Source organism: Lissotriton helveticus (assembly GCF_964261635.1).
Source record: "Lissotriton helveticus chromosome 1_1 unlocalized genomic scaffold, aLisHel1.1 SUPER_1_unloc_40, whole genome shotgun sequence".
In the NCBI taxonomy this organism is placed as follows: domain Eukaryota; kingdom Metazoa; phylum Chordata; class Amphibia; order Caudata; family Salamandridae; genus Lissotriton; species Lissotriton helveticus.
Window position 1 is genome coordinate 1,782,997 of NW_027611682.1, and position 72,089 is coordinate 1,855,085.

Genomic DNA, 72,089 nt, shown 5'->3' on the forward strand with positions numbered 1-72,089 from the left:
CGAATAGATACTTTAAGCAGAATGAAAACAGTGCTTCTTCAGACGCCGGCCAGACTCACGTCATCAAAAGAAACGTATGATCTCCTAGTCGCAAGGACGACTGCAGAGATTCACTCATTGTTATCAACTAATTCCCCCATACATTTCGCAGAAATCCTGAATGAAATCTTAAATATTTCTGATACCAGTGGAGTCTCAAAAGTATTTAAGACAGTATTTTCGATGGCATTAACACCATTCAAAGCCATACTGGGTATTTTTCCAGATTTCGTCCATTCGATTTTTGGCGGACTTCCCCTCATTTTGGGACTAATTGCAGGAATCCTATTCTTGGTCCTAATATTTCGTTATGGCAAACCGTGTCACAGACAAAACACCTGCGACAAGGGAAGAAACAATCCGAGCCATTGGATACCGGGACCGGATATCAAAAATCCTGGGACTATCCCGGCTTAGAGACCTGAACATGACTTGGTTTCTTTCATTTCGACCAATGTGGCATCGATGTGTTTTACCTGTATTAAGGTGCTTGCTATGCGGAGAAGAATGCGTGTTGGACACCTGTCTGACGCTACAATCGGATGCGCCAATGGATGCAGAAACATTGTTGAGTCCAATAACGGCTCATGCTTTGTGCTGCCCTCAACGGCTACCAATCCTGATGACGGCATTCGTGGATAATTCACCACTACGATTGAGGGGTAGTGAAGTTCAAGATGAAAGCAGCATTGATCAGGTACGACCTTCTGTCAGCAATACTAATCAAAACGTCAATGGAGACAATCATGCGCACGAATGCATGGTTTTTCCGAGTTAGTGGAACTCTCCCAGGAAGCTGTTGACAGCTTTTTCGACAGTCTAAATGATATGATGTTCTCACCAGAGCAGAAATAGAGACTTTTGAGCAAGCTAGCACACGGCATTCCCAACAACCTGAATTTGGCCTTCAACTTTAACATCAAAATAGCATGAACAATTTCCCTCCAGTTCACGGACAGCAATTTTTTTCAGCAGCCCCAAAATATTTTTACGATTTTTCGGGACACTTATCTTCTGCTTAAAGTAAGAACTATTCTTAGAGAACTAAATTTCTATTTTTAGATACTTTATAGACATTAGCTGCCCGCTGGTATGTTCATAATTATTTTATTCTGTGATGGAATGGTCTCGAACTTTTTCTTCTGTATTAAGAGCCATTTCATGTGTAATTCTCATATTCGATTAGTAATAATGTATACATATGCTTGATTACTTTGGCATTATTCTACAGCTTGAGTGCATATAGTACATGTGACTATTTTTCCGTATATTAGATAAATTCGAAATGCATTATATGTATTTTGGGGTGGTAAGGTATACACGATACTCTACAGTATGTTTTACTATGCCTAGATTCGTAAACATGGCCATAGTTAGCGTGGAGTGGGTGTGATGTATTCCTATAGGTTCTGTATCGATCCCCCTGTTCCTGACCCTGTTCTGGTTAACAAGTTAACTAGCAGCCATCCCATGATGCAGAAACCGTTATCTGATTAAGCCACACTACGGCACAGGAACGTGTTATCTAATTAGACAAGCGATATTCCTCCAGCCCCTGATAAGGCATACGGAGTTCTCAAAACAAATCAAACCTATGACAACCTGGGAAAAACCCTGCGGCCATTGTTTTGATTTCACCGAGAACTTCAGCAAAAGAATGTGCTAATGACCAAGTCGTATGACATCCTTATTGACGTATCTATGTCCATCCTTACGTCAATCTCGGCACCTTACAGGTATAAATATTACCGGTATTGCCTTAAGCAAACACACGCGGTGGTGACGAGATCGGAGCAGCCAGACTTGCCGAAGCCCAGAGCAGTGCAGACCCCGCTGGCGCAGCCCCGCCTTCCTGACGCGCTGAGAACGAGACGCTGCCTTTCTCCTGCCGAGAAATCCAGCTCCGGCGCTTCCAAGCAGCCCTCGCAGGCAGCCTGGAGTATCGAGACCAGAGACGAGAGATACCATCCCTCATTCATCCTAGATTCAAGGTACAGAACTGAATAACCCCTCGCAGAGAATTCTTGAGTCAGTCACTTGGCAAAACAAACTTAACTTAAACTGCTACTTTCTATTCCCGCCCACGTATTAGGCTTAGGTCAGGTACATTGGGGTAGGCGTAGTTAGAAGCAACAGTTGAGTACGATTAGTCAAATGTATATATGTATGTATCTATTTTATCCATTTTAAACCTTCATATGGCTTAGAAACCATATAAATGTTTTTACTTATACTTCTGCTCTTATTGTATGCACTTTACTTAACCATAAGTATTGCGATAATATCGATCCATTTCTCTTGTATGAGGAAAGAGACTGATCAATAAATACCATCTTTTATTGAACACGCCCGTCTCTTCCTTTTCTCTACAATCTGGTGAGACTAAGAATGCACGTACTGACTGAGTAAAATAAGTTGTCTTTTGTTTTCACACGACTCTAGAGATACACTCTTGATTAGGGGAGAGCAAAGTTGTCATGTTCTATGGTTGTCAGAAACTAAATCCCTTCTTGTCTATCCAGGGAGGTTCAACTCCTCCTTGCCTATTCGAGAAAGTTTCTAGTGAACTCTGAGCTAGCTGGCAAACCCAAAACTTTAAGTCTAATATCGACAGTAGAAGACCTAGTTAACGTCTGGTCTAGGCCCATACTATTGAAGGTATTATTCCAATGCGCAGAGCCTATTGGGATAATAGGAACTACACTACTCCATGTAGCTTAAATAAATACATTATTAGATAGCGGGTGCAAGGAGGCGGAGGCATTGTAATACCAGAGAACCACAGCGCTTCAGGAGCCTCGCAGACAGGGCTGGAATTCAGGACAGCCTAGAAACCCAGATGGCCCTCACGAATATACAGACACACGAACTGAAAACTACCATCCTAAAATAACAACATTTGAGAACTTCTATCTTGAAATAGCAGCATCAGAACGCAGCGCCATACCGGAGACTTGGCTTCGGATCAATGCAGCAGGAGCAGGGATTCGGGACTTAAACCTTTTGAACATTATAAATCTATTTCTACCCATATATCGCGCACCTTGAGTGAAGATATCGGGTACGGTAATATCAGTCACTGTCTGTGCAAAAAAGAAAATGCAGAATTCCTGAGGAAGGCAATCGGCCGAAACGCGAAGAAGGGAATATATTCTGTATTTAAGAAATGATATCATGAATTGTCAAAAATTAATGTGTTATTTATGAATTAATCAGTGTAAATTTAATGTCATGTGTTATATGTAAATAAGAAACTGTTATAAAAACATTTTTTTGCTGAGTTGTAAAGATGAAATAAGATAAGAAAAACTACATTTTATAAAAATAAAACAGAAACATTCAACATAAGTTAGTTGGTGGAAATTAGTTCATGGAAAAACAACGTCTTTCTTACTCTGTAGTAAATGTGCACGTAACCCGGTGTGTACGGTCCATTTTTCAAAAAAGTATTATACCTTGCTAGGGTTCATCCTTTTAGGCAGGGGCCCCGATCTTCCAAAATCATTAAAATACATCTACCATAATAAACACCCTATCAATTACACCAATCTCTAAAATAGATGTTTACGTTCTATACCACTTGCATACCGCTAGATAAAAAATGCAGTTACCCACAAACCCCACTTTTTGTCCTGAGACAAGCATTTCTGGATATATAAACAAATTCCCTTCAATGTAGTTTGTGACATTCAACACACAGCGCCCAGAGATCCCCTTGTCAACCAAGCCACGCTCAGTGCACTCGTGTGTTAACCATGCACCGTTCAGTGTGTTAAACTCTTGTTTTCAGTGCACCTCGTGAGTTCAAGACACAGCGCCCAGAGCTCCCTGTGTCAAAAACGCAGAGCTCGGTGCACGTCTTGTGTTAAATACGCTGCGTTCTGTGGACCCCCTGTGTCTAACAGGCAGCGCTCAGTGCACCCCATTTGTCACTCACGCTGCACTAGCTGCACTCAGTGTTTGCGCTCAGTGCACCTTGTGGTTAAACACGCAGCGCTCAGACCACCAGTGCATCAAGGCGCTGCCCTCAGTGCTCCCCGTGGGTTAACACGCAGTTCAGTAAAACCAGTATGCAACATTCATGTTTTTAGGCACAGCGAGATTAAGTGATTGGACATGGAAACAAACATCAGTCCGGGATTTGCCTCTGACAAACAAGGCAAACTGAGAAGGGGTAATGGATATTGCTAGGAGTTACCAATGCTGTGTACATCATTATGGGGCGAGCAGTGGACAAATATAAAACATCTCCTTGTATAAAATACTGCTCTCATGCTAACTTTTTCTCCCTTACCTTTCAGGCAGTAATGCGGTGGACGAAGAAGGACATCAGGTGAGGGCGCTAAATGCAACACCAGCTTATATCTGCTTTTCTTTTTGAAGATGTATTCCTTGGAAATTATTAATCCTGAATGCCTTCTCCACCTGTGATGAACAAAAGACAAGAATCCTTTTCCTTATTTTGTACGGAGAGAATCTCAATAAGATCTATAATTGTACAACTACTCTATTTGTAACCAACTTATTAGGTGCAGCGTGGAGTCAGAAACAGATTAACAAATTTACATCCATACAATTACAAATTATGGTCAGCAACGGTCTAATAAGGGCAGAGAAGCAGAAGGATAGATTGTATCTCTTATTTTATTTATCAAACACTCTATTATCTTTTTGAATTATATTAATAAAAACATCATCATATTTATTAAAACAACACAATACATCATAAAACAATTCATATTATGTAAAGAAAATATTTGTCAATACATCATAAAAAAATTCATATTGTAAGAAGAAAAATTATTATTTTTCTTCTTACAATATGAATTGTTTTATGATGTCGTGACAAATATTTTCTATATGTTTTTATTAATATAAATATACACTGAGTTTATACTAGCAGCTGTATTAAAAAGATGAATGGAACTCCATGTATCTACAGCGAGGAGGAACACCTAGATACGTGCAGATTCTGCTAACGCACATTACACAGACACAAATGAGTGTGTTCTATGCTGCAGAGCTTACAATGGCACGTGCAATATAGGCATACAGGTGAGTAGAGCTCAATGTCTGCCAAGCTTATAGTAAGGGTGTCCAGTTTACATTAAAACACATCACGTAGGTACCAATATCCTGCAACTTACCAGAAGTTCTACGTGAGAGAGGGAGGTCTCAAGGACTCCAAAATATAAACAAGAAAAAAAGCGCTCTCACGGCAGCAGGGGGGAGGGATTCACTCGCGGGAGCGATAATTGCGACCAGATGGGCCGCGCACTCCCGCGAGTGAATATCCTGACGTGCACGCGTTGCCATTGAAGGCAATGGAACGCGTGCACACGCTTGTCTGAAAAGCCTTAGTGCTCGGAAAAGGTCTTTATGCTTTGCAACGCATGCGCGTTGCGAAGGCCGAGACCTAAAAACGAGTGGAAGATTAAATGCCAGCTCTGTGTGTGCAGCCAACCGTGAAGGGATAATTAGCGCCAAAGAGAAACTATACTTTAAAAGCAAAGTGTGCAGTCAAGTGTGAAGAGACAATCATCTTACAAGCGTGAAGGCGAAAGAAGCTTTATTTAAAGATATGCAAAGCCTACGACATGTGTGGCTCAGCATGAATTAATTGTAAATGGAAGCTGAGTAAGCGTTGAATTGAAAATAAACTTTGTCTTCAGTGCGAGTTTAGCAGCGCCTGTGTTTCGAAGCCGTTAATTGAAAAGTAAACATGCAGCCAAGTCAAGTGAAGGAATCGAATTAGGCAACTCTTGTATTTCAGCTCTTGCAGTGGAGCCTGAAGGGAAGAGAGCTGTTAGTTGAAAGTAAACACTGTGTGTGTCTTAACTCGTGCAGTGGAGTCTGAAGGGAAGAGAGCTGTTAATTGAAAGTAAACACCGTGTGTGTCTTAACTCGTGCAGCGGAGCCTGAAGGGAAGAGAGCTGTTAATTGAAAGTAAACACCGTGTGTGTCTTAACTCATGCAGTGGTGCCTGAAGGGAAGAGAGCTGTTAATTGAAAGTAAACACCGTGTGTGTCTTAACTCGTGCAGCGGAGCCTGAAGGGAAGAGAGCTGTTAATTGAAAGTAAACACCGTGTGTGTCTTAACTCATGCAGTGGTGCCTGAAAGGAAGAGAGCTGTTAATTGAAAGTAAACACCGTGTGTGTCTTAACTCGTGCAGTGGAGCCAGAAGGGAAGAGAGCTGTTAATTGAAAGTAAACACCGTGTGTGTCTTAACTCGTGCAGCGGAGCCTGAAGGGAAGAGAGCTGTTAATTGGAAGTAAACACAGTGTGTGTTTTAACTCGTGCAGCGGAGCCTGAAGGGAAGAGAGCTGTTAATTGAAAGTAAACCCCGTGTGTGTCTTAACTCGTGCAGCGGAGCCTGAAGGGAAGAGAGCTGTTAATTGAAAGTAAACACCGTGTGTGTCTTAACTCGTGCAGCGGAGCCTGAAGGGAAGAGAGCTGTTAATTGAAAGTAAACACCGTGTGTGTCTTAACTCGTGCAGCGGAGCCTGAAGGGAAGAGAGCTGTTAATTGTAAGTAAACACAGTGTGTGTCTTAACTCGTGCAGCGGAGCCTGAAGGGAAGACAGCTGTTAATTGAAAGTAAACACCGTGTGTGTCTTAACTCTTGCAGCGGAGCCTGAAGGGAAGAGAGCTGTTAATTGAAAGTAAACACCATGTGTGTCTAACTCGTGCAGCCGAGCGTGAAGAGATTTAAGCTCTTAATTGAGTGTAAACACACAATCACAATAAATTTGGTACAAAGGAATATTTACCGATCTGCACATGAGAGCCCTGCGCAGTGAATGCTAGACTGGGAGAGTATTGGCAGCAATGACATCTCGTTTGTGAATAGCGTCAGTGAGATCTTGGAGCCAGGTTTTGTGATTATTGGTACAGTTTAAAGGGACAGTACACCAGGAGCCAACATGAAACTGTGAGAGCTGTTAATTGAAAGTAAACACCGTGTGTGTCTTAACTCGTGCAGCGGAGCCTGAAGGGAAGAGAGCTGTTAATTGAAAGTAAACACCGTGTGTGTCTTAACTCATGCAGTGGTGCCTGAAGGGAAGAGAGCTGTTAATTGAAAGTAAACACCGTGTGTGTCTTAACTCGTGCAGTGGAGCCAGAAGGGAAGAGAGCTGTTAATTGAAAGTAAACACCGTGTGTGTCTTAACTCGTGCAGCGGAGCCTGAAGGGAAGAGAGCTGTTAATTGGAAGTAAACACAGTGTGTGTTTTAACTCGTGCAGCGGAGCCTGAAGGGAAGAGAGCTGTTAATTGAAAGTAAACCCCGTGTGTGTCTTAACTCGTGCAGCGGAGCCTGAAGGGAAGAGAGCTGTTAATTGAAAGTAAACACCGTGTGTGTCTTAACTCGTGCAGCGGAGCCTGAAGGGAAGAGAGCTGTTAATTGAAAGTAAACACCGTGTGTGTCTTAACTCGTGCAGCGGAGCCTGAAGGGAAGAGAGCTGTTAATTGTAAGTAAACACAGTGTGTGTCTTAACTCGTGCAGCGGAGCCTGAAGGGAAGACAGCTGTTAATTGAAAGTAAACACCGTGTGTGTCTTAACTCTTGCAGCGGAGCCTGAAGGGAAGAGAGCTGTTAATTGAAAGTAAACACCATGTGTGTCTAACTCGTGCAGCCGAGCGTGAAGAGATTTAAGCTCTTAATTGAGTGTAAACACACAATCACAATAAATTTGGTACAAAGGAATATTTACCGATCTGCACATGAGAGCCCTGCGCAGTAAATGCTAGACTGGGAGAGTATTGGCAGCAATGACATCTCGTTTGTGAATAGCGTCAGTGAGATCTTGGAGCCAGGTTTTGTGATTATTGGTACAGTTTAAAGGGACAGTACACCAGGAGCCAACATGAAACTGTGAGAGCTGTTAATTGAAAGTAAACACCGTGTGTGTCTTAACTCGTGCAGCGGAGCCTGAAGGGAAGAGAGCTGTTAATTGAAAGTAAACACCGTGTGTGTCTTAACTCGTGCAGCGGAGCCTGAAGGGCAGAGAGCTGTTAATTGAAAGTAAACACCATGTGTGTCTGTGTAGGAGAGTAGGGTCTGCTATCCTATGGTCACCCCAAATTTTTGCTTTTTGCTTCACTGGTTTTCGACTACTGAGGCTGTGGGCCTGCTGATCAGACCCCCAGCCTGCTGTTCTCTCACTAAATTAATGACACATGTGCTATAGGCACATACCAATTGGAAATGGACTCCTTGTCAGCCCCTGTAGAATGCACTATAGGTGCACAGGGCATAGGGGCCACCAAGGCCTACCAGGGGCTGCAGCATATCTTTTGCCACCCCTGGCTGGTTCTTAAATTGACACAACTGGCTGATCACTCAGCTGGGGTAAGGTGGTGTAAACACCCCTTGCTTAGGTATAGTATATCTATATCCAAACCTATATCTGGACACATGTAAACCTGTGAGCCACTCCTATAGAAGGCCTCATCAATCCTGGAGGCTGAGTGCGTGGTTTTATGTGAGATGGAGCTCTAGCATGAGCTGAGCCTGTCTGCAGCTGTCGGGAACAAATCCCTAAGCTGTTTCAGGATAATGCCATACCATATACTATTAAGTGCCTTATAATCCTCGCGGTTATTTAGCAACTTTGGTTTGGCTTTATCAAAACATGTCGTGTAAGGTGTCATACGATTTGGAATACCATCCCCTCGCCAGTTCTGGCGACGGGGATGGCATTCCACCCCTCTAGAGGGGTAAGACATGTTCCTTTACTAAATGCGGTTAATTTCTCCAAAGACCTTAAGATCCACAAAATGGATGCCTCTGCCACAGACAAATGTCTGGACCCCTGCAGTTGACCGAAACTCGACCAAATGGGTCCTGGACAAAGGGTTTCCTGTCACAGGAGGGTGTCACCGCCCTCCAGACAGGAGATAGTGTATTGTAGCAGGGAGGTTTGAAAGAAACCAGACACTGCCTGGGGCGCACAAGGCTGCCCCTTGCATAATCCGGCCAAACCGGTTCTGGGGCACTCCAGCCCTCGTGCCAGGGCGGCCTGGATCAAAGGAAGGGGGTGTATCCACCCACTTCCTGGGTCCCACCCATAGGAGGGGACCTAGCAGGTAATCACGTCCCCCAGATTGGAATAAGAGTGGGAGCAGTGCCAATGCACATCAGATTTCCTGGAAGAAACATTTGAAACGAAACTCTGGACCCTTGGACCTCCATCTCAACGTGGAAGCCCGAAGAATCTCCCTTGTGGTCAAGGAGTGACCACCCTGCAGCAGCAGGCACCATCCAGCCCTCGACGTCTACTTAGTTGCAGTTCCCGCCGGAACTCGAGCGACTGAGATCAACGAGATCAAGCTTGCCTGCCTTCCAACAGCCCGATCCACAGTCCCTGCAGAGCTGAGACCCGTGGAGGCGACCGGAAGCGTGGGGCACGCCATCTTGAATTGACCACGAGATGCTGACCGTGCAGCCCACGAGTGACCCTCGAAGCTGTGCACCGGGGTTTGAGAAGCCCCCACCCTGAGCTGCTCCTGAGCCGAAGTTCAGCCCTCCACACTCGACGAGTGCTGCGTGGGGCCCTTTGGCTCTATTTGGCTCAACGCGTTGGCCCGGTCACTTGCCAGCTGGCTAGTGGTCCCTGTGCCGACGAACTACCTAAGAAGACTCGTGAATCTGGTTGCTCCAGATCCACACCAGCTCCCCTGAAAAGGAGCCCCGACTCTGACCTTCCTGGTCCGAGTGAGAAGCAATCTTCCGATCCCGCGTGGATTGCTCTTGCCAAGGCTTGTTTGCTCCAAACTTGAAGCCGACTGCACCGACGGTGAGAGCCTGCGTGGGACAGATCGTGACCTGCTCCTGGACGTCGCAGATGCCCCAGAGCCCACGTGCCAGCGGAGAGAAGCTCCTCGACGACCACCTGATTGCGCCCGACATTGCCTGGTTCCGTCCTGGTTCCACCCTGGTCACTGCTGAGTGACCCAGACTCTGTCCCCTCTGCTTTCAGGTACTCTACAACTTGAGTCCACCCTTGGACTCCACCGGACACTTCATCTTTAACCCGCCTGCAGCCCTTTCAGCTTCAAGCACCAAGAGCCTGCGTGTCAAAACCCGACGCCACTTCGACCCTGTGCACCCACTTCCTGTGGGTGAGGTAACTTTGCTCCGCCGGTGTTCCCACACTGGTGCACACCTCTAGGGTCCATGTGTTAAGTTTTGTTCCTCTAGGTTCAGCGGAAGTGTCCTTAAACTTTAACTCTATGACTTTTACGCACCATTGGTTAACATTGGTGCATGCGTGCGCTTTCCGCACATCTCCCGAATCCCGAGGGCCATTCCCGACTTCAGCATTGCTTGTCCTGACTGCTCCCAGCGATTCCCTAGGCCCTAGGCCTAACCACTGTTCGAGTGGCCTCTCTTATACCACTTGTTTAGTATATGGTTTGAGTGGCCACCCGCCCTCATCCATAATTGTGCAACTTGTATGTTTAAACAGTGCTTTTTGATTTAACGCTTGTGCCCCTTTATTCATAAAGAATACTGGGGATTGTTTTTAGTAATAAACACATATATTTTTATAATATATACTTGTGTGGTGTCCTTTCATTTGGTATTACAGGATTGTATGTGGTAAAACAGCTCGCTTAACACGACCTCTTAAGTTAAGCCTTTAGGCTGCTTAGTCCATGCTACCCCTAGGATAGCTTGTCTAATAAGGTTGACTTACAACCAGACACCATAAGGGATTGTTTGGTCAGGTAGTAGGTGGTTCCAGAATTGGAAACATCCCCTACCAGGCCAACTTCTCACATTGGTGAGCAGCGGTGCGGATTTGAGCTTGCTGTTGTTTTACCATTGCAATCTTTATATCAAATTGAAAGATCACATCAAGTACCTCTAGGTACATATAAATCAAAAGCTTAGCATATTAAGTTCTACTGAACTTAGTAGTTGTAGGTTGAAGGGATTAGCACACCCTGACTACAACTAACTAGCAAGGTACAGTAGGAAAACACTTAGTGTAGGTAAGTGCACCACTTACACCTCACTAGTAACCATGTCTGACACAGGAAAAGCCTCAGGGTCTACTCCTGTGACAGTTGACCCTACCCAGGCAACTTTTGATTATGACAAACTAACCCGCAGAGACTTGATTGCCTTGTGCAAAGCAAGAGGGTTAAAAAGGGGCAGAAGCCCCACCTGCCTAATCCTGGTAGAAATCCTAGAACAGGATGACTTAGACAAGGCAAAGGCAGCTTCCCTAGACACAGGAAGTGGAGGGAACCCCCCTGAAACTGATCCCCCTCAGGAGGAGGAGGATGATGATGACTTAGATGAGGACTCAGATGTTGAGGACTTAGGAGTTCAGGATCAGGGTAGCCAGGTTCCAGTTGCCAGGCTTAGCCAGGCCAACTTGGACCTACTGGGGAATAGAGAGGGCCAGCACCTCCCCAGAACCCAACATGTTATTCTCCCAGGCAACAGAAGAGTGAGATCTCCCTCAGGGGACTCTCATGTTTCTAGTGCCTCCAGAGAATCACAGAGAGGCATGAATGCTTCTCAAAAGCTAGAACATAGGGCCAGAATGAGGGCTGTCAAACTCCAGATAGAGAGGGAGGAGGTAGCCTTGGCTCAAGCTAGACTTGCCTTGGCAAGAGAGCAGAAATTAAGTGGCTTAGATGTCACTGGTGGCAGCAATTTTCCAAGAGAAAAAGACAGGGCCTATGATAATAGAAACCTGACCAAAATTGTGCCCCCCTTTAAAGAAGGGGATGACATCCACAAATGGATGACTGCTCTTGAGAGAGCCTGCATGGTACAGCAGGTTCCTGAGAATCAGTGGGCTGCAATTTTGTGGTACTCCTTTTCTGAGAAAGGGAGGGACAGGCTCCTCACAGTTAGACCTGAGGATGCCAAAAACTACTCTGTTTTGAAGAGTGCTCTTATTGAAGGGTATGGCCTAACCACTGAGCAATACAGGTTGTTGTTCAGAGACACCCAAAAAGCACAGACTCAAGACTGGACTGATTTTGTGGAGTGTGCCACTAAGGCTTTGGAGGGTTGGTTGCAGGGAAGTAAAGTTTCAGACTATACAGGATTGTACAATCTTATGATGAGAGAACAGATCCTTAATAACTGTACAAACCAGCTGTTGCATCAATACCTTATTGACTCTGATCTGACCTCTCCCCAAGAATTGGGAAAGAAGGCAGACAAATGGGTCAGAACAAGGATTAAGCAGAAACCCCAGAACCAAGGTGGTGACCAGAAGAAAACAGACCAGAAGGGTGGTAACCAGAATCAGAAAGATAAAGAAAAAGACCAGAAGTCTTCAGGCCCCCAAACTAATAGTAAGGAGGGTGGTTCCCAAAATGGTAACAAGAAGAAGAAGAACAAAGGTCCAAAGACACCTTGGTGCAATACCTGCAAATCAGTTTCACACTGGGGCAGTGAGTGCACCAAGGCAAATCCAGTTCCCACCACTACAGCTCCTAAAGCAACTGCAACCCCAAGTACAGTAAGCAGTGGTGGAACACAGTCCAAGGGTGTAGCTGGGTTGACCCTGGGTATTGAAGTAGGATCTGGCCTAGTCAGAATCCCTACACAGGCAGTTCTCCTGTATGATGTGGACATTGAGTTGCCCACTGCAGTAAGCCCCACTAACCTGGGCAAATACAGGCAGACTCCCTTAATTAATGAGAAACTGGCTCAAGCGTACAGGGACACATGTGCCAGTGTCACAATGGTGACACCTGACTTTGTGGACCCTGGACAGATTGTACTAGGTGAGAGCTACCTAGTGACCAACGCCAGCAACTCCACTACCTCCCATAGTGTGGCAGTTGTGAACTTCTCCTGGGGAGGGGTTGATGGCCTAAAGAAGGTTGTGGTGAGTGCAGACCTACCAGTAGACTGTCTGTTAGGCAATGACCTTGAAAGCTCAGCATGGTCAGAAGTGGAGTACAGGACTCATGCAGAAATGCTAGGGATTTCAGAGCATGTCCTTGCCATGACAAGGGCTCAGGCTAAGAAGTGCCTTCCTGAACCAGTGGTGGATCTTGAAACAATAGACCAGCCACAACCCAAGAGAAGGAGCAAGAGAGGAAAGGCCCAGCCTTCCACCTTGCCCCAGGTTGAGGATCAAGTTTCAGAGGAAACTGATTCTGCAGTCCAAGAGGAGACTGTCTCTGAGGAGCTTGAACCTGACCAGGTTGAGTTTCTGGGGACAGGGGGACCCTCAAGGGCAGACCTGAGGCAGGCTCAATTAGATTGCCCTTCCCTTGAACCCCTCAGACAGCAGGCTGCTGCTGAGGCTGCTGGGGATGCCAAAGGTACCCATACTGTGTATTGGGATGATGGACTCCTTTACTCAGAGGCTAGAGACCCCAAGCCTGGCATGACCAGGAGGTTGGTCATACCTCTGCAGTTTAGGGGGTTCCTTCTTACCTTGGCCCATGATATTCCCCTTGCAGGACACTTAGGCCAGAACAAGACGTGGGACAGGCTTGTTTCACACTTTCACTGGCCTCACATGTCAGAGGATGTCAAGGAGTTTTGTCGCTCCTGTGTCACTTGCCAAGCCAGTGGTAAGTCAGGTGGCACAACAAAGGCCCCCCTAATACCACTACCTGTGGTGGGGGTCCCCTTTGAAAGAGTTGGAATTGATATTGTGGGTCCAATGGACCCCCAAACAGCATCTGGGAACAGATTCATACTGGTGGTAGTGGATCATGCCACCAGGTATCCAGAGGCTATTCCCCTAAGGACCACCACAGCACCTGTGGTGGCAAAAGCCCTCATTGCAGTTTTCTCAAGAGTGGGCTTTCCAAAGGAGGTGTTATCAGATAGGGGCACCAATTTTATGTCCAGCTATCTGAAAGCAATGTGGAAGGAATGTGGAGTAAACTATAAGTTTACCACCCCATATCATCCACAATGCAATGGGCTTGTGGAGAGATTTAACAAGACCCTTAAAGGCATGATAAAAGGATTACCAGAGAAGCTCAGGCGGAAATGGGACATTCTTTTACCCTGCCTGCTCTTTGCTTACAGAGAGGTCCCACAGAAGGGGGTTGGCTACAGCCCTTTTGAACTTTTGTTTGGCCACCCTGTGAGAGGTCCATTGTGTTTGGTGAAGGAAGGATGGGAGTTACCTCTCAAAAAGCCCAAACTAGACATAGTGGACTATGTACTTGGTCTCCGCTCCAGGATGGCTGAGTACATGGAAAGAGCATCCAAAAACCTGGAGGCCAGCCAAGAATTACAGAAAGCTTGGCATGACCAAAAGGCTGTGCTGGTAGAGTTCCAACCAGGACAGAAGGTATGGGTACTGGAGCCAGTGGCTCCAGCAGCACTCCAAGACAAATGGAGTGGACCCTATCCTATTATTGAGAAGAAGGGGGAAGTCACCTACTTGGTAGACTTTGGAACACCCAGGAGCCCTCACAGGGTAATCCATGTGAATCGCTTGAAAGCATTTGTGGACAGGGAGGACATGAGCTTGCTCATGGCCACAGATGGGGAACAGGAGGAAGAAAGTGACCCTCTCCCAGACCTGCTTTCTCAGAACCCTGATGATGGTTCAGTTGATGGAGTAGCCTTGGCAGGCAGCCTCACTGACCAGCAACAGATGGACTGCAGACAAGTTTTGCAGGCTCACAGGCAAATGTTTTCACTCACACCCAGCCAGACTGACTGGTGTACCCATGTTGTGGACACTGGTGACAGCCTGCCTGTCAAGAATAAGATCTACAGGCAACCTGATCATGTCAGGGATTGCATCAAGGCTGAGGTGCAAAAGATGTTGGAGCTTGGAGTGATTGAGCCATCAGAGAGCCCATGGGCCAGCCCAGTAGTCCTGGTGCCAAAACCTCATACCCAAGATGGAAAGAGAGAAATGAGGTTTTGCGTGGATTACAGGGGTCTCAATGCTGTCACTAGGACAGATGCTCACCCCATTCCAAGAGCAGATGAGCTCATTGACAGATTGGCTTCTTCCAAGTTTCTGAGCACATTTGATCTGACAGCTGGCTACTGGCAAATCAGACTAGCTGAGGAGTCAAAAGCCAAAACAGCATTCTCTACCCCTAGTGGACATTATCAGTTTGTGGTAATGCCCTTTGGTTTGAAGAATGCACCTGCCACTTTCCAAAGGTTGGTGAACCAAGTCCTTACTGGGTTGGATGACTTTTGTGCAGCTTATCTAGATGATATTGCTGTCTTTAGCTCCACCTGGGAGGATCACCTGATCCACCTGAAGAAAGTTTTGGAGGCCCTGCAAAAGGCAGGCCTAACTATCAAGGCCACAAAGTGCCAGATAGGGCAGAGTAAGGTTGTATACCTGGGCCACCTAGTAGGTGGAGGCCAGGTTCAGCCACTGGAAAGCAAAATCCAGGCCATACAGGACTGGGCTCCTCCAGTTACCCAGACACAAGTCAGAGCCTTCTTGGGCCTGACTGGGTATTACAGGAAGTTTGTGAAGAACTATGGGTCTATAGTGACACCATTAAATGACTTGACATCCAAGAAGATGCCAAAAAAGGTTCAGTGGACAGTTAGCTGTCAGAAGGCATTTGAAGACCTGAAGAAGTCCATGTGCTCTGCACCTATCCTAAAGAGTCCTGACTACTCCAAACAGTTCATTGTTCAGACAGATGCTTCTGAGTTGGGGGTGGGAGCTGTGCTCTCACAACTTAATCAAGATGGTCAAGACCAGCCTATTGCTTTCATTAGCAGGAGGCTGACTCCCAGAGAGAAAAGTTGGTCAGCCATTGAGAGGGAGGCCTTTGCTGTGGTTTGGGCATTAAAGAAGTTGAGGTCCTACTTGTTTGGAACTCACTTCCTGGTGCAGACAGACCATAAGCCCCTCTTATGGCTTAATCAGATGAAGGGTGAAAATCCCAAACTGCTCAGGTGGTCCATTTCCCTACAGGGGATGGACTTTACAGTGGAGCACCGCCCAGGGACTGACCATGGTAATGCAGATGGTCTCTCCAGGTACTTCCACTTAGAACATGAAGACTTATCTGGTCAAGGTTAGTTTAATGTCCCTGCGTTTGGGGGGGGGTTGTGTAGGAGAGTAGGGTCTGCTATCCTATGGTCACCCCAAATTTTTGCTTTTTGCTTCACTGGTTTTCGACTACTGAGGCTGTGGGCCTGCTGATCAGACCCCCAGCCTGCTGTTCTCTCACTAAATTAATGACACATGTGCTATAGGCACATACCAATTGGAAATGGACTCCTTGTCAGCCCCTGTAGAATGCACTATAGGTGCACAGGGCATAGGGGCCACCAAGGCCTACCAGGGGCTGCAGCATATCTTTTGCCACCCCTGGCTGGTTCTTAAATTGACACAACTGGCTGATCACTCAGCTGGGGTAAGGTGGTGTAAACACCCCTTGCTTAGGTATAGTATATCTATATCCAAACCTATATCTGGACACATGTAAACCTGTGAGCCACTCCTATAGAAGGCCTCATCAATCCTGGAGGCTGAGTGCATGGTTTTATGTGAGATGGAGCTCTAGCATGAGCTGAGCCTGTCTGCAGCTGTCGGGAACAAATCCCTAAGCTGTTTCAGGATAATGCCATACCATATACTATTAAGTGCCTTATAATCCTCGCGGTTATTTAGCAACTTTGGTTTGGCTTTATCAAAACATGTTGTGTAAGGTGTCATACGATTTGGAATACCATCCCCTCGCCAGTTCTGGCGACGGGGATGGCATTCCACCCCTCTAGAGGGGTAAGACATGTTCCTTTACTAAATGCGGTTAATTTCTCCAAAGACCTTAAGATCCACAAAATGGATGCCTCTGCCACAGACAAATGTCTGGACCCCTGCAGTTGACCGAAACTCGACCAAATGGGTCCTGGACAAAGGGTTTCCTGTCACAGGAGGGTGTCACCGCCCTCCAGACAGGAGATAGTGTATTGTAGCAGGGAGGTTTGAAAGAAACCAGACACTGCCTGGGGCGCACAAGGCTGCCCCTTGCATAATCCGGCCAAACCGGTTCTGGGGCACTCCAGCCCTCGTGCCAGGGCGGCCTGGATCAAAGGAAGGGGGTGTATCCACCCACTTCCTGGGTCCCACCCATAGGAGGGGACCTAGCAGGTAATCACGCCCCCCAGATTGGAATAAGAGTGGGAGCAGTGCCAATGCACATCAGATTTCCTGGAAGAAACATTTGAAACGAAACTCTGGACCCTTGGACCTCCATCTCAACGTGGAAGCCCGAAGAATCTCCCTTGTGGTCAAGGAGTGACCACCCTGCAGCAGCAGGCACCATCCAGCCCTCGACGTCTACTTAGTTGCAGTTCCCGCCGGAACTCGAGCGACTGAGATCGACAAGATCAAGCTTGCCTGCCTTCCAACAGCCCGATCCACAGTCCCTGCAGAGCTGAGACCCGTGGAGGCGACCGGAAGCGTGGGGCACGCCATCTTGAATTGACCACGAGACGCTGACCGTGCAGCCCACGAGTGACCCTCGAAGCTGTGCACCGGGGTTTGAGAAGCCCCCACCCTGAGCTGCTCCTGAGCCAAAGTTCAGCCCTCCACACTCGACGAGTGCTGCGTGGGGCCCTTTGGCTCTATTTGGCTCAACGCGTTGGCCCGGTCACTTGCCAGCTGGCTAGTGGTCCCTGTGCCGACGAACTACCTAAGAAGACTTGTGAATCTGGTTGCTCCAGATCCACACCAGCTCCCCTGAAAAGGAGCCCCGACTCTGACCTTCCTGGTCCGAGTGAGAAGCAATCTTCCGATCCCGCGTGGATTGCTCTTGCCAAGGCTTGTTTGCTCCAAACTTGAAGCCGACTGCACCGACGGTGAGAGCCTGCGTGGGACAGATCGTGACCTGCTCCTGGATGTCGCAGATGCCCCAGAGCCCACGTGCCAGCGGAGAGAAGCTCCTCGACGACCACCTGATTGCGCCCGACATTGCCTGGTTCCGTCCTGGTTCCACCCTGGTCACTGCTGAGTGACCCAGACTCTGTCCCCTCTGCTTTCAGGTACTCTACAACTTGAGTCCACCCTTGGACTCCACCGGACACTTCATCTTTAACCCGCCTGCAGCCCTTTCAGCTTCAAGCACCAAGAGCCTGCGTGTCAAAACCCGACGCCACTTCGACCCTGTGCACCCACTTCCTGTGGGTGAGGTAACTTTGCTCCGCCGGTATTCCCACACTGGTGCACACCTCTAGGGTCCATGTGTTAAGTTTTGTTCCTCTAGGTTCAGCGGAAGTGTCCTTAAACTTTAACTCTATGACTTTTACGCACCATTGGTTAACATTGGTGCATGCGTGCGCTTTCCGCACATCTCCCGAATCCCGAGGGCCATTCCCGACTTCAGCATTGCTTGTCCTGACTGCTCCCAGCGATTCCCTAGGCCCTAGGCCTAACCACTGTTCGAGTGGCCTCTCTTATACCACTTGTTTAGTATATGGTTTGAGTGGCCACCCGCCCTCATCCATAATTGTGCAACTTGTATGTTTAAACAGTGCTTTTTGATTTAACGCTTGTGCCCCTTTATTCATAAAGAATACTGGGGATTGTTTTTAGTAATAAACACATATATTTTTATAATATATACTTGTGTGGTGTCCTTTCATTTGGTATTACAGGATTGTATGTGGTAAAACAGCTCGCTTAACACGACCTCTTAAGTTAAGCCTTTAGGCTGCTTAGTCCATGCTACCCCTAGGATAGCTTGTCTAATAAGGTTGACTTACAACCAGACACCATAAGGGATTGTTTGGTCAGGTAGTAGGTGGTTCCAGAATTGGAAACATCCCCTACCAGGCCAACTTCTCACAGTCTTAACTCGTGCAGCGGAGCCTGAAGGGAAGAGAGCTGTTAATTGAAAGTAAACACCGTGTGTGTCTTAACTCGTGCAGCGGAGCCTGAAGGGAAGAGAGCTGTTAATTGTAAGTAAACACCGTGTGTGTCTTAACTCTTGCAGCGGAGCCTGAAGGGAAGAGAGCTGTTAATTGAAAGTAAACACCATGTGTGTCTAACTCGTGCAGCCGAGCGTGAAGAGATTTAAGCTCTTAATTGAGTGTAAACACACAATCACAATAAATTTGGTACAAAGGAATATTTACCGATCTGCACATGAGAGCCCTGCGCAGTGAATGCTAGACTGGGAGAGTATTGGCAGCAATGACATCTTGTTTGTGAATAGCGTCAGTGAGATCTTGGAGCCAGGTTTTGTGATTATTGGTACAGTTTAAAGGGACAGTACACCAGGAGCCAACATGAAACTGTGATTATTGGTTTATTAGTTTAAAAGAACAATACACCACATAACTGTAACCAACAATATATAACAACTACTTGAAGGAACTGTTATTCAATAAGGCAACGGTGACTACTTTAAATATTTTATTTTATTATGTTCACTTTAACAACCTTGTATATATTTATGTATATATACCGACAGCGATATATTACCTACTGGCGGTCGCCAGTAGGTAGTTATAGTTAGGATCTACTTTCCATAGGAAATCCGCAACATTCTATTGGGAATAATTTTGGTGCCGGTGGACGAATCTTCGCGAATTTCTCAAAGAAGATGGCCGCTCCGCTCTGCTCCTTCCCTGAAAGTTTAGGGGGGATTCGTCAAGCGGGGGCCGAGATAAAAGGGGGGTCCCAAAACGTGTTTTCCCCATGTTAATTTCCATAGGGCAGTTGAACTCACTTTTAGCCCGAACGGCTGAATGGATTTCCACCAAACTTGGCAAAATTGTAGGGACTGGTAGCCCGATGTGCCTTTGCTATGTCTCAAGATATGTGCTTCAGTGGATTTTGAGTAATTTAGGTTAAAAAAATATATATATCTATAAGCGCGCCCCGGTACGCGCACCGGGGAGCGTACCAGCGCGCTACACGAGTACGCGAGCGGAAAGCTGATTGGCTCTCGGGTGTCTGTCAACATTCCAAACAGTCCGGAGCGGCCGCCATCTTGTGTCTCGGTAGGATCGAGACACAAGAGGTGGCAAAAACAAAGGGGGAAATGACCAAAAGGGGGCAGGGTAGACCCCCCCTGACCCCCTAGGTTTGCTGTGGGGGCCATAAAAGGGCCCCGTGGGGCAAAAAAAAATATATATTTTTTTCGATTTCCGCGGGGGGAGGGCCCGGTACGCGCACCGGGGAGCGTACCGGGGAGCGTACCCTGGAGATAAAAAGAATGACAGAGTTTTTAAAAAATGTAGCATTTTTTTATAAATTGGAGGTAGTTCTAAAAAGAACTGTTTTTTTATTCTTTTTGTTGTTTTATTTTTATTTTTCAAAAATGTTTACTTTTTTTTGCTTTTCTGAACAGTTTTATATTTTTTTGCATTTTTTATGGGGAGAAACAAAAAACAGGGAATTGTAAACGGCTCAACTGGAGCAAAAAAAAACAGGAAAAATTATGGTTTTTTCGGGCACTTGTGGTTATCACCAGCACAGATGATAAGTTTTATACTTTGCTCACCATAGCAAATTGTCTTTCCACAAAATTTGCAAACGATTTTAAAATCGGCAAACTTGGGTTGAATGGTTGGCATCATCTCTCTTGCCTCTGGACCCGATGGAGTGGGTTGGTTTCTTTGGGAGGTGCTCGGTGAAGATTGAGGAGGGTTCCTGGCCATTCCTCGGACCTCTGCCCTAGCATAGTTGTTAGGGTGCCGGCGTTGCATGTGCCGAATCATGGTGTTATTGCCAAACGAATATTTTTTGTTAGGGTTCCCCCTTGAAAGTTCAGTGCCACAGATTAGGCAAGTAACCCTTGGCGCATTTACTTTTTTCTGGTCCTTTGGGATAGAAAAAAAAACTCCCAAACAATGTGCTGCTTTGGCCTATATGGGGTATTATCTTCTGGCAGGAAGCTCCTCCTCCTCTCCTCCTCCTCCTCCTCCTCCTCTTCTTCATCTCCACCACTGTGGTGTTGTGGAGGTCCTCTTGGTGGTGGTGGTGGTGGTGGCTGAGATGCTCCTGCTGCTGCTACAACTGAAGCCATTTTAAAGTACAAATAGGCAATAGCTCTCCAAACAGGTCTTCCTCAGTCAAAGGACAAAGTGAGAAGAAGGAAAAAAGGTGGGGGCTTTCATCATTTGGAAACCAAAACTGTTCTGAACCAATGAAAAGTGTTATTTTCAGGTCACATGACCCGACGCGCTTACGCTACGTCATCGCGCCCCGGGGCGTGCCCGGCGGCGCTTACGTTGCGCGATAGTATGCGCTCGGGTGCTTCCGGGTGCGCTTACGCAGTGCGTCATATGACGCATCACGCGGCTACACGATACGTCACGATGTTGTTTTCGTTCGCGGCAATATCGCTAACGGGACGCTCACCAGTACGCGCCCCGGGGCGCGCCGTAACACAGCGCTTACCGGTGAGCGCATCGGTACGTGCCCCGGGAGCGCTCCGGGGCAAAAATAAATAAATAAATAAACATAAAAAAAATACTATTACATAATTATACAATATAAAAAATATTACTTTTCATACCTATAGAGATTTGCTATTAAAAAAACCTTTGAAATTCACTGAAAAAAACATAGGTTTCACACCAGTTATAGTTAGGAATTAGCATTTAAAAAACCTATTAAATTCACTGAAAAAACCATAGGTTTCACACCTGTTATAGTTAGCTGGATATTTTACTGGCATAAAACCATTGAAATTCCCACGTTATAGTTAGTTGGACTCACTATAACTTGCGCGTGCAATGCACTGCTGATGACGTCACATATTACATCACTCATGACATGGTCAGTGACATCACTCATGACATCACTGATGACACCATTCTTGTGACGGAGTGACAGACCTTGTTAAAAAAATGGAGATACCCATACCAGTTACAACAACCAATTCAGTAATTCCACCATCGATATACACATTCACTCATTCACCAACAGTTCTATATAGTCACTCATACATATACTCACTCATCATATGTAGTGATACACCTATACATCCTGTTACACACCGACAGGCATCCAAAAGTTACTCACACACATACTCACACATGCAAATAAACTATTGAACATCCATTTATTTGCATATACAGCTATACACACACTACCACCTTACTTCTAAGGAAACTTACACATACTTACTCTCTTAAACAATCACTTATAGAAACACATACTTATTTAAACAGGAACTCTTACAATCTCTTACTCTCACATATACTCACTTATATACATCAATATTCACATATACTAGATTAAAACATATGTAGTTACTGATAAAGACACTAGTGAGACAGTCATTCACTCACTAACACACACATATACACACTCATCCACCCATACAGTCCTGCACATATGTTATCTTCAAAACTCATACAGAGAGTCAGTCATTCATGCATCTATGTGCTAAGTAATACCCCCACCAAACCATACAGACACTCATACTGATACTAAAAAAAACATCTAATAACCCATATACATACACATGTAGCTACTCACTAACCCATGCAGCCACTTATACAGAAAGTGAAACACTGATACATATATTTAAATATTTAAACATTAATCACTAAAATTTATTTTTCAGAAAGACACACATTCACTGGATGGTGTCATCAGTGATGTCATGAGTGATGTCACTGACCATGTCATGAGTGATGTAATATGTGACGTCATCAGCAGTGCATTGCACGCGCAAGTTATAGTGAGTCCAACTAACTATAACGTGGGAATTTCAATGGTTTTATGCCAGTAAAATTTCCAGCTAACTATAACTGGGGTGAAACCTATGGTTTTTTCAGTGAATATACATATATATTAATACAGTTCAAGCAAGTATTATAAAATAATTAGAGCCCTTAACTCTTAAATTTTGGTGTGCCTGCCAGCATGGATTCATCATCTGTGACAGCTCCACCAACATTTTTACAAAACTCTGGGGAACCCATAATGCCCTGGGAGGTTTGGATTGAGTCTTTTGAGACCTATCTAGAGGCAATAGGTGACGAAGATTTTGTATCATCCTGCAAAGTAGCACTGTTAAAGCACAATTTAGGGGTTGAGGGTAGAAAGGTGTTAAAAACATTACCTGTCCGGGTTAGAGCAGATTCCACCAACCAAGCAGATGAAGAATCTAATGAAAGTGAGGGAACAGGAACTAGCAATTTTGATGAATATGTAGAGATAGTAAAAGCTCTAGAAGAGAATTTTGGTAAAAAAATCAACATTGTAGTTAAAAGACACAAGTTTTTCTCTAGAGCACAACAATCTGGAGAATCAGTTGAGCAGTATATATCGGTACTTAGAAGACTTGCATCAATATGCAAATTTAAAGATCTAACAGAAGATATAATAAGAGCTCAATTTATTAATAGAACGAATAATACCAAAATACAGGAAAAACTCTTAGACATAACAGATCCCTCTTTAAAAAAATCCATAGAGGTAGCAAAAAGCCTGGAGAACACTTCTAAGTATGTTAAGGAACTCAATTCAAATCAAGTTAAAGATAAGGGGGATCAGACCAAAGTGGGTGCTATTGAAAAGAAAAAAAATAGCAAGCAGGCAAGTGACAAATTTGTTAAAAGTGCGCCTCAAATTAATAAGAACACCCAACCTAGATATAATAACGCTTGTTATAGATGTGGTAGCACCAGGCATACAGCTGATTCTGATAAGTGTATAGCACTCAAAGAGAAGTGTTACAAGTGTAAACGAATTGGGCATTTTGCCCGCATGTGCAAAACCAGTATATCCAACAAAGGGAGGCGTACTGTATATGCCATACAAGAGGACAGTGAAGAGGAGTTCTCTGATGAAAGAGAAATGGTAGAAGTGTGTGTGATCTATGATGATGAAATTAATGAAATTCGTGAAGGATACAACCCTCCTAAGTGTATGCTGGACATCAATGGTACTAAAATCCTAGTGTGGGTGGATTCGTGCTCTCCATACACGATCATAGACTAGGATGCATGGATAAAAATTGGTAAATGCAAGCTGAATTCCCCAGACATTGAACCTGTGGGTTGTTGCGGGGTCAAGTTACCTTGGATAGGTTTTTTTTAATTGCAAACTATCTCACAAGAATATGGAAGCAACTAGCAAAGTCTAGGTAGTAGAAAAGGGAAGAACCTTGCTAGGGTGGCACGAACAAAAAATGTTAGGGAAGAAATTGGATCCGAATCATCCTGATCAAGTGCTAGTAACAGAGAATTCAGAGAAGGACAAGTGAAGTTTAAAATATCCTAGGTTATTTAGAAGTGAACTAGGGTGCTTAACCAAATTTGAGCATCGCATTGCCCTTAAACTAAATTACATTCCATGTGTGCACAAGGCAAGGAATGTCCTGTTTGCACTGAGCGAAAAATTAAAGAAGGCACAATTGATTGAACCAATCGAATCATCAGAGTGGCTTAGTCCCATAGTTTTAGCATGCAAATCGGTTGGAAATTTGCGCATGTGCATCGACTTAAGAGACCTCAATCGTAACATCTTAGTCGATCGCTATCCTCTGCCACATATTAATGAGATGGTGTCCTCAGTTACCAATGCAGCATATTTTTCTTTAATAGACCTCTCGAGTGCATATCACCAAGTGCGTCTACACCCTGCATCGAAGCACCTTACATCGTTCATAACACCAGAGGGGGCGTTCAGATTTGTGCGGATGCCATTCGGACTGGCGTCTGCCTCTGCTGTATTCCAGAGAGTAATGTGCAAAATATTGGAGAAATCACACAAAGTCCTGGTATTTCAAGATGATGTGTTGGTGTGGGGTGAGAACAAGGAGGAACATGACATGATTTTAGATCAAACGCTTAACAAATTGCAGAATGCAGGATTAACAGTAGTAATGGAGAAGTGCAAGTTTGGAGTCGAAGAAATTGAATATTTAGGGCACACGTTATCAAAAACAAGAGTTCAACCAAAGAAAAAATTATTGAATGCCATTGCTAATGCACCGTCTCCCCAAGACAAGGAACAAACATGCTCGTTTCCTGGGTTGGCGGAATTTTATTTGAAATTTGTTCAGCATTTTGCTGATAAAGTATATGTCCTAAGAGTGTTAATGAAAAAAGGGAATACATTTGCATGGGCGGACAAGTGTCAGAAAGCATTTGAAATGATAAAGGAACAGATTTTGAAGGCTGTGGCTTTAAGACCCTTTAATCCATTAGATCCTAGCATTGTAGTAGTGGATGCAAGCGCGTATGGTTTGGGGGCAATACTTATGCAGAAATACCTGGGTCAAGAACGGGTAGTGGCATTTGCGTCACGTACATTGAAGGGTGCAGAGTCAGCATATTCAGTCATCGAAAAGGAAGCCCTTACATCTTGGTGGGGCGTTGATCACTTCAAGAATTACGTTTGGAGAATGCATTTCAAGGTCAGATCGGACCACAGACCGCTCATTGATATTTTTACAACTAAGGGCGCAGGGAAGGCCACACCCAGGATAGCCAAGTGTTTGTATAGTCTACAAGGATATGATTTTACTTTGAATTATGTGTCAGGTATATGCAACATTAATGCTGATTGTCTGTCAAGGCTACTGTTACAGTGTGTAGGTGATGATGATGATACTGGCGATGAGTATGTGCTGGCCAGTATCTCTGAGTCATGCAATGGAGTCATCACGGAAAGTAAGTGGAAGGCTGCAGTGGAGGAGGATGCCATTCTAGTGGAACTCATGCAACATCTTAGTGTGCCTACTAATTCCAGTGTGGATTTGAGAAACAAAATGGGCGAATATTGGATGGTTTGGTCAGATTATCTGTTGAAGACAAAATTATCCGCAGAGATGGTAGATTGGTAGTACTAAGCGGTTTACGTGCCAGAATACTTGAGTTGTTGCATGAAGGGCATAATGGAATGTCGTGGATGAAGAGAAGAGCAAGGATGACATTTCGGTGGCCGGGTTTGGACAAGGATGTAGAGGGATGCGTACTGGATTGCCTGGAGTGCTTGTGTAGCGACAAGTCCCATCGGGTTGAGGAGTCTCCTATTGTTCCTACCAAATTTCCTGATAAACCGTGGGAAAGAGTAGCAATGGATATTTGTGGGCCATTTAGTTCAAAAGGTATAATGAATACGTTTGCACTTGTGATGATAGATAATCACTCTAAATGGCCTGAGGTGGCTTTTTCTGAGGAGATTAAGGCGTTTAATGTTATTGAATTTTGCGATCAAATTTTCCGCTGAGAAGGGTGTCCAAACACACTTGTCACTGATAATGGACCACAATTCACGGCAGAAGTGTTTGAAAGGTATTTATCCAAGATGGGTATCGTACACCACACCACAGCAGTCTACAATCCTAGGGAGAATGGTTTAGTCGAGAGGTTTAACCAAGTGTTGAAGGATTGTGTTCAGCTTTGTGTGAGCAGTGGGGGTGATTGCAGGGAAGCCGTGAAGGAGATGTTATGGAGCTATAGGTCTAGACCCCATTTTGTCACCAAGGAAACTCCTTTCATGCTTTTAAAGGGAAGGCAGGCAGGTACCGGAGTGTCTCCAGCGTGGATGCTTAAAGGAAGTACATATTGCCTAGACAAGAAGGGTTTGATGGACAGGGTTCGTGAACATCAAGACAAATACACTAAGAGACATAATGACAAATTAAAAAGGGAAAGAAGAGAGTTCGCTGTTGGTGGGTAAGAACTAAGGTATTCACCACCCATGGGTCTCTAATGTCAAAGTGGTCAAAACCTAAAAGCATTGTCAGGATGAAGGGAAGTAATGTATGGTTGTTGGATGGAAAGAAATGGAATGTTCGTAGTGTCACATTGTGCAATTCTGCAGAGAGACCTATTTTGATAGGAAAACCAGAAGTCACAACATCAAGTGGGAACAATGAAAAAGTGCCTGCAATAAACAGTTTATTTTTATTTTTATTTTTTATAATTATTTTATATTTATATATATATATATAATATATAATAAAAAATAAATTGTTTATTACATTTAAGAAGGGGAGATGTGTTGTATCCCAGCCTCCATATTGTGGATGTTACCTAGTGATGGTTACCATGTCATCTTAGAATGTTCTGAGGAGCTGCTCAGAGGATGAAGGCAGTTGATGCAGATGCAGACATGCCTAGGGGCTGCTCTATGTAATTTAAATAAATACTTATTCATCCAAATCTACAATTCTACTTTGTAATACCCCTTACGCAGAATAGCAACCTAACGCAAGACATCAAGAAATGCAATGAATGGATCACTACGTGCACCGACACCCTGGACCCCCTCAAGCATAGCAGCAACCTAACAAAATACATCAGGAACTGCAATGCATGGAACACCACGCGCACCAACACCCTGGACCCCCCAAGCACAGCAGCAACCTAACGGAATACCTAAGAACTTCAATGAATGGATCACCACCTGCACCGACAACCTAGACCCCCTCAAGCACAGCAGCAACCTAACGTAATACATCAAGAACTGCAATGAATGGATCACTACGTGCACCGACACCCTGGACCCCCCAAGCACAGCAGCAACCTAACGGAAGACCTCAAGAACTTCAATGAATGGATCACCACCTGCACCAACAACCTGGGCCCCCTTGTAGTAGGGATTCCGCTCCTACACAGAACTGTATACAAGAGACATAGAACCTTAGTGAATTAGGGTGTGCCAAAACTCACCTTAGGGTCCAACATCCCCTTAGCAAACTAGCATCAGTGTCTCATTGATTGATTGATTGAATAAAATTTATACCGCGCAGACAATAACCCGAAGGCATCAAGGCGCCTAACAAAACAGATCATAAATGTCATCACTACATAACTACAGATACGCTTGCACAAAGAGATGTGTTTTCAGAGCCCTTCTGAATGCCTGAAGAGTGGGTAGAGATCTTATTTTCAGCGGGAGGGCATTCCACCACTTGGGCGCCAAAGTGGAGAAAGCCCTCCCACCCCATTTCACTCTCCTGAAACGGGGGGCAGACAGAAGAAGTCTGCCAGAGGATCGCAGATCCCTGGAAGGAGTGTAGCGAGACAAGATGGATCCTATACCAGTGGGACTGTTTTTAGCTAAAGCCCTGTATGTCATACATAGGGTCTTAAAGTGAATGCGGTCCTCAACAGGAAGCCAATGCAACAGCTTTCTGGCCGCTGTAGCTGAAGCACGTTTAGAGAGATCCAGGACAAACCTGGCAGCAGCGTTCTGGACTACCTGCAAGCGCTGCAGCAGACTCTTATTCATTCCCGCATACAACGCATTGCAGTAGTCCAGTCGAGAGCCAATGAGGGCAACAGCAAGCTGTTTCCTTGCTTGTCGGGATAGGTAATGCCTAATCCTCCTCAGGACATGTACAATGCCCCAGCAGGTGGAAATGGTTCTGCTGACCTGTTTACCCATGTTAAGGGCAGGATCAATCATGACCCCAAGATTTTTTGCGGAGGAGGTGGGGGTGGGACAGACTCCCAATGAGTCTGGCCACCAGCTGGATGACCATACGTCATCTTTCCCTCCAAGCACCATTACCTCCGTCTTCTCTCCATTTAGTTTTAGTGAATTAAGGACCATCCATTGACCGACTGCCTCCATACAAGATCTAAAATTGGAGGCAGTCGGGACGCTAGACTGGGAGAGAGAGACAAGGATCTGGGTGTCATCCGCATAAGACACTATCTCCATCCCAAAAGATCTAATAAGCCTGGCAAGTGGGGTCACATAGATATTGAATAGGGTCGGGCTAAGAGCCGACCCCTGAGGGACCCCACATTGCACAGGGAGGGATGGAGATAGGTACTCCCCCAACTTCACTCTTTGCACTCGATGATTGAGGAAAGAAGTGAGTAGATCTAGAGCTGCACCCTGCACCCCAATCTCCCTCAGCCGCGATGTTAATACTGAGGGAGAAAGGGTGTCAAAAGCCGCCGTCAGATCCAACAGGATCAGAAGGGTGGTCTGGCCCCCATCAACGCGTGTACGGATATTATCCAACACTATGGTGAGGGCCGACTCAGTACTGTATTCCCTCCTGAAGCCATGCTGAGAGGAGTCAAGACAGGACGAGCTCTCTACAAAAGCAGCAAGATGTGTGTTAAGATGTACTTCTAACATCTTTGCTGGCGCTGGGAGTAGAGAAATGGGGCGAACGCTTTTTTAAAATCGACGGATCCAGGGAGGTCTTTTTTAAAAGAGGTTTTACAACTGCACTTTTCCATTGTGTGGGGAAAAGGCCGTCTCTCATGGCTCTGTTCATAATATCCACCAGAGGGGGCAGGAGGGTTTCCCTGCATTGTTTAAGGATCCTGAGAGGGCACACATCCAGGGGAGAGCCCGAGTTAGTTTTATTAAGGAGGCTGTCCAGATCCTCTAAGGATAGTGGGGGAAAGGAATCTAAAATTCCCAAAGGAATAGTTTCAGCCGGGGCGTGGTCCATCTCCCCTAACGCAGGGGGCCCACTCATAAGAGATTTTTGTAGCTCCAAGGCAGAGTGGATATCTAATATTTTTGCCTGGAAGAAAGAGGCAATGTTGTTGTAAAGCTCTTGGGAAGCTACTACAGGGTCTGGGGTTTGGAGGGTTATAAGTGAATCTACAACCCTAAAGAGCTCTCTAGGGGAGGACAATGAAGTTGTCAAGGCTGTGAAATGCTCTTGTTTGGCTTTTATAATTTCAGCCTTATACTTCCTCAACAGGATCTTGTGAGCATCCTTATCTTTTAGATCCCATCCAGAGTGCAGGAGGCGCTTCCGCCTCCTTACCTCCTGTCTCAGGAGTCTGAGGTGTTCCGAAAACCAGGGAGCTGAAGGCCTTTTTCTGGCACGACGGCCGTACTGAAGCGGGGCTAATTCGTCTAGTGCTACAGTCATAATTCTTTCAAAGTGCATGACAGCTGGTGAAACACTTTCTTCTTGAGATAGATACAATTGGCTCTTCTCCTATAGCAAAAATACCAATGATTAGACAACCCAGAACTGGCGACTTAGGGTACCTTAGGAGTTGTGGAAAACATTAACACTCTTTTGTCACACTCTCACACCAGTCCAAAACATGGAGTATAGGAGACACGTGCAAGTTTGAAATATTTATTTCTAACGCTGTGATCTCAGGTACAGCATCTTAGCAAGTACAAGTAAACATACTATTAGCAACAAGGTTGTCAGCATAGTTAATACTCCATAAACTACAAAGGGAGAAAGCGTAGTATAATGCAATGTGGAAACAGGTCTGAAATATACCTATATTTCGCCCTCCCTTGCTAGTAGATTATTTTATATCTATAAAAGGTCTCATAGGCTTACATGGACGACCCCATACCTCAGGTATCAGCAGAAGTGGATCACATTGAGTTCTGCACAAGCTCCCAGCTTGCGAATGTTCTCCAAGTGTGTGATCATGCCTGCACAGTGCATTATTAAACGCGCCAGTATCAGGGCTGGCCACAGCTGCATGTGTGTTATTTCTAGAACGTGTGCTGATCATTCTGAACAACAGACACGGTGTTCAAGACGACCTTGACTGTCGCGGCACTAACTGTATAGACTAAACTCATGAGACTGTGTGGATGTGCATAAAAACAAGTTATTCTTGGGTGTAGTGAAAATACTCATACTTCTCTAAACAATAGCGCCATTGCGTGCCATGTGCAAAGCAGAAAAGGAAAAATGGCATTTAAACTTCTAATAAGCCATGCTAACTTAACATCGTGTATAATGCAAAGCTCACCCCACGACACCCTCAATGATACCAACAACCTAACCGAAGACTTCAAGAACTGCAATGAATGGATCACCACCTTCACCGAAACCCTGGACCCCCTCAAGCACAGCAGCAACCTAATGGAAGACATCAAGAACTGCAATGAATGAATCACGACCTGCACCGACACACTGGCCCATTCAAACACAGCAGCAACTTAAAGGAAGACATCAAGAACTGCAATGAATGGATCACCACCTGCACCTGCACCAACACCCTGGACCCTCCAAGCATATCAGCAGCAACCTAACGGAAGACATCAAGAACTACAATGAATGGATCACCACCAGCACCAACACCCTGGGCCCCCTCAAGGATACCAACAACCTAATGGAAGACATCAAGAACTGCAATGATGGATCACCGCCTGCACCAACACCCTGGACCCCTCACGCGCATCAGCAACCTAAAGGAAGACATCAAGTATTGCAATTAATGGATCACCACCTGCACCAACCACCTGGACCCCCTCACGCACAGCAGCAACCTAACGGAAGACATGAAGAACTGCAATGAATGGATCACCTCCTGCATCGACACCCTGGACACCCTCAAGCACAGCAGCAACCTAACGGAAGACATCAAGAACTTCAATGAATGGATCTCCACCTGCACTGACACCCTGGACCCCCTCAAGCACAGCAGCAACCTAACAGAAGACATCAAGAAATGCAATGAATGGATCACGACCTGCACCAAACACCCTGCCCCCCTCAAGCACAGCAGCAACCTAATGGAAGACATCAAAAACTGCAATGAATGGATCACCACCTGCACCAACACCCTGGACCCCCTCAAGCACAGCAGCCTAACGGAAGACATCAAGAACCGCAATGAATAGATAACCACCTGTACCGACACCCTGGACCCCCTCACACATAGCAGCAACCTAGCAGAAGACATCAAGAAATGCAATGAATGGATCACGACCTGCACCAACACACTGGCACCCCTCAAGCATACCAGCAGCAACCTACAGGAAGACATCAAGAACTTCTATGAATGGATCACCACCTGCACCGACACCCTGCACCCCCTCAAACACAGCAACAACCTAATGGAAGACATCAAGATCTACAATGAATGAATCACCACCTCCACCAACACCCTGGACCCCCTCACGCAGAGCAGCAACCTAATAGAAGACATCAAATAATTCATTGAACGGATCACCACCTGCACCGACACCCTGGACCCCCTCACGCACAGCAGCAACCTAACAGAATACATCAAGAAATGCTATGAAGGGATCACCACCCGCAGAAACACCCTGGCCCCCTCAAGCATACCAGCAGCAACTTAATGGAAGACATTAAGAACTGCAATGAATGGATCACCACCTGCACCGACACCCTGGACCCCCTCAAGCACAGCAGCAACCTAACGCAAGACTTCAAGAACTTCAATGAATGGATCACCACCTGCACCAATACCCTGGACCCCTCAATCACAGCAGCAACCTAATGGAAGACATCAAGAACTGCAATGAATGGATCTCCACCTGCACCGACACCCTGGACCCCCTCAAGCACAGCAGCCTAACGGAAGACATCAAGAACCGCAATGAATAGATAACCACCTGCACCGACACCCTGGACCCCCTCACGCATAGCAGCAACCTAGCAGAAGACATCAAGAAATGCAATGAATGGATCACGACCTGCACCAACACACTGGCGCCCCTCAAGCATACCAGCAGCAACCTAACGCAAGACTTCAAGAACTTCAATGAATGGATCACCACCTGCACCAATACCCTGGACCCCTCAATCACAGCAGCAACCTAACGCAAGACTTCAAGAACTTCAATGAATGGATCACCACCTGTACCTGCTCCCTGGACCCCTCAAGCACAGCAGCAACCTAACAGAAGACATCAAGAACTTCAATGAATGAATCACCAACTGCATCGATACCCTGGACCCCTCAATCACTGCAGCAACCTAATGGAAGACATCAAGAAGTACAATGAATGGATCACCACCTGCACCGACACCCTGGACCCCCTCAAGCACAGCAGCAACCTAACGCAAGACTTCAAGGACTTCAATGAATGGATCACAACCTGCACCGACACCCTGGACCCCTTCATGCACAGCAGCAACCTAACGGAAGATATCAAGAACTGCAATAAATGGATCATCACTTGCACCGACACCCTGGACCCCCTCACGCACATCAGTAACCTAACGGAAGACATCAAGAACTACAATGAAGGGATCACCACCTGCACCGACACCCTGGACCCCTTCAAGCACAGCAGCAACCTAACGGAAGACATCAAGAGCTTCAATGAATGGATCACCACCTGCACCAACACCCTGGACCCCTCAAGCACAGCAGCAACCTAATGGAAGACATCAAGAACTGCAATGAATGGATCACCACCTGCACCGACAACCTGGACCCTCTCAAGCATAGCCGCAACTTGAAGGAAGACATTAATAACTGCAATGAATGGATCACCACCTGCATCGACACCCTAGCCCCCTCAAGCACAGCAGCAACCTAAAGGAAGACATCAAGAACAGCAATGAATGGATCACCACCTGCACCGACACCCTGGACCCCCCAAGCAAATCAACTGCAACCTAATGGAAGACATCAAGAACTGCAATAAAGGGATCACCACTTGCACCGACACCCTGGACGCCCACACGCACATCAGTAACCTAACGGAAGACATTAAGAACTACAATGAATATATCACCACCTGCACCGACACCCTGGACCCCTTCCAGCACAGCAGCAACCTAACGGAAGACATCAAGAAGTACAATTAATGGACCACCACCTGCACTGACACCCTGGAACCCCTCAAGCACAGCAGCAACCTAATGCAAGACTTCAAGAACTTCAATGAATGGATCACCACCTGCACCGACACCCTAGACCCCTTCATGCACAGCAGCAACCTAACGGAAGACATCAAGAACTACAATGAATGGATCACCACCTTCACCGACACCCTGGACCCCTTCAAGCACAGCAGCAACCTAATGGAAGACATCAAGAACTGCAATGAATGGATCACCACCTGCACCGACACCCTGGACCCCTCAAGCACAGCAGCAAACTAACGGAAGACATCACGAACTGCAATGAATGGATCACCACCTGCATCGACACCCTGGACACCCTCAAGCACAGCAGCAACCTAATGGAAGGCACAAGAACTGCAATGAATGATCATCACCTGCACCGACAACCTGGACCCCCTCAAGAACAGAAGCAACCTAAGGGAAGACATCAAGAACAGCAATGAATGGATCACCACCTGCATCGACACCCTGGACACCCTCAAGCACAGCAGCAACCTAACGGAAGGCACAAGAACTGCAATGAATGATCATCACCTGCACCGACAACCTGGACCCCCTCAAGAACAGCAGCAACCTAAGGGAAGACATCAAGAACAGCAATGAATGGATCACCACCTGCATCAACACCCTGGACACCCTCAAGCACAGCAGCAACCTAACGGAAGGCTCAAGAACTGCAATGAATGGATCACCACCTGCACCGACACCCTGGACCCCCTCACGTACAGCAGCAACCTAACGGAAGACATCAAGAAATGCAATGAATAGATCACTACCTGCACCGACACCCTGCACCCCCTCAAGCATAGCTGCAACCTAACGGAAGACATGAAGAACTTCAATGAATGGATGACCACCTGCACTGACACCCTAGCACCCTCAAGCACAGCAGCAACCTAAAGGAAGACATCAAGAACTGCAATGAATGGATCACCACTTGCACCGACACTCTGGACCCCCCAAGTAAATCAACAGCAACCTAACGGAAGACATTAAGAACTACAATGAATGGATCACCACCTGCACCGTCACCCTGTACCCCTTCAAGCACAGCAGCAACCTAACGGAAGACATCAAGAACTGCAATAAATGGATCACCACCTGCACCGACACCCTGGACCCCTCAAGCACAGCAGCAACCTAACAGAAGACATCAAGAACTGCAATAAATGGAGTCCACCTGCAATGTCATCCCTGGACCCCTTCAAGCACAGCACTAACCTAACGGAATACATCAAGAACTTCAATGAATGTATCACCACCTGCACCAACACCCTGGACACCCTCAAGCACAGCAACAACCTAACGGAAAACATCAAGAACTGCAATGAATGGATCACCACCTGCACCAACACCCTGGACCGCCTCAAGCACTTCAGCAACCTAACGGAAGATATCAAGAACTGCAATGAATGGATCACCACCTACAGCAACACCCTGGACCCCTCAAGCATACCAGCAACCTAACGGAAGACATCAAGAACTGCAATGAATGGATCACCACCTGCATCGACACCCTGGACACCCTCAAGCACAGCAGCAACCTAACGGAAGACACAAGAACTGCAATGAATGGATCACCACCTGCACCGACAACCTGGACCCCCTCAAGCACAGCAGCAACCTAACGGAAGACATCAAGAACTACAATGAATGGATCACCATCTGCACCGACACCCTGGATCCTCTCAAGCACAGAAGCACCTAACGAAAGACAACAAAAACTGCAATGAATGGATCACCGCCTGAACCAACACCCTGGACCCCTCAAGCACAGCAGAAAACTAACGGAAGACATCAAGAACTGCAATGAATGGATCACCACCTGCACCGACCCCCTGGACCTCCTCAAACACAGCAGCCTAAAGGAAGACATCAAGAACTACAAAGAATGGATCACCATCTGCACCGACACCCTGGAACTCCTCAAGCACAGCAGCAATTTAATGGAAGACATTGAGAACTGCAATGAATGAAGCACCACCTGCACCAACACCATGGCCCCCTCACGCACAGCAGCAACCTAAAGGAAGACAACAAGAACTGCAATGAATGGATCACCACCTGCACCAACACCCTGCACCCCCTCAAGCACTGCAGCAACCTAACGGAAGACATCATAAACTTCAATGAATGGATCACCACCTGCACGGACCCCCTGGACCACCTCAAGCACAGCAGCAACCTCAACAATAGAAAAACTTTTCAAGATCACAAATACAAGTCAACTGGCACACCGAAGAACTCAGGATGACGATGCAGCACTGAAAGCAACTGGAAAGCAAGTGGTGAATGAGTCAAGACACTACAAACAAGGAAGTCTTCAAATCTGCACTGAGATGCTTCCAGCAGCAAGTCTGAAATGCCAAATGAGCAGCCCATGCCAACCGCATTCAAACCAACAACAGCAGCAGCAAAGAAATCTTCACCATCATCAGAGAATTCATGGTGCCTGCAGCCACCATCAGCAACATCCACCCCTTACAAGATCCCTGCATCAATCTCTGTAAATTATTTTGGAACAAGATCACATCCATATGCAACTTCAACCCTCATCCTGACCCCATCAACAGCCAGTCTTCCAATCTCAGCTAAAGAAAGGACCTTGGCCATGTGGAGCGTCATCACCACAAACGAGACTGCCGCAACTATGAAGGCCATCCACTCCGGTGCCCCATTAAACCCACTCTGCAACACTTTAAACAAGCATTTACAATGCAATCGGTCTTGCATTATTAAAGTTTGAGCTATTGGCATTGCTAATAATAATGCAACACCAATAGGTCAAACATTTAGTAATGCGAGACCTATTGCACTGCAAATGCAGTTTTGAGTGTGTAAAGATATGCTGTATATAAGTGTTTTGCAAGCTTTGGGCTTGCTACAGGCAATCTTTGTGGCAATGTTAGGGAAATCAGCAATAACCTCGACCCACCAGCCCATAAAAAGACCCAAACATTAGCCACACAAATCTGCCATACATTGACCTGTCAGGTCAGCTCTTCTGCCACTGCCAGGCGGCAGTACATGCCAGTGCAGCCCTGCTTACCTGCCTCTTCTGCCATACATTGACCTGTCAGACCAGTGCCGTGCTGCTTACCTGCTTCTTCTGCCATACATTGACCTGTCAGGCCAGTGCAGCCCTGCTTACCTGCCTCTTCTGCCATACATTGACCTGTCAGGCCAGTGCAGCCCTGCTTACCTGCCTCTTCTGCCATACATTGACCTGTCAGGTCCGCTCTTCTGGCACTGCCAGGTGGCAGTACAGGCCAGTGCAGCCTTGCTTACCTGCCTATTCTGTTATACATTGAGCTGTCAGGTCAGCTGATCCGGCATTTCCAGGCGGCAGTACAGGCCAGGTCAGCCCTGCTGACCTGCCTCTTCTGCCATACATTGACATGTCAGGCCAGTGCAGCCCTGCTTAACTGCCGCTTCTGCCAGTACAGCCCTGCTTACCTGGCTCTTCTACCATACATTGACCTGTCAGGCCAGTGCAGCCCTGCTTACCTGCCTCTTCTGTCATACATTGAGCTGTCAGGTCAGCTGTTCTGGCATTGCCAGGTGGCAGTACAGGCCAGACCAGCCCTGCTTACCTGCCTCTTTTACCATACATTGAGCTGTCAGGTCAGCCCTGCTTACCTGCCTCTTCTTCTATACATTGACCTGTCAGGTCAGCCCTGCTTACCTGCCTCTTCTGTCATACATTGAGCTGTCAGGTCAGCTGTTCTGTCACTGCCAGGTGGCCCTGCTTACCTGCCTCTTCTGCCATACATTGACATGTCAGGCCAGTGCAGCCCTGCTTACCTGCCTCTTCTGCCATACATTGACCTGTCAGGCCAGTGCAGCCCTGCTTACCTGCCTCTTCTGCCATACATTGACCTGTCAGGTCAGCCCTGCTTACCTGCTTCTTCTACCATACATTGACTTGTGAGGCCAGTGCAGCCCTGCTTACCTGCCTCTTCTGCCATACATTGAGCTGTCAGTCCAGGGCAGCCCTGCTTACCTGCATCTTCTGCCATACATTGACTAGTGAGGCCAGTGCAGCCCTGCTTACCTGCCTCTTCTGCCATACACTGACCTGTCAGGCCAGTGCAGCCCTGCTTACCTGCCTCTGCTGCCATACATTGGCCTGTCAGGTCAGCCCTGCTTACCTGCCTCTTCTGCCATACATTGACCTGTCAGGCCAGGGCAGGCTTGCTTACCTGCTACTTCTGCCATACATTGACTTGTGAGGCCAGTGCAGCCCTGCTTACCTACCTCTTCTGCCATACATTGACCTGTCAGGCCAGTGCAGCCCTGCTTACCTGCCTTTTTTGCCATCCATTAACCTGTCAGGCCAGTGCAGCCCTGCTTACCTGCCTCTTTTGCCATATATTGACCTGTCAGGCCAGTGCAGCCCTGCTTACCTGCCTCTTTTGCCATACATTGACCTTCCAGGCCAGTGCATCCCTGCTTACCTGCCTCTTCTGCCATACATTGACCTGTCATGTCAGCCCTGCTTACCTGCCTCTTCTGCCATACATTGACCTGTCAGGTCAGCCCTGCTTACCTGCCTCTTCTGTCATACATTGACCTGTCATGTCAGCCCTGCTTACCTGCTTAGGAAGAGGTGTGGCGCCGTGGCCAGGGCGACTGACGCTGGAATCTGGGGACCACGGTTCGATCCCCGGCTCCGACGGCAGGTTAGCCCAGCACCATGTGACTCTGGGCAATAGCTCGCTTAATCTTCCCAACGGCCCCCAGCGCCTAGAGACCCTTACGGGTGATTGTGCGCTTTACAAATGTGGACTTTTACTTTTACCTGCCTCTTCTGCCATACATTGATCTGTCAGGCCAGTGCAGCCCTGTTTACCTGCCTCTTCAGCCATACATTGAGCTGTCAGGCCAGTGCAACCCTGCTTACCTGCCTCTTCTGCCATACATTGACCTGTCAGGTCGGCCCTGCTTACCTGCCTCTTCTGCCATACATTGACCTGTCAGGCCAGTCCAGCCCTGTTTACCTGCCTCTTCTGCCATACATTGACCTGTCAGGCCAGTGCAGCCCTGCGTACCTGCCTCTTCTGCCATACATTGACCTGTCAGGCCTTTGCAGCCCTGCTTACCTGCCTCTTCTGCCATACATTGACCTGTCAGACCAGTGCAGCCCTGCTTACCTGCCTCTTCTGCCATACATTGACCTGTCAGGCCAGTGCAGCCCTGCTTACCTGCCTCTTCTGCCATACATTCACCTGTCAGGTCAGCCCTGCTTCCTGCCTCTTCTGCCATACATTGACCTGTCAGGTCAGCCCTGCTTACCTGCCTCTTCTGCCATACATTCACCTGTCAGGTCAGCCCTGCTGACCTGCCTCTTCTGCCATACATTCACCTGTCAGGTCAGCCCTGCTTACCTGCTTCTTCTACCAGTTGTCAAAGGTGGCTTCAGGCGTGGTACAAAGCTCTCTCGACATTCAAGTGTTCCTTGTTCCCAGAGCAGTGGGGCGTGGCCCAGTGTGTGGTGAGCTCAGAGCAGGCGTCACACTGCGCTCAAGGCTGCCCTACTTCCTCTTTCCTCGCAGCATCACATGGCTTCACTTCCCTTTCTGCAGCTAGAAAAGCTTTCTCAACCCCTCCTTCCCCCGACCTCCCGCTGCAGAGCACGTGCAGCCCCAGAAGGGGGCCAGCTCCAGCTGCAGAGCACGTGCAGCCCCAGAGGGGGGCCGGCTCCAGCTGCAGAACACGTGCAGTCCCCGAGAGGGGGGCCGACTCCAGCTGCAGAGCACGTGCAGCCCCAGAGGAGGGCCGACGCCAGCTTCAGAGCATCTCCAGCTGCAACATTTGTAGCGCCCAAAAACTCAAATAAAATAAAATAACGTATGAGAATATGTTCCAGCATATCAAATAACATTTGGTACACAGCAACAGGAGATGGGAGGTAAAGGTGCATAACCAGGACAATGCATAAGGAGGCTGCAGGCAATGCCCTCTGGTGGGAAGTAAACGTGCATAACCAGGACAATGCACAAGGAGGCTGCAGGCAATGCCCTCTGGTGGGAAGTAAACGTGCATAACCAGGACAATGCACAAGGAGGCTGCAGGCAATGCCCTCTGGTGGGAAGTAAAGGTGCATAACCAGGACAATGCACAAGGAGGCTGCAGGCAATGCCCTCTGGTGGGAAGTAAACGTGCATAACCAGGACAATGCACAAGGAGGCTGCAGGCAATGCACTCTCATGGGAAGTAAAGGTGCATAACAAGGAAAATGCACAAGGAGGCTGCAGGCAGTGCCCTCTGGTGGGAAGTAAATGTGCATAACCAGGACAATGCACAAGGAGGCTGCAGGCAATGCCCTCTGGTGGGAAGTAAAGGTGCATAACCAGGACAATGCACAAGGAGGCTGCAGGCAGTGCCCTCTGGTGGGAAGTAAACGTGCATAACCAGGACAATGCACAAGGAGGCTGCAGGCAATGCCCTTTGATGTGAAGTAAAGGTGCATAACAAGGAAAATGCACAAGGAGGCTGCAGGCAGTGCCCTCTGGTGGGAAGTAAATGTGCATAACCAGGACAATGCACAAGGAGGCTGCAGGCAATGCCCTCTGGTGGGAAGTAAAGGTGCATAACCAGGACAATGCACAAGGAGGCTGCAGGCAGTGCCCTCTGGTGGGAAGTAAACGTGCATAACCAGGACAATGCACAAGGAGGCTGCAGGCAATGCCCTCTGGTGGGAAGTAAAGGTGCATAACCAGGACAATGCACAAGGAGGCTGCAGGCAGTGCCCTCTGGTGGGAAGTAAACGTGCATAACCAGGACAATGCACAAGGAGGCTGCAGGCAATGCACTCTCATGGGAAGTAAAGGTGCATAACCAGGACAATTCACAAGGAGGCTGCAGGCAATGCCCTCTGTTGGGAAGTAAAAGTGCATAACCAGGACAATGCTAGTTCATAAATCTTACTTATACTCTCTTTTGAGTTTACCAAATTCCCCCATCTTATCCTACGTCTGTTGGAACTAAGAACCAGATTCCCTGGGTCTTCACTGGGATCGGTGGATAGTGACCCAGCAGCAGGTAAAGGGTGCACCATATCTATTAAAAGTGCGTTGTGATCACTGTCTGTTCTTTCGACAACCCTGAAATCCTGTACCTTTGACCACAGGCCTGTGTCTACAAAGATGTAGTCCAGGCGCGATTCATGGTCCTTCCTATTGAAGGTGCACGATGAGGGGGTGTCAGAAGGAGTACGCCCATTACATGCCCTTAGCGCAAAATTTAGTGTTAACGACATCATTTGCACTGCAAGAGGGGACCAAGATTTGGGGTGGGGGGATTGACATGGCGTGACCCCCCAATAATCATCTTCATCAGTTAGGGCACCCTCCTTTAAACCTTCCAAGGGTTCAAAGTGACAATTAAAGTCCCCACCCATCACTATCTTACAGTCGATGGGAAGTTTACCCAGGATTGATGAGAGATCGTCGAGTGTAGGAGATTCCATGGATGCACTAACTGGGCGAGAATAGACGTTAATGATTGCCAAGTTGAAGGCATTGGGCCATTTGAGTAGAACACATTGTATGTCCTGCGAAAAAGTAGGTACATTCTCCGCATTACACCCAATATGACTGGCTACCCAAACCGCCAAACCACCTGAGGGCCTCCCTTTACCACTCCACCTAGCTTGAATTTCAAACATTGCGTATCCTGCTCTACACAGGGGTTCCCTGGCCCAGGTCTCTTGGAAGAGACAAATGTCGCTACTGCCTACTAAGGAATCCCAGTCGTTGGTAACTAGTTTATTGGCAATACCCGCCACATTCCAGGAGAGGACCTTCAAGGTTCCAACTGGAATGTTTGTTCCCAACCCCCTGGTTACCTCGGGTGCGGTGTCCGACGGTACAACTTCAGGCCCTTGCAATGTTGTTTCCAGGGTGAATGAAACTACTGGTGCTAAATTGGGATCAGGAGGGCTCGGAGGTAAGTTATTTGCTTGGCCCCGGGGCTGATAGAAATTAAGCTCTTCCGAAGAGATGCATCAGAGTCTCGAATGGAGGTGTCGATTACGCCTCTCCCTGTCCCCTGTTCCACAGATTCACCAGTGGTACTTTGGGTGTGCCTGGAAGATTCACCCTTCTGGAGTCAATCAACCTGATCAGGGCAACTGAATCTGTTGGGATGTACATAGTTGCCGTGAACAGGGATATCATTGCGGGTGGGCCTGTATCTTGACCCATCAACAGTAAAACCCACCCTTGTCCAACCCTCGTCCCTCCTCATAGTCAAGTCTCGTACATTGGGGTAGAAGTACGACAGAGGGACCAGTTCTATGGATGTGTTTCCAGATCTCCCAAGCCAATTACAAAGTACGTAGCAACTTGTGGACTCTTAAAGCTTACAATTATACAGTCCCCCGCACTTTTCTTGACAGTGTACCCAACCCATGGGACCCTTCTAACCATAAGTACTTCTCCTCTTAGGTTGGGTGGTAAAGGTCTTTGGACGTTTAACCAGCTGATAACTTTGTTGCGTAGGAAATCATAAGATTCCACCGCATTGCTGGAAAGCTCCGTTACCCCCCTCAAAATCACAGTATAAGCCGCTGCTTCAGGGGGCAGGTTAACTGCCTTTCGCCGGTTGAAGGAGCTAGCTGACCGATTTGGGCAGCTAGCTGTTTCATTAGATGGTTTTTCCTGTCCAGATGAACTGGCCGGAGCAGGTGGCTTCAACCTCCTGGCAGTTGGTACCGGTGGCAGTTGCTTCGGAAGGGGTACAGGGGCAGGTTGTGTTGGAAGGGCTGTGGTGGTATTCTCCCGGGGAGGAGCTATTGATAGAATAGGGGCCGCAGTAACTATAGCAGTAGGGGAGGAAAAAATCCCAACATTAGCCCCATTAGCTCCATGCATACTTACTCGTAGCCCTTGCTGGTCGCCACCGTTACCACTTGATCTTTCTAAAACTAGGAGTCTAGCCTCAATAGAGTCTAGTTTGAGGGAGAGAGGATCCAAAAGGCTTTTAAAAATATCACTAAGTGAGCAGATGATATGCTCTGCGATGTTAGGAGGACCCCCTCCAAAAATGAATGGGCCGGTGTGCGTGGGTCTGGGGTTGGACGTGAATAGTGGAGAGCTCGCCATTTCCATGACGTTCCCTATAGTTGAAGTTCCGGGGGCATCCGTACTATCTTTAATAATATTAGTGGTACGGTCAACTTTAGCCCTTTTAGCACCTATGGACTTCCCAGATCTGTTCCTTTTCGGGGCAACAACTTCTCTGTCACCCATATGTTCTATTACAGTCAGGCTGTCCCCCAGAGCCCTAGGTAAAACTAACTCTACAGTAGGGGAGGGTTCAACCTCATCAGTAATATGTACTGAGACTTTATCCCTGTGTGAGTTAGAAGGTGTCCTTAGCTGTTGTAGGACAGACTCTATGGTTTGATCAATACTATCCATAAGTGATAAATGCGTGGCGTCAAGCAATAGTGATGATCTAACATTGGATGATGACCCCGGAGAAGCCAGGTGGGAGCTTTCTATACCTTCAGCAATTTACTTTTCTAACACTGTGAGCCCCTTATTTAACACTGTATTTGCCCTAGCAAGAAAATTGTCCAAAGTACCTGAGACCATGGAAGCAGCCTTGCTTCTTGTTTCTCTCGTAGCCATTATGTTAAGACCGAACCTCTAAATAACCAAGCGGGTGGGTACAGGAAACCTGAAAAACGTATTGTTAGGGGGGTGGCCGGTCCGGTCTCTGCCGTTCTCTAACGGCCTCAAACGGCCCGCCCTTTGCCCGGGCTTAGCCCGGCGCTCGCCCGCGCGCGTCCCGCGTGCGCGCTGGAACGTGTGGTTTAGATAGTAGAAGAGGGAGGGGCGGGAAGAGGACCAGCTGCGGTAGATCCCAGCCGCACAGCACGCTGGTCCTCGCAGTCCCACTAAGCGTATGTAGGGTAGACTCTGCGCTGTATTCCACACTGCCTCTGAAGGTCCGTGGCAGCCCTCCCACACGATGTCTGGACGAGCGGCACCCGCAAAGCGGGGGCCGCGAGAAGTGGGCTTGGTTTCAGGAAGAAAGAGAGTCCGTTGGTAGGTGAGCAATTCTGCAGCACACCCTCGCTGCGCCGAACAAAGCACCAGGACAATGCACAAGGAGGTTGCAGGCAATGCCCCCTGGTGGGAACCAAAGGTGCATAACCAGGACAATGCACAAGGAGGCTGCAGGCACTGCCCTCTGGTGGGAAGTAAAGGTGCATAACCAGGACAATGCACAAGGACGCCGCAGGTAATGCCCTCTGGTGGGAAGTAAAGGTGCATAACCAGGACAATGCACAAGGACGCCGCAGGTAATGCCCTCTGGTGGGAAGTAAAGGTGCATAAAGCAGGACAATGCACAAGGACGCCTGCAGGCAATGCCCTTGGTGGGAAGTAAACGTCCATAACCAGGACAATGCACAAGGAGGCTGCAGGCAATGCCCTCTGCTGGGAAGTAAACGTGCATAACCAGGACAATGCACAAGGAGGCTGCTGGCAATGCCCTCTGGTGGGAAGTAAAGGTGCATAACCAGGACAATGCACAAGGAGGCTGCAGGCAATGCCCTCTGCTGGGAAGTAAAGGTGCATAACCAGGACAATGCACAAGGAGGCTGCAGGCAATGCCCTCTGCTGGGAAGTAAAGGTGCCTAACCAGGACAATGCACAAGGAGGCTGCAGGCAATGCCCTATGGTGGGAAGTAAGGGTGCATAACGCAGGACAATGCACAAGGAGGCCTTCAGGCAATGCCCTCTGGTGGGAAGTAAAGGTGCATAACCAGGACAATGCACAAGGACGCTGCAGGCAATGCCCTCTGCTTAGAAATAAAGGTGCATAAAGCAGGACAATGCACAAGGACGCCTGCAGGCAATGCCCTCGGTGGGAAGTAAACGTGCATAACCAGGATAATGCACAAGGAGGCTGCATGCAATGCCCTCTGCTGGGAAGTAAACGTGCATAACCAGGACAATGCACAAGGAGGCTGCAGGCAATGCCCTCTGATGGGAAGTAAACGTGCATAACCAGGAGAATGCACAAGGAGGCTGCAGGCAATGCCCTCTGCTGGGAAATAAAGGTGCATAAAGCAGGACAATGCACATGGACGCCTGCAGGCAATTCCCTCTGGTGGGAAGTAAAGGTGCATATCCAGGACAATGCACAAGGAGGCTGCAGGCCATGCCCTCTGTTGGGAAGTAAAGGTGCATAACCAGGACAATGCACAAGGAGGCCTGCAGGCAATGCCCTCTGCTGGGAAGTAAACGTGCATAACCAGGACAATGCACAAGGAGGCTGCAGGCAATGCCCTCTGCTGGGAAATAAAGGTGCATAAAGCAGGACAATGCACATGGACGCCTGCAGGCAATTTTGTCGCAGCAAAAGAGGGATTGGGGCTTTAAGGGCCGCACCAAGGGTCAAGTTCCTAATATTTGTTGAAGTAAGGGTGCAAGCGGTCTGGGATACAACCCCCTAAATCCCAACAAAGAACAAATAAAAATTTGTTCTGTACATCAAATTTCACAAATTGACCTCGCACACCAAAAAACTATACGATAAACACAATGTTAGTGCTCAATAAGCATTCGTATTGTAACAAAGATAAAATCCAACTGTCCTCCCAAGAAATTTTTCAAGTCAGTTTTCTTCGTTTTATTCTTTCTTTATTTGTTCAAAAAAACTCGCAGATAAAAATAGCCAACGCGTTTCGTCCGAAACCGGACTTCTTCAGGGCTTTGCGCAGTGTGTTCTTATGTTACACGTCCCATCCGTCCTGGCAGGTGTATAAGCAATAGGTTTTATAATTATATAGTTGGCAGATCTAATAATCATCCATTCGTTTAAGGATCCAGTAAAGTTAAGGGAAGATTAAAGTATATGCCATCAGTTCGGCATCGTCGTCGCGTGCGTGTGCGGTCGTCTGGTCTCCCGGTCCATGCAGGCAATTCCCTCTGGTGGGAAGTAAAGGTGCATAACCAGGACAATGCACAAGGAGGCTGCAGGCAATGCCCTCTGCTGGGAAATAAAGGTGCATAAAGCAGGACAATGCACATGGACGCCTGAAAGGCAATTCCCTCTGGTGGGCAGTGAAGGTGCATAACCAGGACAATGCACAAGGGGGCTGCAGGCAATGCCCTCTGGTGGGAAGTAAATGTGCATAACCAGGACAATGCACAAGGTGGTTGCAGGCAATGCCCTCTGGTGGGAAGTAAAGGTGCATAACCAGGACAATGCACAAGGAGGCTGCAGGCAATGCCCTCTGGTGGGAAGTAAAGGTGCATAACCAGGACAATGCGCAAGGAGGCTGCAGGCAATGCCCTCTGCTGGCAAATAAAGGTGCATAACCAGGACAATGCACAAGGATGCTGCAGGCAATGCCCTCTGATGAGAAGTAAAGTTGCATAACACAGGACAATACACAAGGTGCCTGCAGGCAATGCCCTCTGCTGGGAAGTAAAGGTGCCTAACCAGGACAATGCACAAGGAGGCTTCAGGCAATGCCCTCTGTTGGGAAGTAAAGGTGCATAACCAGGACAATGCACAAGGAGGCTGCAGGCAATGCCCTCTGGTGGGCAGTAAAGGTGCATAACCAGGACAATGCACAAGGAGGCTGCAGGCAATGCCCTCTGATGAGAAGTAAAGTTGCATAACACAGGACAATGCACAAGGAGGCAGCAGGCAATGCCCTCTGGTGGGAAGTAAAGGTGCCTAACCAGGACAATGCACAAGGAGGCTTCAGGCAATGCCCTCTGTTGGGAAGTAAAGGTGCATAACCAGGACAATGCACAAGGAGGCTGCAGGCAATGCCCTCTGGTGGGCAGTAAAGGTGCATAACCAGGACAATGCACAAGGAGGCTGCAGGCAATGCCCTCTGGTGGGAAGTAAATGTGCATAACCAGGAAATTGCACAAGGTGGTTGCAGGCAATGCCCTCTGGTGGGAAGTAAAGGCGCATAACCAGGACAATGCACAAGGAGGCTGCAGGCAATGCCCTCTGGTGGGAAGTAAATGTGCATAACCAGGACAATGCACAAGGTGGTTGCAGGCAATGCCCTTTGCTGGGAAGTAAAGGTGCATAACAAGGACAATGCACAAGGAGGCTGCAGGCAATGCCCTCTGTTGGGAAATAAAGGTGCAAAACGGTGGCCAGTGCACAAGGAGGCCTGCAGGCAATACCTTCTGGTGGGAAGTAAAGGTGCATAACCAGGACAATGCACAAGGAGGCTGCAGGCAATACCCTCTGTTGGGAAGTAAAGGTGCATAACCAGGACAATGCACAAGGAGGCTGCAGGCAATGCCCTCTGGTGGGAGGTAAAGGCGCATAACCAGGACAATGCACAAGGAGGCTTCAGGCAATGCCCTCTGTTGGGAAGCAAAGGTGCATAACCAGGACAATGCACAAGGAGGCTGCAGGCAATGCCCTCTGGTGGGAAGTAAAGGTGCATAACCAGGACAATGCACAAGGAGGCTGCAGGCCATGCCCTCTGCTGGGAAGTAAAGGTGCATAAAGCAGGACAATGCACATGGACGCCTGCAGGCAATTACCTCTGGTGGGAAGTAAAGGTGCATAACCAGGACAATGCACAAGGAGAACTGCAGGCAATGCCCTCTGGTGGGAAGTAAAGGTGCAGAACTCAGGACAATGCACTAGGAGGCTGCAGGCAATGCCCTCTGGTGGGAAGTAAATGAGCATAACCAGGACAATGCACAAGGTGGTTGCAGGCAATGCCCTCTGGTGGGAAGTAAAGGTGCATAACCAGGACAATGGACAAGGAGGCTGCAGGCAATGCCCTCTGGTGGGAAGTAAAGGTGCATAACCAGGACAATGCACAAGGAGGCTGCAGGCAATGCCCTCTGTTGAGAAGTAAAGGTGCATAACCAGGACAATGCACAAGGAGGCTGCAGGCAATGCCCTCTGGTGGGAAGTAAAGGTGCATAACCAGGACAATGCACAAGGAGGCTGCAGGCAATGCCCTCTGTTGAGAAGTAAAGGTGCATAACCAGGACAATGCACAAGGAGGCTGCAGGCAATGCCCTCTGGTGGGAAGTAAAGGTGCATAACTAAGACAATGCACAAGGATGCTGCAGCCAATGCCCTCTGCTTGGAAATAAAGGTGCATAAAGCAGGACAATGCACAAGGACGCCTGCAGGCAATGCCCTCGGTGGGAAGTAAACGTGCATAACCAGGACAATTCACAAGGAGGCTGCGGGCAATGCCCTCTGCTGGGAAGTAAACGTGCATAACCAGGACAATGCACAAGGAGGCTGCAGGCAATGCCCTCTGATGGGAAGTAAACATGCATAACCAGGACAATGCACAAGGAGGCTGCAGGCCATGCCCTCTGTTGGGAAGTAAAGGTGGATGACCAGGACAATGCACAAGGAAGTCTGCAGGCAATGCCCTCTGCTGGGAAGTAAACGTGCATAACCAGGACAATGCACAAGGAGGCTGCAGGCCATGCCCTCTGTTGGGAAGTAAACGTGCATAACCAGGACAATTCACAAGGAGGCTGCAGGCAGTGCCCTCTGCTGGGAAGTAAACGTGCATAACCAGGACAATGCACAAGGAGGCTGCAGGCAATGCCCTCTGCTGGGAAATAAAGGTGCATAAAGCAGGACAATGCACATGTACGCCAGCAGGCAATTCCCTTGGTGGGAAGTAAAGGTGCATAACCAGGACAATGCACAAGGAGGCTGCAGGCAATGCCCTCTGGTGGGCAGTAAAGGTGCATAACCAGGACAATGCACAAGGAGGCTGCAGGCAATGCCCTCTGGTGGGAAGTAAATGTGCATAACCAGGACAATGCACAAGGTGGTTGCAGGCAATGCCCTCTGGTGGGAAGTAAAGGCGCATAACCAGGACAATGCACAAGGAGGCTGCAGGCAATGCCCTCTGGTGGGAAGTAAAGGTGCATAACCAGGACAATGCACAAGGTGCCTGCAGGCAATGCCCTCTGGTGGGAAGTAAAGGTGCATAACCAGGACAATGCACAAGGAGGCTGCAGGCAATGCCCTCTGTTGGGAAGTAAAGGTGCATAACCAGGACGATGCACAAGGAGGCTGCAGGCAATGCCCTCTGCTGGCAAGTAAAGGTGCATAACCAGGACAATGCACAAGGATGCTGCAGGCAATGCCCTCTGGTGAGAAGTAAAGTTGCATAACACAGGACAATACACAAGGTGCCTGCAGGCAATGTCCTCTGCTGGGAAGTAAAGGTGCATAACCAGGGCAATGCACAAGGAGGCTGCAGGCAATGCCCTCTGTTGGGAAATAAAGGTGCATAACGCTGGCCAGTGCACAAGGAGGCCTGCAGGCAATACCTTCTGGTGGGAAGTAAAGGTGCATAACCAGGACAATGCACAAGGAGGCTGCAGGCAATACCCTCTGTTGGGAAGTAAAGGTGCATAACCAGGACAATGCACAAGGAGGCTGCAGGCAATGCCCTCTGGTGGGAGGTAAAGGCGCATAACCAGGACAATGCACAAGGAGGCTTCAGGCAATGCCCTCTGTTGGGAAGTAAAGGTGCATAACCAGGACAATGCACAAGGAGGCTGCAGGCAATGCCCTCTGTTGGGAAGTAAAGGTGCATAACCAGGACAATGCACAAGGAGGCTACAGGCAATGCCCTCTGCTGGGAAGTAAACGTGTATAACCAGGACAATGCACAAGGAGGCTGCAGGCAATGCCCTCTGGTGGGAAGTAAACGTGCATAACCAGGACAATGCACAAGGAGGCTGCAGGCAATGCCCTCTGCTGGGAAGTAAACGTGCATAACCAGGACAATGCACAAGGAGGCTGCAGGCAATGCCCTCTGCTCGGAAATAAAGGTGCATAAAGCAGGACAATGCACATGGACGCCTGCAGGCAATTCCCTCTGGTGGGAAGTAAAAGTGCATACCAGGACAATGCACAAGGAGGCTGCAAGCAATGCCCTCTGCTGGGAAATAAAGGTGCATAACCAGGAAAATGCACAAGGAGGCTGCAGGCAATGCACTCCGGTGTGAAGTAAAGGTGCATAACCAGGACAATGCACAAGGAGGCTGCAGGCAATGCCCTCTGTTGGGAAGTAAAGGTGCATAACCAGGACAATGCACAAGGAGGCTGCAGGCAATGCCCTCTGCTGGCAAGTAAAGGTGCATACCCAGGACAATGCACAAGGATGCTGCAGGCAATGCCCTCTGGTGAGAAGTAAAGTTGCATAACACAGGACAATACACAAGGTGCCTGCAGGCAATGCCCTCTGCTGCGAAGTAAAGGTGCATAACCAGGACAATGCACAAGGAGGCTGCAGGCAATGCCCTCTGTTGGGAAATAAAGGTGCATAACGCTGGCCAGTGCACAAGGAGGCCTGCAGGCAATACCTTCTGGTGGGAAGTAAAGGTGCATAACCAGGACAATGCACAAGGAGGCTGCAGGCAATACCCTCTGTTGGGAAGTAAAGGTGCATAACCAGGACAATGCACAAGGAGGCTGCAGGCAATGCCCTCTGGTGGGAGGTAAAGGCGCATAACCAGGACAATGCACAAGGAGGCTTCAGGCAATGCCCTCTGTTGGGAAGTAAAGGTGCATAACCAGGACAATGCACAAGGAGGCTGCAGGCAATGCCCTCTGGTGGGAAGTAAAGGTGCATAACCAGGACAATGCACAAGGAGGCTGCAGGCAATGCCCTCTGTTGGGAAGTAAAGGTGCATAACCAGGACAATGCACAAGGAGGCTGCAGGCAATGCCCTCTGCTGGGAAGTAAACATGCATAACCAGGACAATGCACAAGGAGGCTGCAGGCCATGCCCTCTGTTGGGAAGTAAAGGTGGATGACCAGGACAATGCACAAGGAAGTCTGCAGGCAATGCCCTCTGCTGGGAAGTAAACGTGCATAACCAGGACAATGCACAAGGAGGCTGCAGGCCATGCCCTCTGTTGGGAAGTAAACGTGCATAACCAGGACAATTCACAAGGAGGCTGCAGGCAGTGCCCTCTGCTGGGAAGTAAACGTGCATAACCAGGACAATGCACAAGGAGGCTGCAGGCAATGCCCTCTGCTGGGAAATAAAGGTGCATAAAGCAGGACAATGCACATGTACGCCAGCAGGCAATTCCCTTGGTGGGAAGTAAAGGTGCATAACCAGGACAATGCACAAGGAGGCTGCAGGCAATGCCCTCTGGTGGGCAGTAAAGGTGCATAACCAGGACAATGCACAAGGAGGCTGCAGGCAATGCCCTCTGGTGGGAAGTAAATGTGCATAACCAGGACAATGCACAAGGTGGTTGCAGGCAATGCCCTCTGGTGGGAAGTAAAGGCGCATAACCAGGACAATGCACAAGGAGGCTGCAGGCAATGCCCTCTGGTGGGAAGTAAAGGTGCATAACCAGGACAATGCACAAGGTGCCTGCAGGCAATGCCCTCTGGTGGGAAGTAAAGGTGCATAACCAGGACAATGCACAAGGAGGCTGCAGGCAATGCCCTCTGTTGGGAAGTAAAGGTGCATAACCAGGACGATGCACAAGGAGGCTGCAGGCAATGCCCTCTGCTGGCAAGTAAAGGTGCATAACCAGGACAATGCACAAGGATGCTGCAGGCAATGCCCTCTGGTGAGAAGTAAAGTTGCATAACACAGGACAATACACAAGGTGCCTGCAGGCAATGTCCTCTGCTGGGAAGTAAAGGTGCATAACCAGGGCAATGCACAAGGAGGCTGCAGGCAATGCCCTCTGTTGGGAAATAAAGGTGCATAACGCTGGCCAGTGCACAAGGAGGCCTGCAGGCAATACCTTCTGGTGGGAAGTAAAGGTGCATAACCAGGACAATGCACAAGGAGGCTGCAGGCAATACCCTCTGTTGGGAAGTAAAGGTGCATAACCAGGACAATGCACAAGGAGGCTGCAGGCAATGCCCTCTGGTGGGAGGTAAAGGCGCATAACCAGGACAATGCACAAGGAGGCTTCAGGCAATGCCCTCTGTTGGGAAGTAAAGGTGCATAACCAGGACAATGCACAAGGAGGCTGCAGGCAATGCCCTCTGTTGGGAAGTAAAGGTGCATAACCAGGACAATGCACAAGGAGGCTACAGGCAATGCCCTCTGCTGGGAAGTAAACGTGTATAACCAGGACAATGCACAAGGAGGCTGCAGGCAATGCCCTCTGGTGGGAAGTAAACGTGCATAACCAGGACAATGCACAAGGAGGCTGCAGGCAATGCCCTCTGCTGGGAAGTAAACGTGCATAACCAGGACAATGCACAAGGAGGCTGCAGGCAATGCCCTCTGCTCGGAAATAAAGGTGCATAAAGCAGGACAATGCACATGGACGCCTGCAGGCAATTCCCTCTGGTGGGAAGTAAAAGTGCATACCAGGACAATGCACAAGGAGGCTGCAAGCAATGCCCTCTGCTGGGAAATAAAGGTGCATAACCAGGAAAATGCACAAGGAGGCTGCAGGCAATGCACTCCGGTGTGAAGTAAAGGTGCATAACCAGGACAATGCACAAGGAGGCTGCAGGCAATGCCCTCTGTTGGGAAGTAAAGGTGCATAACCAGGACAATGCACAAGGAGGCTGCAGGCAATGCCCTCTGCTGGCAAGTAAAGGTGCATACCCAGGACAATGCACAAGGATGCTGCAGGCAATGCCCTCTGGTGAGAAGTAAAGTTGCATAACACAGGACAATACACAAGGTGCCTGCAGGCAATGCCCTCTGCTGCGAAGTAAAGGTGCATAACCAGGACAATGCACAAGGAGGCTGCAGGCAATGCCCTCTGTTGGGAAATAAAGGTGCATAACGCTGGCCAGTGCACAAGGAGGCCTGCAGGCAATACCTTCTGGTGGGAAGTAAAGGTGCATAACCAGGACAATGCACAAGGAGGCTGCAGGCAATACCCTCTGTTGGGAAGTAAAGGTGCATAACCAGGACAATGCACAAGGAGGCTGCAGGCAATGCCCTCTGGTGGGAGGTAAAGGCGCATAACCAGGACAATGCACAAGGAGGCTTCAGGCAATGCCCTCTGTTGGGAAGTAAAGGTGCATAACCAGGACAATGCACAAGGAGGCTGCAGGCAATGCCCTCTGGTGGGAAGTAAAGGTGCATAACCAGGACAATGCACAAGGAGGCTGCAGGCAATGCCCTCTGTTGGGAAGTAAAGGTGCATAACCAGGACAATGCACAAGGAGGCTGCAGGCAATGCCCTCTGCTGGGAAGTAAACGTGCATAACCAGGACAATGCACAAGGAGGCTGCAGGCAATGCCCTCTGGTGGGAAGTAAACGTGCATAACCAGGACAATGCACAAGGGGATATATGATGTTACCACGCGTTCTTTTACCACGCAGACCATTACCACGCATTTTTTACAACGCAGGACCCTTTACCACGAATACCTTTACAACGCAATACACTACAACGCAGGTACTATTACAACGCATACCATTACAACGTAAGTATAGGTAAGTAAATAATATGGTAAAATAATGTAATTATTAATAATATTTTTTTAAATTAATAAATTATTTTAATATTTAATATTTTAATTATTTATATTAATATTTATTTATTAATTTTTAAATATATATGTTAAAAATACCCCTGTACCCCAAAACCCAAACCCAGCCCTGAAACCTAAAAATACCCCTGAACCCCAAAACCCAAACCCAGCCCTGAAACCTAAAAATACCCCTGTACCCCAAAACCCAAACCCAACCCTGGAACCGAAAAATACCCCTGTACCCCAAAACCCAAACCCAGCCCTGAACCCTAAAAATACCCCTGTACCCCAAAAACTGAAAACTGACCCTGAACCCTAAAAATACCCCTTTACCCAAAAACTGAAAACTGACCCTGAACCCTAAAAATACCCCTTTACCCAAAACTGAAAACTGACCCTGAACCCTAAAAATACCCCTTTACCCAAAAACTGAAAACTGACACTGAACCCTAAAAATACCCCTTTACCCAAAAACTGAAAACTGACCCTGAACCCTAAAAATACCCATTTACCCAAAAACTGAAAACTGACCCTGAACCCTAAAAATACCCCTTTACCCAAAAACTGAAAACTGACCCTGAACCCTAAAAATACCCCTTTACTCAAAAACTGAAAACTGACCCTGAACCCTAAAAATACCCATTTACCCAAAAACTGAAAACTGACCCTGAACCCTAAAAATACCCCTTTACCCAAAAACTGAAAACTGACCCTGAACCCTAAAAATACCCCTTTACCCAAAAACTGAAAACTGACCCTGAACCCTAAAAATACCCATTCACCCAAAAACTGAAAACTGACCCTGAACCCTAAAAATACCCCTTTACCCAAAAACTGAAAACTGACCCTGAACCCTAAAAATACCCATTTACCCAAAAACTGAAAACTGACCCTGAACCCTAAAAATACCCCTTTACCCAAAAACTGAAAACTGACCCTGAACCCTAAAAATACCCCTTTACCCAAAAACTGAAAACTGACCCTGAACCCTAAAAATACCCATTTACCCAAAACCCAAACCTAAAATATTTTAAATAAAATTATATACTTACCAATACTTACGTTGTAATGGTATGCGTTGTAAAGGTATCTGCGTTGTAAATACCTGCGTTGTAATGGTATGCGTGGTAAAGGGTCCTGCGTTGTAAAAGTTGCGTGGTAAAGGTAGGTCGTGGTAAAAGTTGCGTGGTAAAGGTTGTATACCTGCACAAGGAGGCTGCAGGCAATGCCCTCTGCTGGGAAGTAAAGGTGCATAACCAGGACAATGCACAAGGAGGCTGCAGGCAAAGCCCTCAGCTGGGAAATAAAGCTGCATAACCAGGACAATGCACAAGGAGGCTGCAGGCAATGCCCTCTGGTGGGAAGTAAAGGTGCAGAACTCAGGACAATGCACTAGGAGGCTGCAGGCAATGCCCTCTGGTGGGAAGTAAAGGTGCATAACCAGGACAATGCACAAGGAGGCTGCAGGCAATGCCCTCTGGTGGGAAGTAAATGAGCATAACCAGGACAATGCACAAGGAGGCTGCAGGCAATGCCCTCTGGTGGGAAGTAAAGGTGCATAACCAGGACAATGCACAAGGAGGCTGCAGGCAATGCCCTCTGCTGGGAAGTAAAGGTGCATAACCAGGACAATGCACAAGGAGGCTGCAGGCAATGCCCTCTGCTCGGAAATAAAGGTGCATAAAGCAGGACAATGCACATGGACGCCTGCAGGCAATGCCCTCTGGTGGGAAGTAAAGGTGCATAACCAGGACAATGCACAAGGAGGCTGCAAGCAATGCCCTCTGCTGGGAAGTAAAGGTGCATAACCAGGACAATGCACAATGTGGTTGCAGGCAATGCCCTCTGGTGGGAAGTAAAGGTGCATGACCTGGACTATGCACAAGGAGGCTGCAGGCAATGCCCTCTGGTGGGAAGTAAAGGTGCATGACCTGGACAATGCACAGGTGGCTGCAGGCAATACCCTTTAGTGGGAAGTAAAGGTGCATAACCAGGACAATGCACAAGGTGGCTGCAGGCAATGCCCTCTGGTGGGAAGCAAACGTGCATGACGCAGGACAATTCACAAGGTGGCTGCAGGCAATACCCTTTAGTGGGAAGTAAACGTGCATGACGCAGGACAATGCACAAGGTGGCTGCAGGCAATACCCTTTAGTGGGAAGTAAAGGTGCATAACCAGGACAATGCACAAGGTGGCTGCAGGCAATGCCCTCTGGTGGGAAGTAAACGTGCATAACGCAGCACAATGCACAAGGAGGCTGCAGGCAATGCCCTCTGGTGGGAAGGCCTGTAAGTGCCCACCCTGCACGGGCACCTAATGTCTGGTATTGACCGGCTCTATGAGGAACCCATTCCCGTGTGCAAATCTGTAAGTGGAAATAGAGCAACAACAAACATATCTTTCAGCCACACAACACCTTTGAAACTATGCCACCTCTGCACCGACCGCCACGTACACATCATGCGCGCCTCCTGCAGCCTTCAGGGCACTTCTGAAGGGGTGAGACAAGGCTCTTTCTATGGCCAGAAGGAGTTATCATAGAAGCATCAGTTATCCAACAGGAGCCGGGCATGTCTTCTATTACAAAGCTGATATTTCTGTATTTTAGTTTTTTGCAAGATACAGCTTTACAGAAATAAAGATAAGACCTCAGCGATTTCCAGGGACAATAAAGTAAACTTTTTTTTTAAGTTGTGTCAGTTAAAAGTATCACTACCTAAAAAAATGCTTGAACAGGAACCCAATTCTGCATTCTTTGGAGGAACCCTCTCTATGTTCCTCACCACCAGCGTGGCACGCCAATGCAATCCCGTGTGGACTCAGGGTACAGATATAAAGGCACGCTCACGCCATAAATCACCCGCACCGCGGCGGAATTTTCGCCGCGGTCAAGGGGCTAAGGGCATCTCTGTATTCGCCCAAAAGCCCTCCATTACAGATATGAAATATCATTCATGTTTTCTTTTATGGTGCGAACCATGTAAAATCTGAAGTTTATTCGCCTTCTGGTGCAAACTGAGCGGGGTCTGGTGCAAACTGAGCGGGGTCTGGCGCCTGCTCTAAGGGTAGAGAAGGAAAGGGGTCTGGCGCCTGCTCTAAGGGGAGAGAAAGAGTACGGAGTGCGGGGTCTGAGCTCACTGAAGGCACCTCTCTGCATCCGCTGTTTTAGCACCAGGATACGCTTCCGAAAGCAGTCACGGTCTCAATGATGGGGTGTAAAGCACAGCAGGCGTGCTCTGGACACCAGGCCTTCGGCAGCATGAGATATTCTCAACTTTCTCTGCGCAGACACCGTGGGATGAACTAGAGGTTTGGCAAATGGTAGTCAGCCCAGCGGAAACACCTGTGTGACGGGCGGGGAACTAGGCCTGGGCGGTAAATTCCTTTCCGCTCGCGGAATTTAGGTAATTTCGCGTTCCGCGGAGAACGCAAAATTGCCCAAAATTCTGCGTTCCGCAACTTATTGAAATTGTATGCTTGTTTGCGTTCTCAAATGCGTGTTCGCGAGATATTTTCCCCCGAGCACGCCAATAGCGATTACGAACAGTAAAAAAGCATCACGAACAAGCAATTCCGCGTGTTCGCGGAATTTCTGCGTGTTCGCCGAATTTTTTTTACCATTTTGTGGAGATTTGCGTAACGCGATTACGCAAATTCCGCTAAGCCCTACTCAGAACCCACCGAGGCGCCACCGCACAACCAGATCGCGGGAGATAAAAGATGCCAAAATGGGGCTCGAGGCGGAAAGGTGGGAGGTGGCATGCAGTGGGGGTGGAATGCGGTGGGGGTGGCACGGCGGCAGGGGGTGGCACGGCGGTGGGGGGTGACACGGTGGACTGGAACGAAGCACGTTTGACAGCTCCATTGTCGGGCGCAGAGATGAATTCAAAGCTACGCATCTGCTGCTGGGTAAACAACATGCCACATTTTCAAAGCACAGAACCAAACTGGCAGAGTTCCAGTGCTTCATTTGTAAAATATCAAGTGCCAGGGCTCTGACCAGGAAGCCACTGCAGCTTGCACCACCCATTGCCCTTGTCATCACTGCCAAAACAACTACTAACCATCTCTCTCGCATGTAAATGCAACAGTTCTGATTATTCCAGGTCCCCAAAGCTAAAGGAATGGCTGGGGAGGCAGGTATTAGATTAGATGAGCAGTGCCACCATGTGGTAGACTGTTCTAAGTATGGTGTTGACAATTAGGTGCTGTGCTGAGCACCGGAATCCAATTAAGTGCCGAGGCTGAGCACCTGAAAGCATAGGCTCAAATTAATCACTGCAGAGTTCCCGCTCCCGCTCGCCCTCTCTCTTTCCTCACCCTAAAAAGCTGGGCTGCACACTTCAGGACGCCACGCTCGCCCTCGTGAGGCCACTCCGTCCCCCTAGAAGGGGGCCCGGGCAGTGGTAGTGCCGAAAGGCTCTATTTAGGAAGCATAAATCCAGATTCAAGCAGTGTTGACGGTGGCAGCTTCCACCCTGGCGCGCGGGAGGCTTTAGACAGGCCTCACCTCCTATGCACCTCTGCACAGGCTTCTCCTCCTCTGGACAGGCCTCTCCTCCTCTGCATCTCTGGACAGGCCTCTCCTCCTCTGCACCCCTGGACAGGCCTCACCTCCTCTGCACCCCTGGACTGGCCTCTCCTCCTCTGCCCCCCTGGACAGGCCTCTCCTCCTCTGCACCCCTGGACAGGCCTCACCTCCTCTGCCCCTCCTCTGGACAGGCCTCTCCTCCTCTGCCCCTCCTCTGGACAGGCCTCACCTCCTCTGCAGCCCTGGACAGGCCTCTCCTCCTCTTCCCCCTGGACAGGCCTCTCCTCCTCTGCCCCATGGACAGGCCTCTCCTCCTCTGCCCCTCCTCTGGACAGGCCTCTCCTCCTCTGGACAGGCCTCTCCTCCTCTGGACAAGCCTCTCCTCCTCTGCACTCCTGGAGAGGTCTCACCTCCTCTGCACCCCTGGCAGGCCTCTCATCCTCTGCACCCCTGGACAGGCCTCTCCTCCTCTGCACCCCTGGACAGGCCTCTCCTTCTCTGCCCCTCCTCTGGACAGGCCTCTCCTCCTCTGCACCCATGGACAGGCCTCTCCTCCTCTGCACCATGGACAGGCCTCACCTCCTCTGCCCTATGGACAGGTCTCACCTCATCTGCACCCCTGGACAGGCCTCTCCTCCTCTTCCCCCTGGACAGGCATCTCCTCCTCTGCACCCCTGGACAGGCCTCTGCTCCTCTGCCCCTCCTCTGGACAGGCCTCTCCTCCTCTGCACCCCTGGACAGGCCTCACCTCCTCTGCACCCATGGACAGGCCTCTCCTCCTCTGCACACCTGGACAGGCCTCTCCTCCTCTGCTCCTCCTCTGGACAGGCCTCTCCTCCTCTGCACCCCTGGACAGGCCTCTCCTCCTCGGCCCCATGGACAGGCCTCAACTCCTCTGCCCCATGGACAGGCCTCACCTCCTCTGCACCCCTGAACAGGCCTCTCCTCCTCTGCCCCCTGGACAGGCCTCTCCTCCTCTGCACCCCTGGACAGGCCTCTCCTCCTCTGCCCCTCCTCTGGACAGGCCTCTCCTCCTCTGCACCCCTGAACAGGCCTCACCTCCTCTGCACCCCTGGACAGGCCTCTCCTCCTCTGCACCCCTGGACAGGCCTCTCCTCCTCTGCCCCTCCTCTGGACAGGCCTCTCCTCCTCTGCACCCCTGGACAGGCCTCTCCTCCTCTGCCCCATGGAAATGGCCTCACCTCCTCTGCACCCCTGGACAGGCCTCTCCTCCTCTGCCCCTCCTCTGGACAGGCCTCTCCTCCTCTGCACCCCAGGACAGTCCTCACCTCCTCTGCACCTCTGGACAGGCCTCTCCTCCTCTGCAACCCTGGACAGGCCTCTCCTCCTCTGCCCCTCCTCTGGACAGGCCTCTCCTCCTCTGCCCCATGGACAGGCCTCCCCTCCTCTGCCCCATGGACAGGCCTCAACTCCTCTGCACCCCTGGACAGGCCTCACCTCCTCTGCACCCCTGGACAGGCCTCTCCTCCTCTGCCCCCCTGGACAGGCCTCTCCTCCTCTGCACTCCTGGACAGGTCTCACCTCCTCTGCACCCCTGGACAGGCCTCTCCTCCTCTGCCCCCCTGGACAGGCCTCTCCTCCTCTGCCCCTCCCCTGGACAGGCCTCACCTCCTCTGGACAGGCCTCTCCTCCTCTGGACAGGCCTCTCCTCCTCTGGACAGGCCTCAGCTTCTCTACTCCTCTGGACAGACCTCTCCTCCACTGGACAGGCCTCGCCTCCCCTGGACAGGCCTCTCCTCCTCTGCCCCTCCTCTGGACACGCCTCTCCTCCTCTGCCCCCTGGACAGGCCTCTCCTCCTCTGCACCTCTGGACAGGCCTCACCTCCTCTGGACAGGCCTCTCCTCCTCTGCACCTCTGGACAGGCCTCACTTCCTCTGGACAGGCCTCTCCTCCTCTGCCCCTCTCCTGGACAGGCCTCTCCTCCTCTGCCCCTCCTCTGGACAGACCTCTCGGTGCTTCTCACAGGACCCCTCCACTCCTGAGTCGCCGCTGCTTCTCGTGCCTTGCTACCACTGTACTTCACTTCCTCAGGAGGTGACGAGGCACATCCCATCCCGGGGCCGCCAACGGTGCCACAGCTGCCAGCAGCACCCACGGATGAGACCCCGCCCCCTGAGAGTGAGAGTCACAGGGGCGGCGCCGCGGGCAGGAAATGAAACGTAACCTTGCAGCAGTCTGACTCCAGAGCTGAGCAGACTCTTTAAGATCCTGAACTAGAGCCGAGAGCCCAAGGGCATTTGTTCGCGCTTTATAAATGTCAAAAATAAATAACTAAATAAACTATTACCTCACTGAGCCATCTATCGAGGGACTATCTGTATCCCTTCATTGTTGGAACTTGAACTGAGGCCAAATAGAGATTGAGCAACAGATAATGTGTAAAAGTGATTTTTCTTCCCCATGCTAATGTACTACTGTGTCAAGTGCTCGCTGAAATACTGATTACAAATGTATGCATAACTACGATTGAAACTAATAAAAAAGAATTTAAAAAAAAAGTAGATGATACTAAAGTTTGATTTGTGGTAGTGTGGTCGAGCAGTTAGGCTTATCAGAGGGTAGTGCGATCAGCATTTTGTTGTAAATGAGACACGCACTCAAGAATAAATCCGAGACCAATTTACAAAAATAACATACATTTTTTAATTTTTAAGACCAAGAACTTTGTTCAAGATATGAATTTTCGAAGTTGGCAAAATGAATTACTTTTGTGCGCAATTACGCACTATTGAAGTCAATCTGAAGAAATCGTTAAATGCATATAAAATGATTCAGTTGGATGTCAAGGTTCATCTTTGGGAGTTCGCTAAGTAGCAAGGCCAGGTCCCGTGTTCCACCAGTGAATTCTCAGGAGCATCCCGGTTCAGCCACTTGAAAACACACTGCACAAAGGGACTTAAAGGTAAGCCTGAGGGGTCCCACCCAAGGGAGCTGGTTGCAAGGGCCTCGCGACCCTGGAAACACAGCTGGAACGTTGTTACCAAGGCCGGGTGCCTTGCAGATAGGTCAGCTGGTGGCGTGCGTCAAGATTTCCTCACGGTCCGTAGCAGACAAGTTGTAGAGGCCATTCTGGGACAGTTGGGCCACTCACAAAGTGGGTCTCCGGGGTCTCACAGTCCCTCAATGTGTGGTTGCTTCCACAACAGTTGGAGTCCGGACTATACTCTTCGTCTCGGTGTATGCTGCAGGGAGTCAGGTACCCCGGGTATTGGTGCGGCATGACTCCGGTGATCCTGGTGTCTTCTCATTTGGTGGGTAGAAAGATTTGATCATCCAGAGCTGGTGTGCACCTTTTGGTTTGGGTACTGCATCAGAGTCACCAAGGAGCATAAAGTCGAGAAACCGGATTCTACGGTTTCAGGGCCTGCAGGGGAGTAGCCCCTGTACTCCAAGGGAGTGCTTTGGTGATTTGTAGAAGAATAGATTGGGTCTGGGGTCTTGGACTCTTCACAGTTGCAGGACGAGACAGCACACCATGATTGTCACGTCCTTCAGGCAGCAGGCAGGTTTTGGCGACAGTATTCTGCAGCAGGGTTTCAGTTCTCAGGTCAGCAGCTCTTCTGTGTCCGGATCGTCTTTGTGTCCATCGAATCTAAAGTTCAGGGTCTAGGAATGCCCCCTAAATACTAATGTTAGTGGCATTAAAGGCAGTGACGGGTAGCAGCCAATACGCTAACCTTTAGAGTGTCTATATCCTCTAGGTGACCACTTCCTGTGGGAAGGAGCACTGCCCTACCCTGATAGGCTAATGTCCTACCATGCCAAGATGGAGAAATTGGAAAAGGTTTGTCCACATCTTCTGCCCCACCTTAGTGGTGGTGCTGCCTGAATGTGGACACACGTCCTGGTTTAAGTAACTTTCCCATCTTTTCTCCTGCCAAATGTGAAGCAGAAACAGGGGTTGGCATCCTCCACTATCTAGAGATGCCTGGGTCACATTTGAAAAGCGGTATTGCCTTTGAAGCTTCCCACGCTGGCAAGCCATTCCGGCCTGGAGGAGGTGTGAATCACCTCCGCCCAGAGCAGGCTTGTTTCCTGGCCTCGGAGAGCGCTGGCTCTCACCCCATGAGGTCAGAAACTGGTCTGGTGGTGGCAGGCTGGCTAGGCCTAGTCAGAGGTCACACGAGTTCTTGGTAGCTTTTCCGGGGACCCTCAAAAGTGTATCCTGTGTGTATTTATTAATAGATCCAACACTGGCATTAATGACGATTTATTAAGATGAGATGTTTGGTACCAAACATCTTAGGGTACAGTGAAGCCATCATGGAGCTAGGAAACTCATAATGACAAGTACCCAGCCAGGTACACTCTATGGCTTCCCTGTGCAGTTACAATATCCAAGAATGGCTCATGTATTGCAGGGTCACATCTGCTCATGCAGATATGTCCACACATGGGATATAGTGCGCCCTGCCTTAGAGCTCTAAGGCCTGCAGTAAGGGTGACTTACCTATAGCTCATGCTGTATATGTGGGCATTCTCAAAACAAGACTGTGATGCAGAGGAACCAATATGTCAGGTAATTTATCCGAGGGAGAACTGAATAGATCCCTTTCATAGAGTACCAAATCTCTATTGTTTTCTTATTTATATACCACCAATGCTTACTCCAGGAGTGGTTGTAAAATTATTTATATGCATCATATTTACCACAAACAGCAAACACAAAAAAATCACATATTCAAATATATATACAAACTATCTTTTCTGGCAATTATTTTCACGTGCGGATGTATTAACAGCATTAGTCCATCCGTCACTAGAATAAATCCAAAACGAGGTAGTCCTGTACACATTCGAGGGAATTTTTCACCCTCACTTCCTTATCAAGAACATGTACACAATTATTTAATGTTATTCCACATTTGGCGGACTCCTCTGTATCTTGGGGTCGACGCGTTTCTTCCTTAATCAATTAGGCCTCATCAGGATAGTTCCGGCAGAGACAATAATACCCAATTGGTATGCACGAGGAAAACTGGGTTAAAACTGGGTGGTGAAACCTTCCTCCTGTTGCTCGTAATCTTACTATGCACTTGAATCGTAACGACTGATTCAATTGCAGGTTGCTGCCAAAAAGGTCTGGGAAGATCTTCTGTCAACCTGGAGCGTATGTCTCCGGTTGCGGGTAAAGGAAATCTCTTAAAGTCCTCTGGAAATACGCATTCCTTCCCGCGTATTCCCCTGCTCAGGGAAATTAATCCTACAGCGTCCTCCGTGCCAAACTCCAGTCTGTGGACATGGCACACAGGGATGTGTCTACTAAACAAAAGAAGGAGTATCACCGTAGAGAATTGTGGATTCTTAATGGGATATGTGTTTGAAAAAAGGAAACATTTTACCTTTTGTAAAAAAACCCTCACTCACCCGCCTGGTGGTGACATGCTTCATCATTGGGGTCCACCCTGATGACCGAGTGCCATCAGGGTGTGCTGCGACACCTGGAACACAGTGGAGCTGGTTATTGTGAGTGATAGGTGCAAAAAAAGTGTTAAAAATTGTCCTGGTTTAACTTAATGGAAACATTTTTATTCTTAAGTAACTGGACAATGTTAAAAAGTGTGTGAAGATACTTTGTGGGTGATTCTGACCAAGAGTATCTATGTGGGTGGTCTACATGTTTCAACCTATGTGTGGGATTTACCAGGTTTTCTTCAGGACCAAAGTGCAAGAAAATGGACGGTCTACACCCCCTAAAAGGCGTAACCAATCCAAGATTCTTGGTGCCAGAATAGCAAACATTCTACTACTTCCAGGTTCTATACAATCCACAACAACAATACCCTATGTACGGCTGGCAACCACCCTTCCAACCTCACCCATTCCAACAAAACCAATTTTTCCCTCCTTTTTTAGCCAGTGGCAGACGCGGGAGAGGAAGGAAAAAACCAGCGAACCACGTCCAATGGGAGGAAGACGACCCAGTAGGCAGCTACACCAGGAGCAGAGCAGGATCGAGCAATGCAAGGACCTAGTGATCAACCTGTCTTCTAGACCACTCTCCGAGACGCAATCAACAGTCCTCAACAAAGGACTTGGTTTTGTTCCCACTGCACGCCTGGACAAATTTAAATTACAGTGTGAATTGGCGACCTTCTTTAAAAAACTAAGATTGAAGGCATTTTTTGAAAAACAAGGCAAAATAACCACAGATGGAGCTACCAATAAGACTGGGCTTAAAACAAAATCAACCTTTACACCACCACCTCATACTATCCCAGTGGAAATCATTACATTCGAGCAAGCAGTGTACAATGATGTTGAGGCAAGGACAGTTACCTCCCAATTCCAAAATACTAGCAGAGCAGAACGCAATTCAATATTGGAGCTTAAAGCAAATGACACCATCATAATAAAACCGGCAGACAAGGGCGGAAGCCTAGTGGTCATGGACAAAACAGCATACAATAAGAAATGCTTAAGACTTTTGAGCGACACAAGAAACTACAGACCCCTACAAACAGACCCATTTGAAGAACTTCGAGCGGAAATTTTACAACTAGTGGAAACAGCTGAAACATCAGCAAAAATATCAAACAAGAAGCAGACTATCTATGCAAAACAGAAGGAAAAAACACCCTACTTCTACATAGTACCAAAAATGCATAAGGGGAAAACACCCCCCCAGGAAGACCTATCGTGTCGGGAATTGGCTCGTTATTGAAACACTATCAAGGTTCTGCGACTTTTTTCTAAAAACCATAGTACAGTCTACAGCCACATACCTACAAGACACTAAAAACCTCCTAAGGCTTCTAGAGGATATCAGTGTGGATGAAGACACTATCCTTATAAGCTTTGATATCGAAAGCTTACATACAAGCATACCACAAGATGCTACCATAGCCGTGCTTAAAAAGACACTGGACATCTGCACCTGGACCTACAACACTCCAAAGACGTTCATAATGGAATGTGCCACACTAGCTCTGAAAATAAACTATTTCGAATTTGAAGGATCATTGTACCTACAGACCGGGGGCACATCCATGGGGAGTGTTTTTGCCCCAAGTGTAGCGGGGTTGTATGTGTTTGAGTTCGAACAAAAATACATTCTCAGTGACCAGAACCCCTATGTGAATCAAATAAAGTTCTGGAAAAGATACATAGACAATGTCCTGGCCATCTGGCAGGGACCGCTGGACACACTAAAAGAATTCATCACCTGGATTAATACGTGTGACCCAAACTTGAGGTTCACTAACTGCTTTGACAAAAAGAAAATGATCTTTCTTGACATCGAGATCAACAAGGAGAATGACCAACTGGTGACTAAAACACATTTTAAGCCCACTGCTAAGAACAATCTCTTGAGATTCGAGAGCTTCCACCCACGCCCCCTGAGGGAAAACCTTCCTTATGGTCAGTACTTAAGACTCCGCAGAAATTGCACCCAACTGACCGACTTCAAAGACCAAGCAAAGGATCTCACCACCAAGCTGAGACAACGAGGGTACCCATTAAAAATAGTCCAAAAATGCCAGAAAAGGGCAAGAAATCAACCCAGGGAAGCACTCCTTGAAAACAAAACAACCACCAGTGAGACTATCCCACTCACGTGTGTCACAACTTATAACGCCATCTCCAACCAAATGAGCAGAAGTGTTAACAAACACTGGTCACTACTCAATACTGGTAACCTACATTGGGAAAAACCATTATTTTCGTACAAGAAATCGCAAAGCCTGAAATACACTCTGGTAAATACCAGACCAAAAGAAGCAATATCAAATAAAGCCCAGAGTATCACACAGGCGTGAGGTCTTCCAGGAATAACAGGACACTTCTGATGTGGCGATTGCAGTGTGTGCCACCTAACAAATAACACATAGACACTCGACCTGGAAGAAGGGAAAACTTGGAAACAACTATCACACACAAATTGCAACAGTAGCAAGGTAATATATCTAATCAAGTGCACATGCGGAAAACCATATGTCGGTATGACAACACGGAAGGTCAAACAGCGCATCAGCGAACACCGCAGCACCATACGTTGCAAGAAAAATGCAACCAGACTGACAGATCATTTCCTGGAAGCACATCACGTTCCAAATGACATGAGATGGACGATTATTGAACAGGTCAAACCAGGGCCCAACCTGCAAAATCATTTGTTTGTAAAGGAGCAACGCTGGATTTAAAGATTGTCCACGCACAAAATAGGACTAAATGATAACATTCCCTGGGCCTCTGTATTAAAGTAACCTACTGGGCTAATACCAAAAGAACTTACTCAATTGACCACTGTGATCCAGTCCCCCCACATTAACTCAGCACGATCAGTACTTTAATTTGCTTACTAAACACGCCCCGGGCGCTAGCAGCCTCAGATATTTCCTTTGGCTCAATATTCAATATTCCTCCTTTCTAACACGCTCGCACATCAGCGAGAAGCTATGGATCCGCGGCAGCCGCGCATGCCGGCATACCGCCACCAGGACAACACTCCACAGTCCTGCCCCCCTTTTTTCATTATGAGGCTCTCGCTCAGAATTTATGTAGCACCCCACCATTTTGGTTGCTAATGTTTCCGAGACATGCCCTCCCCTGGCCACGCCCTCCGCGTTACCAGTCCCGCTTGTATACTTCGAGCGCACATTAGACCCCCCTTTTTGCTTATTAACACACCCCGGGGAGCTCCCGCCCGCATAGTCAACTGTTGTGGCTCTTAAATGTTATTACGCCCACACATCTGCGAGATGCACATCCACGCAGGCTGACGCCCTTGAATCCATAACGTTACCGGGGCAACACTGCTAATACCTCTCTCGCGCTTTTGCAAGAGGACATGTCCACTCAAGGCCGCCATAGCTCCCACAACAACAGTTGCCATAACTACGGCCATAGACCCTCCCCCAGCCACGCCCACCCTGGAAATCAGCTCCGGTTTTAACAGACGCCGGGAGCGTTTGCCATTGTAGCGGGGACAGCGGGCATGGCACATAGGTAAACGGCCTTTCTAAGCACAGCGAAACTGTAAGTACCACTAACCTTTGCTCCCACAGCCTCGATCGACTCCATTATCAACGGAGTACGGATCCCGCGCTCTCAGTCGCATTACCATACGTTTCTTTTCGAGTCACCCTAATCATACCCCCTGTCTCATTACTACCTGCAGAGTATGTTTTAGCTTAGACAAAAACCTTCCCCCTGCCCCACGATATTATAAAGGCACCAAATAGAAGTAAGGCCTGCCAGAACAACATTTTGTGTTTTTTGTTTGTTGGTCCTCGTCTGTCGTTACGATGTACTGGTTCATATGCACGTTTTTAACCCCGCCCTCACGTTTAAATATGTGAGGATGGACAATCACCCCACCAAAAGCTTGGATGCGCGTATGACACAAATAGTAACAATAAGCACCACCCTACACACATATTGATCTGTGTGTATGAGTACGCTTAATAATCTCATATGGAGACACCCTTCTCCTATATAACAGCACCTCTAGCGGGTTGCTTATATCAGCTAGCCCCCTGTAACCTACAGCAGGCTAATCATAAGAACATAATGGGATTGGCATGATGCATGCAGACACTTGAGAGTCAACACAACGTTACAAGCACGTAATTGAATTTATTTATGACTGCTTCTCTATTTTTTCCTCCCACAGGTTTTTTTTATCTCAGTCTCGCCTATTTAGGCTAGAGCCCATACCAGTAGCAGAATATTTGCTATTCTGGCACCAAGAATCTAGTATTGGATACGCCTTTTAGGGGGTGTAGACCGTCCATTTTCTTGCACTTTGGTCCTGAAGAAAACCTGGTAAATCCCACACATAGGTTGAAACATGTAGACCACTCACATAGATACTCTTGGTCATAATCACCCACAAAGTATCTTCACACACTTTTTAACATTGTCCAGTTACTTAAGAATAAAAAATGTTCCATTAAGTTAAACCAGGACAATTTTTAACACTTTTTTTGCACCTACCACTCACAATAACCAGCTCCACTGTATTCCAGGTGTCGCAGCACACCCTGATGGCACTCGGTCATCAGGGTGGACCCCAATGATGAAGCATGTCACCACCAGGCGGGTGAGTGAGGGATTTTCTACAAAAGGAAAACATTTTCCTTTTTTCAAACACATATCCCATTAAGAATCCACGATTCTCTACGGTGATACTCCTTCTTATGTTTAGTAGTTACCTTACCCAGGGGAATAGGAGTACTCTCCGTTCACACTTCGTGAACTCAATCCTTTACTCTCCCTTTTTGTTATTACACACAGGGATGTGTGCCATGTTGACTCTTCAGTTTTCTCTGCATCAAGACATGCAGCCTGCAGTGTTCACATGGTCTTAGTGAGGGGTCGCTGTGTTGGCACAGCTGGTGCTGCAGCCCTAGAGGACCCTCTTCAGTCTCCTTGTCCTAGGGACCAGGGGTACCATTTACTAAGGACTTAAAAGGGTTGCTTAAGTGGTGCCTATTGTGGTACAGATTTTAGTGAAAGAACACTGTTACTAGGAACCTGGTTCGCGGGGACCCAGCACACCTCAGTCAAAGTTGCATCAAAAACTAGGGAAAAAGTGGGGAGGGGGTACTGCAACACGAACCCAGTTACCCACAGACCTTGCCCGCGATGGATAGAGGAAGTGTTAGCCGGAAGTGTATTCGAGTCCTCAGGGAAGTCAGTGCCAGTTGAAGATTGCCCTCAATGAGATCGGTCAAGTTTTAATAAACACAAACGCTCAGGAAGCAAAATGTGCTGGTTCCCAGCAGAGACCCGGCCCCGTTCCTGACATAATATCAGCAATTCACACAGAGTCCTTACATCTGGCTAAAATCATCAAATGCCCTAAACGCACCCTCCAAATCTGAGCTTAGCCCTCTGTTACACTTATAGATCATCCGCATATGGGGAGATATCAATGGGGTGTTCGTCAATCACCATTCATCAATAATGATGGGTGGTGCAGAGCATCAGGGCCAGTGGTTTAACCGCCATTGCAAATGGCACCGGTGACAGCGGGCAACCCTGTCGGGTGCTGGAGAGCCAGAGGGCGGACTAGCAAGATGGCCGCACTTGAGTGAGGCTCCTGCTGCATGGGACTAAACATCACTGTGATCCCAATGGCCATAAAGCCTGCTAAACGTGCAGCACCGAGTATTGTAAGGTGCTGCAATTTATCTGGTTGGCTTTTTATCTGTTGGACCTCAGGCGGAGAACCTGACGATCGGAGAGGCCTCCAAACCTATGACCTCAAGACTCCTGAGATGGCGACCCCAGGAGCGGGACAATGAGATGCCTGCGACCGCTCCACTGAGTGAGTGCCGGGTTGCCTGGCAGATGTGGGCGGTGAGAGCTGGAAGATCCTCACCCTGGGGGCTCACTGCGGACTGCCGAGAGCTCATTGCGGTGCTCTGCATGTGCGTAGGAAGTGTAGGGGACGCGGGGGACATATCACCCCCAGATTTTGGAGTGGGGGGGACACGGGGGACAAGGGTGGGGGGACGAGGGGACAAAGGAATGTCCCCTCTCCCTTCTGTTATTCGCAGGGCCATTAGCGTGCGAAAGCGCTGCCTAATGGCCCTGTACTTGACCTGTGACCTCAGCTGCCTGCAGTCAAAGAGGCCACCCGCCCTTTGTTATTCTGCAGTAAGACTTGGCCAGTCTGGGAAGGGCAGAGAAGAAAAAAACCTCTTTTGCGTCATGCCCAGAGAAGGCAAGGACAGTGTCCGCTTCTCCTGCTCTGCTCTGGTAGCTTCCCTCCTCCCCTCTCTCTCTTTATTCCTCCATCTCTTTCTGTCTCCATCTCGCTTATCCCTAAGTGCTGATTTCAAAAGACAACTGTTACACACTCTCTCTTGCCTCTCCTTTGATTTATTTGTTCCCCCATGATATGGATCAAAAAACGAGCAGAACACTTTGGCTGGAAATGTCCTCATTTTCTGACAGGGTTCTATTCCAAAGTACAACCTCGGGACGGAGAGAAAAAAGTATTAAAATAAGAAAAATAATTAAATAACCAAATAAAGCAATACAGAGTGGTCAGCAGACAAGCCATACACCCATGCACCTTAGCGCTGCTTTACAGAGTTTTCCAGTGAAGCGCTACTTTCTTTTTATCTACTTTATTTGAACAACATTGTTTTCCCAGAGTGGGGAAGTGCACCATTCATAAAGGGACTGCAATACCTGGTTGAGGGGTGGAAAACATTTAATATGAGCGTTTTCAACTGTTTTAATCATTTTAGCCTATAAAATGTGTACCGCAGCTCTGTGTTGAGGGATTTGGTCTTTTTTAAACCAAATTGCAAGTATATAAGCAATGGACATTGAAACGGGTCCCTTCCTGGTCCTGTAGTCATGCCCTGAAATTTTCAGGCAAAATAACTTACTGATTTCTGAATAATGAGTTTAAAACCGTTAAGGTAACCATGTCGTTCCTGCTTACATTTCACATGCTTTGCTCATCCGTGCATTCAGTGTTTGCTTTTTACAGGGTGTTGTTACTTTTTTTCAGGCAGCATTTTACTCTTGTCCAATACGTAATTTTAATTGAGTCTCAGCACAATTGGGTTGTAGCTGAAGGCAGTGCCAGTTTCTCCCAGTGGGGGAGTATGGTGTTCAGTAGGGGAGAGAATGTGGCACTCTGGCCAGAGCTGCCAAATTTGGAACGTGAGCACCATGTTCAGCCTTCATGACCAGACCACCAGACCACACTCCTGACAGAGCTCATTCCGATGCTACACCTTAGAAGGCCCGATAGACCTTAGAAGCCCTGGTGTCTTAGCACCAGCAGGTGGACCCTAACGGTGGCAAGTGTGAGTTAACCTTGAAGGCCTGCCCACCACAATCCATGCAGTTCGTCTCCAGTCTTGCGAGCAGGCATGCGAAGAAGCACACACTAGAGCGACAGTGACTCTGTAACTGAGGTCACAAGACCCTTGAGGCCAGTCCACCTCGTCCATTGGTACCCCCATTGGACTTTTTCAGCACTAGTAGTGTAACTTACCAGTGGTTGGTAATGTTGGATTTGCATGCACATTAAACTTAGGGGGTGATTATAATGGAGGTGGGACTGCCACATCACTGCGTCGTTGATAGTTCCACCGCCATTGATGACTGCATTACTGCCCGCCATATTACAATGGCGGGCGGTTCCCTGGCAGTCAGAGAGACCGATCGCCACGCATACTTCTCCCTTCCATATGGAAGGGAGATGGCTGGGATCCTTGTTTCTTGCAGAAAGGAGAGAAAAAGGTGTATCTGCTCTTCAGGAAGGATATACAATGCAGAAAGGGCCAGAATAGCCACTCCGGCATTTCCTTTGTGGGCTGCAAGCTAATGATACTTAATTTAAGTTGGTGTCTGCAGGTGAGGCGTAACTGTATTCTTTGTTAGAGACCTGTACATTATTTAAACAATCAGAATGTAAAACCGAACAAGAGACAGGCATCAAGAGTTGTTGGCAGAAGGAGGAAGGGAAATAAGGAAAACAGAGAAAAAGGAGGAAGCAAAGATGAGCAAGCACCTGGAAGAGTAAGATAATGTGGAGGGAGAGTATGTTGGTGGATAAAGGAGGCAGGAGATGAAATCAGAGAGACAGCCTTGGTATTCAACAACCCAGCTCCGCCACGGATTCCCTCACTACCACCCTTTAATAGTGCTGCTCAAGTCTCCTTAACCACTCTCTCAGATGCATTTAATTAGTTATATAGTGCCACTCATACCAGTGCAGGGTGTCAGCACTTTACATCATTCACACTACACAGAGGCAGCCAATCATAGGTGTGTAAATCTGTGTATAGGAAAGGTTAAATAAAACTACAGGGTGTAGGAGTCACATGTCATCCATACTTGTAGACAGTATTGTTGAAGAGTGCTTGGTCTGGATGTTAGAAAGTATTCTCATGCTCAGCCATTGGTAGCTTGGCTGTGAGCCGGTATGTAAAGCATTTAAAAACACCAATTCAGTAAATAATTAAAACACAACACACAATAAAAATCCAACACCAATTTATAAAAATACAAAATATTTTTCTCTTTAAAATGAAAAAAATCCAATGTAGGGAACTGGGAATATGACTTTTTTAAAATTTAGCACGATATAGCAGATAGAACGTATATCCCCTTTTGGTACATCTGGTCACTATGGACCTGCTCAAAGTAAAAGTTTCAGGCCGGTCACGATGAAGCCCTGCGGGGCTACTCCTTGCGGTAGGTCTCGGTCAAAGTTTTTACCTTCTGACTTAGAAACTTTTCTGGAGCTTTTCTTCACGGGGTCCATCGAAGCTCTCAGCCAACCCTGATTCAGTGAGGGTTCGCCGGCTTGCCTTGCAACAAACTCCCGGTCAAACATATGGAAGTCCAACCTCCGGAGCTTTCCAGCGGTACGAGCTAGGGATGCAGGCTGGCACACAGTTGATGGTGGGTGGCTTGGCTTTCATGGTTGGCCCCGGTTTATGTTAGTTTATGTTTTGGCAATTTGTATAGCACGCAATTACCCAGGGGTGTCTCGGCGCTCAAAGGATATGATACTAAACAAAGGGAGTGCAGCTAGTGTGTGAACAGCCAGGTTTTTAATTGCTTCCTGAAACTGAGG

At 48.1% G+C, this 72,089-nt stretch overlaps 1 long non-coding RNA gene across 1 annotated transcript; it reads right to left on the minus strand.

Annotated features, from left to right (window-relative positions):
* Nucleotides 1-4,333: 4,333 nt before the first annotated feature.
* LOC144806038 (uncharacterized) lies at nt 4,334-59,590 on the minus strand. Its single transcript, XR_013605663.1, has 3 exons — nt 59,140-59,590; nt 23,055-23,161; nt 4,334-4,464 (listed from the first exon to the last, which is right to left on the minus strand). It is a non-coding gene; the product is annotated as an uncharacterized LOC144806038 (long non-coding RNA).
* Between the last annotated feature and the right edge of the window lie 12,499 nt (nt 59,591-72,089).